This window comes from Pinus tabuliformis, chromosome 4_2 (assembly GCF_031772625.1).
Source record: "Pinus tabuliformis cultivar Carrire ecotype Pingquan chromosome 4_2, CPIR1, whole genome shotgun sequence".
Taxonomy (NCBI): Eukaryota; Viridiplantae; Streptophyta; class Pinopsida; order Pinales; family Pinaceae; genus Pinus; species Pinus tabuliformis.
Genome location: NC_142304.1, coordinates 819,367,902 through 819,439,990, shown reverse-complemented (window position 1 = coordinate 819,439,990; position 72,089 = coordinate 819,367,902). Strand labels below are relative to the sequence as shown.

The 72,089-nt window shown below is 37.5% G+C and overlaps 1 protein-coding gene across 1 annotated transcript; it reads right to left on the bottom strand.

Moving 5' to 3' along the window:
* Nucleotides 1-37,508: 37,508 nt before the first annotated feature.
* LOC149172184 (uncharacterized) lies at nucleotides 37,509-41,738 on the bottom strand. Its single transcript, XM_089424226.1, has 2 exons — nucleotides 39,778-41,738; nucleotides 37,509-39,344 (listed from the first exon to the last, which is right to left on the bottom strand). The coding sequence occupies exons 1-2, from the start codon at nucleotides 41,298-41,300 to the stop codon at nucleotides 37,886-37,888; spliced, it is 2,982 nt and encodes a 993-aa protein (XP_089280352.1). The 5' UTR covers nucleotides 41,301-41,738; the 3' UTR covers nucleotides 37,509-37,885.
* Nucleotides 41,739-72,089: the final 30,351 nt, after the last annotated feature.

Sequence of the window (72,089 nt, the reverse complement as noted above, 5' to 3'; positions counted from 1 at the left end):
ATACATTATTGTACATGTGAAAATGAAAACAAAGGAAGGCAGGAAAATAAAATTAAATGCTACTGTACATAGGTTGTGATAGATGGGGGCCCTCCATCCACTCAACCAGCTAAAGATCAGCTACGCAGAGATGAGCAGAAACAGTCTTCTTCTATTAATTCAACATGTCAAAATACAGTGAAAAAGTGTTGTAACAGCAGTCTTTAAAACAGAGTTTTACAATCAAAATGATTACGGAAAATACAATAATAAGAGCTAATATTTAAGCATTGGAGAACGCTTTATTTATAGGCACAGGGACAAACTGTCCTCTGCGTAAACTAAGCAACTACAGGCCTAACTAATTAACTACGCAGCAACACGCAGGCAGCTCTGTGCATATTTAGAGGAAATGGTCATCATGGGGAGTAAATCTATGGATAGATCATGTCCCCTGCTGTCTTCATGGCGTGGAGGAAGTGCCAGCTATAAATCCGTGTCTTAGTTGCTCACGCAGAGTCGTGCCACCGTCTGCAACTTGACTGTTTGACCGTGGGTACTCCTGCGTTGACCGGGGGCATACGTGACTGATTTGGTCCAACCAATAGCATACGATCCATGTAGACATCCATACCAACATGCCCATGTCGCTCGTTCCTGGAGAAGACACGTGGAGTATGGCAAACAACAAAAAGGCTGCGGAATCTCTGAACAGCTGCGGAATTGTTGAGTAGCTGCGGAATTGCAGAACAGCTGCGGAATTGCTGAACATGTACTAAAATTCTAAACAAACAATCAATCATTAGCACAGTCAATAAAACCATATTAAAAGACATATAATGCAATGAATTGAACAAGTTGATGGAGGAAATGATGTCAGAAGAGAGAAGTGAATGAGGAAAAGTTGTTGGGAGGACAGGTAAATGAGTGCAAGGTTGAGGCTCAACATACCCCCACTGCGAGGGTGTTGCATGTCCTCATGCAACCAAAATTTTATCATAATCTTTCAGTTCACATGTTCAGATGCCTCTGCCAAGACATCTAACCTTCTCCTTTTCCTTCCTGTTGTCACATTTGTTCTTGGTTTCTTAACCAAGAATCTGAATTTCAAGTTGACCAAGGCTCTGCTCAATTTCCTGCATTTCTTCTTCAATTTCCTGTTCTTTCTTTGCCAAAGACCCAGATGAAGCATTGTATTATCGTGGATCATCTTGTCCACGTTTCTCTGTTCTTTCAGTGCTTCATTTTCCTGTTTGATGTGACGGTTTAGGACCTCAAGCTCAAATACTTCTTGCTTCAAAGATTGAACCTGTTGTTCAAGGGGCAAGACAGTACTAGGGCCAGCAACAGATTGTTCTAATGTTTCCAAATAATCATATGCCTCCTGCTGGACAGGGTCAATGTCAGGTGTTTGTCTTGGCCTAAATTCAAATCCTTGAAAACTGCTTTCTCTCTCTTGCTGGTCAGGACTTTCCTCTCTTGGAGGACTTAGCTCAACAGCTAGCTGAATTGGAGTCTTCTCAGGTGTGCCCAAATCAATGAAATGAGACTGTTTCTCTTTAATCACACTCTTCTTCTGTATAAGTCTACTGCTTCTCCTTATTTGTAGGCTCGTACTTTTTGGTTCTTGCTGTTTTTGCTTTTGTTTCTTTTTGGAGCTGGCAGTTTCATGAAGCTGAGCAAGCCTATGAGCTAATGTTTGGGTATCTTCTTCACTTGAAGGTTCAGGTGAAGGGTATGACTCTTGCAAAATAGCTTTTCCTTTATCCCCCTTTTGTCTTTTTGTTCTGCTTCCCTTTTTCTTTTCCTTTTAAATAGTTTCTTGAACAGTTTCTTGGGCAATTTCTTGAAGAGTTTTTGTAACATTTTCTTAGGCAGTTTCTTCAACTTCTACAGCAGTATCTTGGGCAGCAGTCTCTTCTTGGGTGACTATTTCTTTCCCTTTTCTTCTACTTCTTTTTGGCACCCTAGGAGAGCTACTAGAGGCTTCTGCTGCCTCTTGAAAATGGTTTCTAACAAGGAATTTCTCCCATGTATCCTTTCTGATTTTTAACTGCTCCTCAATCAAGATTTTAATGAGTCCATGGTGATATAGGTGGGGCTCAATGTTTCCCACATGTTTCTGAACAGTGGCACTCATTTTTTCAGACTAGCCAGCAAGAAATAAGGAAGATTGATGGTATGTTCACCCATAAAATGCATCATTATCTTTGTATGATAAACATACATTATACCAAATCTTCCTTCACATGTTAAAAATTTCTGAACTAGCAAAAGTAAGGAAGTCCATTCCTTTTTAATGACACTTACAGGTATTCCTTTGGTGAAGATAGTGGTATCCATACCTAGATTTTTCAACATGTTCTTCCACTCCTGGCCTTCAACAGTTCGATTTTTGAACCAACGTTCCCCAGTACGAGGCAAAGCAGTTGCTTGAGCCAGGCTGCTCTCGGTAACAGTGAATTGTAGGTCTCCAATCTCCACAGTATTCATTTTTCCATCAAACGACCGAGCAAAGGCCTTGGTGACTTCCTTGTGATATCCTTTGAACTTCTGAATGAATTTTAACCACTTGGTCTTCTGCAGGGCATTCTTCGTTTGTGGGTAACCGTCTAAAAACTTAGAACCTTCCGGCTCTGCTCTTAATAACTTGCCCATTTCGGTTACCAGCTCACTTGCTGCTCTGATAGCTTATACGGAAAAAATAGTGCTCAGCAGTGGGTATTACGGCTACAGCAGAATGATTAGCAGTGGTTTTACGGCTACAGCAGAATGGCCGTGATGCAATTACGAAACTGGTGGTCATGGTTTTGAGCGGAAAGGTGAGGAATAGAACAGAGTGTGTTCACGGTGAAACAGCGTGATGAATGAAACCGGAAGTGAAAACGGTGAGAGCGGAGATAACAATGCGAAGATTAGGTTATGCATGCGAAAAGCGGAGTTATGGATAGAGGATACAATGGCCGAAACCCTGTACGTCGGGTGGCTGCGTACACTTGGCTGCGGAATAACCAATTGGAGAGCTGTGGTACAACAGTACACGTCACTCTGGTACGAAGAATTGATGAGAGAGAGCAGGCCGTATTAAGTTCAAATCACAACGATTAGGGAATCGTTAGGAAGGCAGTGAGGTGGATTACGCAGCGTAATGGTTGAGGATTATGAGGAGTGGACGGGGATCTTGTCAATCATTACATTACATGCCTCCTACCACAATCCGAAAACCATACATAAATGATATAACTGTTAGTTAGAAATTTTGAACATACCTTCGTATAATTGCATTTTGATCCCTAACCTTTGATTTATTGTTGCCTGGGTATATGCCATGTGTCCTTGCTCTTTTAATGATGCTGGTGCTTTTGACTGCAGATTTTTTTCTTTTTGAAACAGAGTTTGTTTTCGTTGCAGGAACAAAGTCTATTAGCTGCGGAATCTTGATGTCAGCTGCGGAATTGGCTCCTAGCTGTGGAAATTGCAGCAACACTTTTCTTCCTGCACAAAGAGGATTAAAACAACTTGACTGAATGGAATAGTCCTGAGAGGGACTTTATTGGTGAAAATGAGATGGAATGAATGGACTGAAAGAAAATGAGGTGGAATGAAAATGATGAAATGGATGAGATGGATAGGAAAACAAAAGAGAAAATATAAAGCGTCAGGTGACCCTGATTTTCACTTCATATTTTCTGCATAAGACTGCCAATCCAAGATTGGTTTTCAGGCTTATACAAGAGATTTTTTCTTTTCTTTTTTTTTTCTTTTTTTTTTTAACTGAAAGAAACAAAGATCAGGCTGATGGAGGAGAAGAATTCTTCTCCACTAGCCTCATTGCAGAATCTTCTTGGAACAACTTAACAAATTCCTCCCTTGAGAGTGGCTTATGGTAGACTTTCAATCTATGGCCATTCAAAATGAGAGGAGTCTGAAGCTCATCAATGGTCTTCACTCGAACTGCTCCATTTTTAAAGACTTCATCAATCTCATATGGCCCAAGCCAATGAGTTTGAAATTTTCCTTTGAAGTCCTTAAACTTGGAATCAAACAATAGTGCCCAATCTCCTTTCTGAAACTTTCTTTCTTTGATGTGTCGATCATGCCATTTAGTTCTTTGGTGTTGAACTAGATCGGTCCTTAGAATTGCATCTTGTCTTATTTCATCTAGCTCATTTAGTTGGTCCATTCTGTGTTTTTGAGCTTCCGATAGGCTCATCCCCAATTGAACTGCCATCTTGAAGGTCTTGATTTAGAACTCAATGGGGAGCAGGACTTCCTTCCCATAAACAAGTTCATAGGGAGAATGTCCTATTGTGTTTCTCCATGTAGTTCTATAGGCCCATAAGGCTTCAGGAAGCCTTTCCGCCCAAACTCTTCTATGAAGATGAACAGTCTTGGTGATAATGCCTTCAAGGACTTTACTTGTAGATTCCACTTGACCATTTGATTGCAGATGGTATGGAGTAGATGTTCTATGCTTGATCTTGTATTCCTCCATCAGCTTCTCCATCAATTTAGATGTAAATTGGCTTCCTTGATCTGTCACAATTTCTCTTGGGACACCAAAACGAGTAAAAATATCCTCAAAAAGAAATTGAACAACTGAATTTTCAGTGGCAGAAGGAAATGCCTTGGCTTCTACCCACTTAGTAACATAATCAGTGCAAACCAATATATACTTCTTTTGCCTAGATGGTGGATTAATAGGTCCAACGAAATCTAGAGCCCATTTCTCAAAGGGTTCAATGCATACCTGTGGCTGTAGTGGCATTTCATTTGAAGGAGTTGGTCTCCCAACTCTTTGGCAGCTGTCACACCTTCTAACATACTGCTTTGCATCTTTAAAGAGAGAAGGCCAATAATATCCTAAAGAAAGGGTTTTATAGGCTGTCCTCTTGTCAGCAAAGTGTCTGCCGCATGGTTCATCATGACATGCCTTAAGGATGTTAGGCATTTCATCTTCCCGAACACACCTTCTGATCATACAATCTGGCCCTGTTTTGAACAATTCATTAGAAATCCAAGAATAATGTGAACTCTCCTGAATTATTTTCCTTTTTTCATTAGGAAATAAGTGTGGAGGTAGCTTCCCTGTAATTAGATAATTAGCGATATCTGCATACCAAGGAGTTTTGGTAGTTACTGCAAACAAGTATTCTTCTGGAAACTTATCCTCTACAGGAGAATCTTCGCTAGTGTTTTGGATTCTAGACAAGAAATCAGCTACTCTGTTTTGTTTTCCTGGTCTATCTAACACAGTAATGTTGAATTCTTGTAAACGTAAAAGCCATCTTGTAACTCTGCCATTAGTAATAGGTTTGTTCATGAGATATCTGATTGCGGAGTGATCAGTATGGACAAAAGTTTCATAGCCGGTTATGTAATGTCTAAACTTGTTGATTGCATGAACAACGGCTAAGAATTCTTTTTCAGTCACAGTGTAATTTAACTCGGTGGGAGTCAAATTTTTACTGGTGTAATAAATGGCATAAGGGATCAAATATTTTTGTCCCAAAATAGCTCCTAGAGCTGTATCTGAAGCATTAGTAGAAATGTGAAAAGGGAGTTTCCAATTTGGCCCTCTCAAAATGGGTGCTTCAGATATTCTAGTCTTTAAAGTTTCAAAGGCAGACTGACATTCAGGATCCCATTTGAACTCACAGTCTTTGGTAAGTAATTTGAAAATAGGAGATGCTATCTTAGTGAAGTTTTCAATAAATCTTCTGTAATATCCGGTAAACCCAAGAAAACTTCTAACATCTCTTTGGCAATTTGGAACAGGTAACTTGGAGATGACTTCTACTTTGGATCTATCAACTTTAATTCCATCTCCTGAAATATGATGTCCTAAAACAATTCCTTCAGTAAACATCATAAAACACTTTTCATGACTTAATGAAAGATTTGTTTCCTTACATCTAATTAGAACTTTTTCCAAATTTCCTAATGCTTCTTCAAATGTAGTACCATATACTGTGAAATCATCCATGTAGACCTCTACACAATCATGAATTAGATCTGAAAAAATTCCTAGCACAGCCATTTGAAATGTAGTGGGTGCATTGCATAATCCAAAAGGAAGTACTCGGTAAGCAAAAGTTCCCCAAAGACAAGTAAATGTGGTTTTGTCTTGATCTTCAGGTGCTACCTGAATTTGATTGTAACCACTAAAACCGTCCAAAAATGAGAAAAACTTTTTACCTGCTAAAGTGTCTAATACTTGATCAATAAAGGGCAAAGGAAAGTGATCCTTCAAGGTTGCTTTGTTTAATTCTCTGTAATCAATGCAAACCCTCCATTTACCGTTCTTTTTAGGTACTATGACCAAGGGAGAAACCCATTGGCTATCTGAAATAGGGTAAATGAAGTTTACATTGAGTAACTTCTGGAGCTCTTCTTTCACTATCTCCCTAAGATTTGGATTCATCCTTCTTTGAGGTTGTCTGAATGATCTACTGTTTTCCTCAATGTAGATATGATGAATGCAAGTCTTAGGGTCAATACCTTTCATGTCGGTATACTCCCATGCAAAAGCAGTAGAATGTCTTTGCAAGACTTTGGTTAGCTCTTCCTGTTGGAATTTTTCCAAGTTTTTGTTAATGTTTAATGTTTTTCCTGAAAAGATTTCAATGGCAGAACTACCAAATTCCTCCATAGAGAAAAGAGACATTTGTCTAGATGATAGACACTCTATGTCAGAATCCAACTGAAATTGTGTAGAGTCATATTCTGAAGATGGTTCGAAATTTTCTAATGTATTCAGAATTTGACTGTCTTCACTAATCTCAGAAATGGTAAAGACAGGTTGTATAATATCTTCATCATCAACCCACTCATTCTCTCCTATTTCTGTAATTGCTTTCGCTAGAGGATACAAATTGAACTTCTTTGTTGAATTGCCATCAGAAATATACATGTCCCCAGACCTACAACTTATGAAAGCATCAGTTGTGGCCAGCCAAGGTCTTCCTAAAATAAGAGGATGTCCTCCTAGATTGTTCTTGGGAGTTAAAATCATAAAATCAACTGGATATTCCCAAGAGTCTAGGGAGACTGGAATGTCTTCCAATACACCATCAGGTTTAATGATCGATCTATCTGCAAGCTGCAGTAAAGTAGGTGTAAAGAGAAGGTTAGGAAGTTTTAACTGGTCCATGGTCTGTCTACTCATAATGTTGATAGCATCCCCTAAATCAATCAAAGTATTTGGTATTTCTACCCCATTGATATGTGTTTTGACAATTGGACTATCGGGGTCTACATATTTCTGCATGGTAATCTTTCTTATCATAATGTCTGCAATTTTTCCTACCAGGTGGATCTTTCTGGTATCTCTTGGTTTCCTTCCTGGTCTCTTACGGCTCAACTCCTTTATTGTTTTCGCTAGAATGGGAATCTCTTTAATGGCTTGTAACAAGGGAATCTTGATACAGACATTCTTCAATTCATCTAGAAAATTATAGTCAGGCAAGCAAATTTGCTTTTCCACTCCTTTGTCGATTTGTAACCTTTCAGGAAAAGGAGGTGTGGCCACAGATGTAGGTTGCTCAACTATGGGAGTTGATTCTTTTTCTTTTTCTTTTTCTGTTTGAATGTTTGGGTGTTGAAGGGATGCTTCAGAACCCTTATTAGCTCTAAGAGATTCTTCCTCAGAAATGCTTGGTTGTTGAACATTTATAGAAGGTTGATCTAAGATTTTACCTGATCTGAGTTGTACTTCATTGAGAGGAACAATCATATAGGTAGGAAATGGTTGACCTTCCATCATGTAAGCATTTTGAGGGTTCCCATTATTGGGGTTTGGCAATGGCTGAGATGGAAGTTGATTTGACTTTTTTTGGGATTGGAGCAAGAGTTGAGAGTTTTGATTTTGTGGAGAAGGTTGTTGTTGTTGAGGGAATGGTAATGAGAGTTGTTGACTTTGATTTGGAAGTTGTGGAGCTTGCTAATTCTTAAAAGATGGAGGATATTGATAGAATTGAGCAAATCTCCCATAAGGATTTTGCATGCTTTGCATCCATGCTTGAAAAGGATTTTGAGGTTGAGGCCAAGGTTGTTGCCAAGGATTCCAATTTGGTTGGGATTGAAAATTCATAGAGTTGTTAAACCCTTGAGTTTGTTGCCCCTGCCATGGTCTCCTTGCAACAAAACAGAGAGATTCAAGTGTATTTGGATCTTCTTGAAAGACTGCTTTGAGTCCAGGGATTGAAGGACAAACCTTGGTCTCATGGTTTTCTGAGCAAATTACACATGTTTCCACAACTTGTGCTTCTAAGGGACATTCCCTTAAAGCATGTTTCTTCCTACATTTCGGACAAAAGATGGTCAAGGCCTCGGCTTCTGCTTTCTGTTTATTGTGGATCTTAAGGGTGTCTAATTGTTCACTAAGACTCCCTAAGATATCAGTTTTGAATTCATCAAGCATATTGCCGATTTCAGCCCTACTTACTGATCCGGTTGCAGATTTATTTGCTCTGAGGAGTGAAGGATCCCTAGGCCCTTTTTGAGTTTTTGATTTTCCCCTTGAGAGATGGACACATAATTCTGCTATATCAGAAAGTGGAAGCTGAGATATATCTCCCTTCCCCATCATATTCAAAAGATCTATCCATTCATCTCTAATGCCTTTTAGTAATAGGGCTTTCAAGGTCTCTTCATCCAAATTACTCATTTTTTCTCTTTTCAAATTATATTGAAATCTTTCAATCAGTTCCTCCAAATTCTCATCCTATTTTTGTACCATTTTAAATACCTCATCCTTGTGGTTGGTGGGCATACAATAGTCCAGGTACCTATCCAAAAATGTCTGTTTCATATCATTCCAAGACCTAATGGATTGAGTGACTAACCCCATGAACCATTTCAAAGCTTGTCCTTTCAATGTGGAAGGGAACAATTTGAGTTTTTGAGTGTCATCCAAATAGTCATAAGTTCTACATACGACTTCAAACTCAAATAAGAATGTTTCAGGGTCCTCATTCCTTGATCCATGAAAGTTTGGGAGGACAGATGGTGAGATGTTCTTCATGGTGGCTCGGGAATCCTCATCAACTATAGGGAATCCGAATGAGTTATCCCCATCCCTATTTCCTCCAATATTACCTCTACCTCCTCCATTGTTGTTTCCTCCTCCTCCTCCTCTACCTCTACCTCTACCGAATCCAGGTGCTTCTTCCTCTGCCATGGTAGTTTCCCCAGAGACTTCAGAGTCTTCTGGTTCTTCTACTAAGGGTGTATGAGAAGGATTCCTTCCTTCTTCTTCAGGTGTTTCTACTTCTTCAATTATAATTTGCCTCTCTGGAGAAAGAAGGAAAGGATCTCTTTCAGACTCGATGGAAGGTATGGGAGATTCAACTCCTGCTTCCTGAATTTCAGGAACCCTAGGGCTAGGAGTATCAGTTGGAGATAAAGGAGGTGTCTCTTGTCTATCCCTTGGAGTAGATGGACTTGTAAAAATCGAACTCTTGGCTCTAGCTAAAAACCTTCCCCTAGAATCTCTAGCTCTATGCATTTCATTTTTTTATTCTTCTTCAAGTCAGGTTAATAATTCTTTTTCTGATCTTCCAGGTCACTCTAGGTGCAAGAAGAGAGCATACTTGAGAAACTATTAAACCAATAACTTTCTCTCTTCCGATCCTCCAGATCACTCTAGGTGCAAGAGGAGAGCATACTTTGAGAGGTTATCAATTCCCTTTCTTGAAATTTTCTTAATTTTTTTTAGAATTGGCTACCTAATTTCACTTCCCCGGCAACGGCGCCAAAATGTTTGGTCAATTTAGTGTTGTCTAAATTGCTATCATTAATTGTCAACCCGAGGCTCGTAAGCTGACGAAGTGATGTGTACAGTATGTACTTAAGTAACCTTTCCTAGTTCTTTTTGTCGTTTTTAGATGATGTTTGTGGTTGATTTAACTTCCTAAGATGGAGTGGTGGATTTATAAACAGATGAGTGTGTGTGTGTGTGTGTATGGTGATTACTAGATGCTCCTAAAACTTTTTAAAGAGAAAGCTTGAAAAATGACTTGCAATGGAATTGAAACTTCGAATGAAAGCAAAGCATTAAACAAAATGACTAATGGCACTAGTCCACTATCTATGCTACTGATAGGAACAAGAATAGCATCTATGTTAACTCAATGGAAAGTGAAAAACACTACTTTAACTGCAAGACAAATCATAACACTTCATTCTTTCTTAACACTCTGCCTCTAGCTGTAATTGTTCATGTGAAAACAGTTAAGAAGAAATCAGTAATATGAGTCAAAAAGCTAATCAAATCAAGCTGCCACTCAATGATATTCTGGTCCAATAAAAGTTAGATCATCATGATAAGAAGACTATCAAAAAGTTAGTAAGCAACTTGTCAAAACTTTAGAAAGTAAACTAGCAATGAAACTGCGTAAGCAAAGTAAAAATCAGCAGCTAAGACAAGACAACTTCAAATACCATCAATGAAATAAAAACACACTATCCTGGGCTCTAACACACCTGCATAAACAAACTGATCAGTTCTGAAAAGTGCTGGAAATGTAAAGGCATGAAATCAAACTGTACATTATTATACATGATCAAAGAAATGAAAAATTGCAGAAATCAAACTATACATTATTGTACATGTGAAAATGAAAACAAAGAAAGGCAGGAAAATAAAATTAAATGCTACTGTACATAGGTTGTGATAGATGGGGGCCCTCCATCCACTCAACCAGCTAAAGATCAGCTACGCAGAGATGAGCAGAAACAGTCTTCTTCTATTAATTCAACATGTCAAAATACAGTGAAAAAGTGTTGTAACAGCAGTCTTTAAAATAGAGTTTTACAATCAAAATGATTACCGAAAATACAATAATAAGAGCTAATCTTTAAGCGTTGGAGAACGCTTTATTTATAGGCACAGGGACAAACTGTCCTCTGCGTAAACTAAGCAACTACAGGCCTAACTAATTAACTACACAGCAACACGCAGGCAGCTCCGTGCATATTTAGAGGAAACGGTCATCATGGGGAGTAAATCTATGGATAGATCCTGTCCCCTGATGTCTTCGTGGCGTGGAGGAAGTGCCAGCTGTAAATCCGTGTTTCAGTTTCTCACGCAGAGCTGTGCCACTGTCTGCAACTTGACTGTTTGACCGTGGGTACTCCTGCGTTGACCGGGGGCATACATGACTGATTTGGCCCAACCAATAGCATACAATCCATGTAGACATCCATACCAACATGCCCATGTGGCTCGTTCCTGGAGAAGACACGTGGAGTATGGCAAACAACAAAAAGGCTGCGGAATCTCTGAACAGCTGCGGAATTGCTGAGTAGCTGCAGAATTGCTGAACATGTACCAAAATTCTAAACAAACAATCAATCATTAGCACAGTCAATCAAACCATGTTAAAAGACATATAATGCAATGAATTGAACAAGTTGATGGAAGAAATGATGTCAGAAGAGAGAAGTGAATGAGCAAAAGCTATTGGGAGGACAGGTAAATGAGTGCAAGGTTGAGGCTCAACAACAGTCACGTAGACTTCGGGGCCAGTCACCTGAGATTGTAACCGTGGCCGATTTGTTGAGGAAGTCCCGTAGACTTCGGGGCGAACCTCCTGAAGACGTTCCGGGTCATTACGAAGGTTTGAAAGTCCTTGTAACTCCTAGTGGCAGTAAAGTAGGTTCACCTGAAGAAGGAGAGTCGTCGTTGGTAGTCCATCCAGATTACCAAGGTCTAGAAACAGGTTATAATCCCGAAGCTATTGCATTTTCCGAGCTTGCTGGTAGTTTTTCATCTACTAGTGATATAGGCAAAGAACCTAAAATCTCTGAACCTTTTACTCCAACTTCTAGTGCTCCTGATTCACCAAGGGTAGAAAGAGTCATCACCAAAAATCTTCCTTCTGGTTTGATAGCTATTGAAGAACTTTCTCCAGAAGAAGAAATAGGCGTCCCTATCCCTGAAGATCAACTTACTATTGATCTAAGGGAGCGTGAATCCATTTTTACAGTCCTCCTAGATGTACTACTTGGTATCTTTCGTTAACTAATTATTTGGACAACTCAGGGTCAAGTTTTTCTCCTCCTCGTACTCCTTATCCACCTGGAGGTATTTATACTCCTGTAAATATGTCTGGTCAGTCGTCTATGTTTACTCAATCTCCTGAAGCTTTCTTGTACGACAGTCCTTTTGTTCCCTCTAGATATCAGTCACTTTCTGGTACTTTTGCGGGAGCATCTCCTCAACCCATTGAACATGGGTTATTAACTGGAAACAATGGTAATAAACCGTTGGGTGTAGGAGACATTTACATGATGTCAGGTTCAATTCCCGGTTCTCAACCTCAAGGTGGCCAGTTACCGCCTGGGGGGCAGCCTCAATTAACGCCTGGGGGGCAACCTCAAGGTACACAAATTGCGTCTGGGGGGCAACCTCAAGGACAGTATGTACCCATAGTGCAATATATTCCTCAAGGTCAACCCCAGCCTCAATATGTACTCCAATGTCAACCTCAGTATTAATTTATACCTCAAGGTCAACCCCAGTATCAGTATTTACCTCAAGGGTATCTACCTCAAGGTCAGTACTCGAGTCAAGGTTATCAACCACCCCAAGGTCAATCTTATGTTCAAGGTACGGGAAATGTACCTTTCAATTATCAAACCTACCCTCAATCCGGTTATGGATCTCAATATCCTCAACCTGTCATGGGTCAATACCCCGGAATGAACATAGTGTGGGATCCATCGCAAGTTCAACAGGTATTGCAGCCAAGTGTACAGTTGTCATCTCAAGCTGGACAACCCTTAGTTTCTGGTTCACCCCAGCAACCCGTCCAGTCTAATGTTCAAACTTCTGTACCTTCGGTAGTTTCTCAGTCTGGGCCTATTGCCCCTAGTACTCCATCTCAAACGACTGCTGCAACTACCGCAACATCTGTTCAGTCTACCACACTTACTTCTGGAGTATCGACAGCTCTGGTTTCTACTGTCTCTGCAACTACTCCTCAGACATCTTTACCATTGTCTGGATCCACGATTCAAACTACGGTTCAGATGCCTGTAGGACAACCTAGTTTAAGTACGGTTGTCACTAGTCAACCACAATTCACTTATCAACTATACCAGGGACAGTACCAATACGGGCCTGCTATCCAGCAGCCACTTTACTAGTATCAACCGTATCCTGGGTACACTTATCAACAACCTCAGCAACCCCAGTACGGTCCGGTTAATCCTGGTTTTCCGGGAGGATACAATATCCCGAACACGATTCCTATTCCAAGTTATCCTGGATATCCTCCCCCTGGGACTGGTCTTGTGACCCAGAGCTTTAGGGATCCTAATCGGCAATTACCGTTTATCGTAACTTTGGATTTACCAGACTTGTCGCGCCTAACGAATGATCCAATAAATTATCTTCCGTTTTGGCCACCAATGCTAAATAAGTTGCCCAGTGACATACCCAAGTTCGAAGGTAAGTTTGGAGAGGACCCGTCGAATCATGTGATGACTTACCACCTCTGGTGTGCCTCTAATTCCATCTCGGATGATTCGATCCGCTTATGTCTTTTCCAGCGTACTCTCATTGGTATCGCGGCCAAGTGGTACATTGAGTTACCACGGGCCTCTTTTTATAATTTTAGCCAGTTAGCTACCTCTTTCTTAACTCATTTTCAGTTGCCGGTCAGATATGATAATGGCACGGAGTTACTAACTTCATTAAAACAATCGACGTCCACCTATATTTCTGATCATATTCATGAGTGGAGATGTCGAAGGCGATTAGTGAAAGTTTTTATCCCGGACCAAATCTTAGCTGAATGGTTTGTTAAATCATTGTTACTGAAGATTACTAAAGATGTAGCTAAGGCCGGAGTAGTTACTGAGGAGCAAGTGATTGCTCAAGCGCAGTACCTTGACTTAGTTTATACTCAGTCAGGTACGTTACACGAAAAGATCCCAGATCTTCCTAAGTCGAATCAAATCGTTGCTGCTCCTTCGGGGTCTCATGCCGCTGATGGCATGATTGGTACGGTAAATACTAAAAGCAAGAAGAAATCCTCAAAGAATTCTTCTCCTATTATAACCCTACCAGACTCCCCGACAGGAGAATCTTCTGCTGAAGTTTTCGCTGATATTCACGCTGTCGAGTCATCTACGGCTAAATCAAAATCCGGTGGGAAAAAGAAAGGTAAGAAGAAGAATAAAGCAGACAAAGCTCCAAAGGAGAAAACTGAAAAGTCGGAAACCAATGACGAAAAGTGCAAACCTCGATATCCTTGTCTTATTTGTGAAGAGGATCATTTTACAAGAGATTGCCCTCATCGGGCCGAGGTTGTGAAAATCGTCAAGGGTTCCCCAACTCCTGCTGTTTTGAAAGATCCATTTCCAAAGCAGGAGAGTAAGATGATAGGTTTTTCCTCGAGTGCCAATGAAGAACCCATATTAATGATGTCTCATGTAAGGATTGCATCTCGATCGCAAGATTATGGAAGTAAAAGTCCTGTTGATGGCAAAGAAGCAAAATCTTCTCATTCTAATCCATCAACCTCAGCTCCCGGTTCCGATCCACTACACATCGAAAAGCCTAACCCAGACTTAGTAATCAAACCTCCCGCCAAGGGTGTACTTCGAAGGTCTGCTTTCAATCCACATGCGAGAGCGGCCCAGAATTACAACATTGTTGAGGATTTAGCTGTTTCACCCTCAGCAATGTCGGCTTTGGAAGTGCTGCAATCATGCCCAGCACAACGAAAATTACTTTTGTCGGCTATAGGAGCTATTGATGTTCAGGAACCGAACCTAATAATCTTTGATCTAGAAAATAGTACACCGCGGTTACCTCATCAAATGGCTTTCCAGATTCCAGTGATAGTCAAAAACAGGCCTATTCATCGGACTGTAATTGATGAGGGAGCTTCCACGTGTATTATGTCGATACAATGCTGGAGATCGTTTGGTTCTCCATCACTAAATCAATCCCCGACCATTCTTAAGGCCTTTGATGGCCGTGGGTTCCATCCGTTTGGCATTCTACAGGATTTGCCTATAGGGGTTGAAGGAAAAACCGTTAGTCTAGATGTGGAGGTGGTTGATGCCCCTTTAGACTACAACCTTCTCTTGGGTCGAAGTTGGTCTTACGCTATGACAGCGGTCATTTCATCGGTCTTCAGAGTAATAAAGTTTCCACATAATGGTAAGATCGTAACCATAGACCAGCTGGCTTACTTTTCATCTGACCCAGCCTCTTCAGAAAGTATCCAGCATGTCGGTAAAACGACTATCCCTTATAAGGATGTTGGAGTAGGATTAGTTAAAGATGTCGATTTACTGGGAACTTTTCCTTTTCCTCCAATCAACGTCGTATCTTCATTTGCATCTATTCATTTTATTACTTTAGACACCATTGTTTATGACGATCCTTGGATCGTTCCTTCTAAATCTGAGATAGACTCCTTTGGCGATGCAATGCCTTTGAGTCCACATGAAATTGCCTATGAAGCCGTGCAGTCTTTTACCAACCCGAGTTCAACCAAAATCGACCAAATGAATGTGGTCCGTGAGGAATCACTTTTCACGTCAACCTTGGAATTAATAGCGTTTCCCGAAGTTGTGTCATCTAACAAACAACTTTGTGAAATCCTGTGCGTAGCCGATTTACCATGGGAAGATCTCCATCATAGATCTTCGTTTTTACGTGAGGATGATCGTTTTGAAAACGATTTCTCATCAATATTTACAGCTGAATATGTCAAAGAATCTCAGAATCCAATGAAACATCCTGATTCAGAGCTGAATTTGGGAAACATTTCTCGCACTATTCCCATTGACATTTCAGTCAAGCCCGGAATTGTTGAGCACATTCATATAGGTGCCTCGTGTTCAGATGATGAAATTCAAACATACAAGGCCCTATTTCAAGAATTCTATGACGTGTTTGCCTGGTCCTATGAGGAAATGGCAGGAATTGATCCCGCGATTGTTGTCCATGAGATCAAGACTTACCCGGACGCTAAACCCGTCCGGCAACGTTTGCGTCAGATTCACGCACGAAAAGCGGCTGCAATTAAAGCAGAAGTTGAGAAACTGTTGAAAGCAGGTTTCATTTATCCGATCCCGTTAACGGATTGGGTATCGAATATTGTTCCGGTTAACAAAAAACAGGGAACAATAAGAATATGTATCGACTATAGGGATATTAATCGTGCTTGTCCCAAGGACAACTACCCAACACCCTATATCGATCAAATAATTGATGATTGTGCCGGTAGTGAAATATTTTCCTTTATGGACGGTTTTTCCAGTTACAACCAAATCAATATTCTACCTGCCGATCAACCAAAAACGGCTTTCATTTGTCCATGGGGGACATTTGCTTATTGCAAATTACCTTTTGGACTTAAGAATGCCGGAGCCACTTTTCAAAGGGCGATGTCTTATGCGTTTCATGACATCAAACACATTGTGCAACCGTATCTCGATGATTTGCCCACTCACTCCTTACATCGAGCTGATCACCTTGTCCATTTACGAGCAATCTTCATGAGGTGTAGGCATTATCGGATTCGGTTGAACCCACACAAATGTGTCTTCTGTATAGAAGTGGGACGATTTCTGGGATTTGTAGTTTCAAAAGCCGGCATTGGCGTCGATCCCTCGAAGGTAGAAGCTATCATCAAATTGCCTCCTCCTTCGATTCTTCGCCAACTCCAAAGTTTGCAGGGGAAAGCGAACTTTTTACGCTGATTCATTCCTAACTACGCCGAGACTACAAAAGGATTTACCCGGTTGTTGAAATAGAACGCTCAATTCTCTTGGGATGAGATAGCTCAGAAATCTTTCGATGCGCTCAAGCACGCGTTAACCCATGCACCGTTGCTGCATCCTCCGAACTACAACTAGGATTACTTTTTGTACCTCGCCGCCGCTCATTCCACCATTGGAATGGTCATAGTACAGGAAGACGAATTCGGAATGGAACATGTGATATATTACCTTAGTCGGACCTTAAATCCAACTGAGCTCAAATATTCACATGTGGAGAAATTGGCATTGGCAGTCGTTCAAGCTGTCCAACGTTTTCGTCACTACATTCTACTCCGTAAAACTACAGTCATTTCGGATTGCAACCCTATGATTTACATTTTGACTAAACAATTGCTAGGGGGCAAGTACTCCAAATCGATTGTTATCCTGTAGGAGTTTGACTTGGAATTTGAAAAATCTAAGTCTAAGAAATCTTTAGTTTTTGCCGAGTTAATGTGTGACTTCCCGCGTGCTGACACAAAAACTGTGGCAGAAGATCCCATTGCGGACGAATCTTTGTTTCTCATCATCACTTTAGATCCGTGCTATGGGGATATAATCGTCTATCTCTAGACCCAATCCTTTCGGCCCGAAGTTTCAAAGTCGGAACGTCGGAAAATTCGATTCCAGTCCCAACAGTACAAAATTATTGGAGATACTCTTTATCGCCGTGGGGCGGACTTGGTTTTTTGCCGTTGCTTAACTTACAAGGAAGCTGAAATGGTTTTGAATGACTGTCACTCTGGAGCATGTGGCGTTCATATGTCTGGGTATGCCACAACCCAAAAGATATTGCGCGCTGGCTACTTCTGGTCGTCCTTGTTTAAAGACTGTATTATTGCGGTCCGGAAATGCCACAACTGTCAAGTGTTTGATCGCAAGATGCGCGCACCACCTGCTCCTCTCCACCCTATAATTTTCGTTGGTCCTTTTGCCAAATGGGGTATCAATTTTATTACATGTAACCCTCACTCGGCCGGGGGGCATGCGTATATCATCCTTGTGGTTGACTATTTTACTAAGTGGGTCGAGGCGATGCCTACATTCGAGGCAGACGGAAAGACAGCTGCAATTTTCGTATTCAATCACATTATTGCTAGGTTTGGTGTCCCACAAGCGATAATCACTGACCATGGACGCCATTTTCGAAACGTTATGATGACAAAACTTACAGGCCAGTTTGGTTTGCGTCACGATAGCTCAACTCCTTATTATCCACAAGCAAACGGTCTGGTTGAGTCCATCAACAAAGTTTTAGTTATCATGATCCGACGAATCATTGGTATTCATCGGTCGAATTGGAACAACATGTTATTTTCCGCGCTTTGGGCGTACCGAACCTCAGTGAAAACATCAACAGGGTTCACTCCTTTCCAACTAGTTTATGGTTTGGAAGTTGTGCTGCCCATTGAATGCGAAATCCCGTCACTTCAAATGGCTGTCGAATTACTTCCAGCTACTTCCGAAGAGGAGAAGCGTTTATTATACTTAGCTCAATTAGATGAGACTCGACGTGACACTGCATTGGCAATCGAGACTCACGCAAAACATATGAAAGCTCAGTATGATCGAAATGTGACCCCTCGAAATTTTTCGGAAGGAGACCTAGTGCTATTATATGATCAAGCTAACGATAAATTAGGTGCTGGAAAATTCGTTCCTATGTGGCATGGGCCCTACATTGTCAAGCGAAAGCTAGCAAAAGGGGCCTATGAGCTAGTAGATTTTGACGAGGACTCTTTGGGTAAACCCAGAAATGGACTTTACCTAAAGAGGTATTATGCTTAAATGATGGGTATGGAGATTTTAGGTTAGGTTTTTCTTTCTAGCTGGTGTGTTTGTTAGTTTAGACAGTGTGCTTAGCTTAGAAAGTGTGTTTTTCGTCGTTATTCTGCTTATCTTGGTTTTACGCTTTATGTTTACAGATGTCGATGCCTCTCCAAACATACATTGGATTTGCTGATGGTGCTTGTCGTAGTACATGGAATATCTCTTCCGCAACTTGGGTTATTTATTCGCCCTCTGACGAGTTAGTTTCCATGCATGGGGTGAGCCTCAGTCAAACAACAAACAACATTGCATAATACAGTGCAGTGATTGAATTATTGTCTGAACCTATTTCATTTTGGATTCGGAGTTTGATAGTGAGGTTAGATTTTGAACTCGTTGTATTACAGCTTAATAGAGTGTATGCCATTAGAAATCCAGTGTTATTAAGATTATTTTTGAGAGTGCGTCTCTTGGAACGTGAATTTGATTACATTGAATATCAACATATTCCAAGGTCTTTAAATACATTACCAGATGCAATTGCTTCTCGAATGTTAGACAGACATTTGCGATAATCATACATGTAAATTCAAAAACATTTCATCACACATGTTTAACAAGATAAGCCGGTAATAATGATATATATATAGATAGGAGTGTGTCAAAAAATACATCGTCTTCAATCATAGGTTGAAAAACACCTTATGATCGGCAAAAATGATAAGTACAAAAAACCAAAATGTCACATGTGTCTACAAAAACATCCAATCACTGGTGATGCTCTCTATACGACACCACTGCACGAGCCACCCTACACAAGAACCTCCTGAAAGGTCCTGGGACTGCAACTACATAGCGCTGAAGCCTGATAGGAATATTGTCTATAGTAGTCTCTGGTATGTCTGTCGTAAGACGCTCTAGGTCTTGTTCCAACTCAGCTAAGGTCTCTGCGGCCGCATCCTGTGGGGCCGGTGCCGGTGCAACTGTTACTCTCCTCTCGAAAGGCTAGAGATTGGCTGGAAACCGTGGGCCTACATCTGCATTTTGAAAATTATTGCTGTCAGTTTTGAGACGATATAAAAACAAAAAAAAGTAGATAATTTAAAAACTTGTGAAAAATGAAGTACCTATGTCATCCCATTGTTCTCCCGGTGGAAGAACCATGTCCGGATCCCCGCGAAAATCAACTCCGGCATAAGGAAAATCCTGTATCGAGAAGATCTGGTCCTCCAACCAGTGAAAATACTCCGGTCTAAATCGGACAACCTACGTGCCCTCGTCAGGATGACGGGCCATAACCGCAACCCATCGCGTCAACTTAGGCTCTCGGGGAGGCCCAACCTCAACAGTGAGCTGTTGTGGGATCAGCATCGGAACCCTCTCTAGGGCAAAACTCACAACTAAAGGCCCATAACCAAAAGTCTTCAGCTGTCCGTTTTTGGTCCTAGTCAGTTGGCCCTTTAAGTTGGCCAACACAGCATCGCACCAATTGAAAATGGTGCCCCGATAGAAATCAATCACCATCCGCATCTGGGATCCAGTGGCAATGTGCAAAGCGGAAGCCCCGCAAAGTCTGGTAACTGTAAAGGAAATTACCATAAGTTCAGGTCGGGATATCTTTTTAATCTCTATCCCCTTCTCCTGGTTCTGATTATTGCACCACTCTAGTCGGAGACTAGCAATGGACTGGCCACCCGGCCTAGTCCCGGACAGAGTCAATTGTTCGCCCCTCTTGGGCAAACCAGTGAGAAAGTAAATATTTGAGGGATCTATCTCGAGCTGGTGCCCTCCAATGTAAAAGCACTGATCCTGAATGTTCCACCTTTCAACCAGCCACTCTAGAAAGCGCACCTGGGTCCTCATGCCAGGTATGGCCCAGTATTTGTAAAGGTCGCATGCCTTCAAAGCATCAATGGAAGGTTGGTGATTAATGGTGGCCAAATCAAAATCTTCGTGTTCTCTCTCATGCCAATCAAGCATGGTGGGCAATCTACACACCATAAAACATCTGTTAGAGTCCATAAAATTAAAATTTTTTGGTTCATTTTGGAGAAATGGGGGTTTGAAAATCCTCTCCGCGGTGTATGCAGCCCACCTTTAGAGATAGAGCGTGTGTACGCAGGCTCTCTTAAGGAAAGTTGTGTACGCCCGGCATTTTCCCAACTGAGAAAATGTCAGGGTATGCAGGTCACCAGTGGAGCACCTGCGTACCCCGAAAAGCGGACCTTGAAACCCCAAAGCCTCCAAAAAATGAAACTAAGGCTTAAAAGAAAATTCTAAATGGATGGAAATGAAGAGGAGGATGTTGTAGAATACCTGATGAGACGGCGTTCGGTTTCGACGGTCGAATTCTCCGCAATGTCCACGGGAAGTTTCTTGCCAAAAGCCCTTTTTCTCTCCTTAACAGTAAAATGGTAAAAATGAAATGGTAAAAGCCATTTTTATAGGTTTTTTGGGTAAATAAATGTTGAATTTGTTTATTTTTCACCATGAAAAGGTATTTTTCAAAGTATTTTTATCTATCTTAAACAGGTATGAGTAATGTGTTGGTTTTTGTGCAAGATAAAAGGATTTTCATGTCATTTTTTCACAAACAAAAACATCAGAGTCATCTTTTAAGCCCTTTTCTGGCTCCTAAAACATGAAAAGATTCCGAGCGTTTCTTTTACACTCGTTAAAATGGAATTAAAAGACGGTCCCCTTATAGCCCTTTTCTGACCGTAAAAAACAGGAAAAGATTGCCGGATTTTTGTCATTTCAAATTCGATGCTGGAAATAAAATGACGTGTCCTTGATCACTTTTTACTTTTCAGGTCAAAGACACTAATCATGAAAGTACTCCTTGGTCGCAAGATCAAGCGGTTCTCTCAAGTATTATTTTATACTTTTTTCGGGCTTGGAAGACACAAATTTACGAAAAAGTTCAACCTTGGAGTCTTCTTAAGTTTTTCAGACACTCTAAAATTGAAAAACGCTGAGTTTCTCCTATACTGGACTCGTTAAAATTTCACAGTAAAGGACCTGTTCGATTACAAATAGGAACGGACCACTCCTTCTTAGGGTTCGAATCTAAACTAAGTTGGACTCATCCGAAGGATGAGCTTATAATCAAGCATATGTTATCCTCCTCAAGCTTGTAAAAAATAAAGAGGTACTTGCCAGAAATGGTGGGGGAAAATAGAGGAAAATTAGCCTATTTGTTATCCTTTGTCTCAGAAGAAGCCTTATCACCACTCTTGAACACGACACTTTTCATTCACCTAGGTTGGGAAATCCTTTGCCTAACAATTGATCAAACCACATTGAAAATATTCAAACCGGTTCCGGGTATTAACTATTGGGTCAATTGTCACCAAGCCATCTGTCGTGTCGTTATGTGTTCAAGAGGTCACTGCAAATAAACCATTCATCTGCAAAATACCCGTCATCCATCTCGACCATCCCTGAGTCAGTCCTTACAGCTACATTTCTTCAACTTGATCTATGATTTCGTGTTGTGGGCTTGCCTGAAATGGGTCGCTTTCTATCGACATCAGCACATTATCTAGAGAGATGACCTAGAAATCGTCAGTACCTTGAAATTTGCATGCATCAATGGCAGGTTTCTCACCTTTGACAACGGTTTACATGATTGACTTTCGATCGAAGGATTCCGTGAAATGTTCGACATCAACTCATTCATTCACATCTCATGGATTGTACTAGGTACTTTGAGAACCATTGACATCACTGGTGGTCTCTCTCACACTTGTTAACAGTTTACATCATCAACTGGTAATCAAGTGGTTTCTACCATGTTCGACATCAACTCATTTATTCGCATGGATAGAATCGTACCATTTCGGGAAGTAGAAATGAAGACCCTGGATCTAGTTTCCACCATCCAGGTTGCGAGGAGTTTTGTATTCATTGTACAGTAGACTAATCATAAACAGATGGCTGCATCCATACTGTGTCTACAAGAGTCTATGATTATGATGTACTGCGAAATCATTCCTGTATCAAAACAGTAGTTAGTTTGTTAGTTAAAGTTTTCAATCTGAGTATGGGAATGCCTACCTCAGCGATGATATGATCTTATATATGTATTTTGTGTTGAATATTTGCAGGTTCCGACTGGGCTCTCCACAAGATAATCCTTGAAATGATAAAGTACTTCACCCTTCCTAGATGATATGAAACCCTAATCTACTACAGGTTTCGCACTTTAGGGGGAAATCTGTTACACTAAAATTTTTCACCATGACTATTTGCAGTTAGTATGGCTCCATCAACTGCCATACTATCCTCCTTGGCAAGTCTTATACCTCTGCTCTTCATGTCAAACTCCAAGAAAGAGAGAAAGTCTTTAAAAATCTATATAACTCTGGGTACGCAATTTCTCTTAGCCTTACCTGCGTGTACGCACCTCAAGTTCACATTCCATGCGTACTTGTACGCTCTGTCTGTAAAGGGGTGGGTGCGTACCCCTGTAAAGGTCAAAAGGCGCGAGTTTTACTTCAAAAATGTTACTTGTGGTCGATTCTAGAGCATTCTAGAAGTTTGTTTGACGTGTATTGAGCGCCTCCAGATGGTTCATGTATCCCTATGAAAGAGGAACTTATCCCATCAAGAGGGGAGATATCCCATTCAAAGAGGGGCTTATCCCATTGATGGTGGACCTGATTAACTTCCTCTAAATCACTATAAATACAAGCATTGGGCCAAAGGGAGGAGAGGTTGAAAGCTGAACATTCCTAAGGGTAGATGCTGCTGGAATTAGGACTCCCTTATAAGAGCTTGAGAGGAGAGATTCCCATCCTTTCCTAGCCTTATTTGGAAGTGGGTGAGCTGATCAAAGTAAAGGAGAACTCTTGCTGGACCCTAGGAGGGACCTGCACAACACCAAGGCTCAGGTTGTAATGGTTTCTTTTGTTTCCACTTAATACAATTAAGCTCATTTTTCTCAATAGATTGTTATACATGACTACTCCTTGGTCTGTATGATGAATATGTTTTATTTTATGAGTTATTCGGGTGCTATGTAATCTTTTGTTTGTTAGTGAATGCAGGTTTCGAAGAGAAGGAGGAGCTCATCCGGATCGGCGAGGCTGGACTACTACAAAGCGTTGGACTAAAGGTATGTTATAAACACCTGATTACTTGTATTCTAAATGCATATTTAGAGAAAGGTAGTGTTTAATTGTCTTGTTTGTCACTAGAAAGCCTTAGCTTCTAGGAAGGTCAGTTTTGTCCGCAAAATTGACTCTTTCCGCATGACACCAGGAAAAAATGAAGTCCTTGTTTAACAGAAAGGCGAAAGACAGGTATCTGCAGCCATGAGATTTAGTGCTAAGATGGGATTTCAGAAGGGAAGACAAAGGAAAACGTGGCAAGTTTGACCCTCTATGATTTGGACCTTTCAAGATTTTTGAAGCAAAAGGTAATGATACTTTCTTGCTAGAAAATTTAGATGATGAAGTACTTGAGCTGCCAATGAATGAAGTTTCTCAAGCCTTACTTCCAAAATTGAAGAATTCCACTCTCATCCACTGTAAATACGAGTGATCCATTATAAATACTAGCACTATTTCATGGTTTTTATTATTACTTTTTGTTTTATAGAGTTTTAAATAAGATGAATCCATACCTAGGGAGTAAGGCACTAATCTACAGGTTCTCAATGCATTGTATACAATATATTGTCCCCAGTTGGAGCCAATTTTGTTTCCATCTAATACTTTTCTATAGAGAGATGAAAGGTCAAATTCAAGGTCCTTGGCTAATAAATTCAACTAAATCAGTGATGGGGGAAATTATTAGGCCCTAGTTCCATGGCAGAAGCTCCAAGGTTCAAATATGTGCTCATGGACCCCTCACCAAATAAGTGCAGCCAGATAAAATGAAAAATTGGAGCCTATGCACCCTTTTGGTTAAAATCTGAGCAAGATATCCATCCATCTATGCCCGACCCGCCCCCGACAACATTTCAGGGGGGTAACCTACGCAAGTGATAAGTGGGCGCTACCCCCTGGAATTGATAAGTCAACTTGGCGAGCCCGCAGATCCATTGGCCCAGATTAATTATGGGGGGTAACTGATGCATCTGGCATCCCACCCTCCTACCCACTAGATGATGGTGGTGACCACTTACCACAATGGTTAGTCCGCAGGCGTTAATTCAATCAAGCAGGGGAATTCAAATCAAAATAGTAATATCTCTTCCCTCCTCCTTCTCTCCTCCACCTATCACCTGTCACCACCCAATATCCTTTTTCCATGCATGCTCCCATGACATCACTCCCAAGTCATTTGACTTTTGGCCCCCCTTTGCTTATAAAAACCCTTCCCTCCTTGAATTTTTCAAAGTTTTGAACTGCTTCCTAGTGCAAACACCTCCCGCCTTCTATCTATTCTACAAATGTCGTCCCTTTCACTTGCAAATTCATTTGATTATTCATTGGAAAATGAAGAAGGTGACCCTAAGCCCTCTAAAACCCGTGAGGCTAAACCCTCCTCCAGTTTCAACCATCTCATGGACACTGAGGCGCAAATTGTGGACCCCTCTAGTGCTTACCACCTTGCAGACCTACGATTCAACTTGTATGGTAGCCACATCAGAGGGGAAGACCCATTTTGGGTGGTCGACTCAGGCCTGTACTACCAAATTTCACCCTCAATGCACCATTTTCCTGAGTTTGTCTCCTAGCTAGCAACAACTTATATAGATGAGAAAAAATGTTTTGTCTCCTCAACCGAGGTCAAAATCCTTGAGGTGACCCCAGAGCTAATTCAATAGCAACAACTTATATAGATGAGAAAAAATGTTTTGTCTCCTCAACCAAGGTCAAAATCCTTGAGGTGACCCCAAAGCTAATTCAAAAGGCCCTAGTTTACCCAAGCTCCTCTAAACCCCAACAGTTCACATAAACCACATTAGTCTATCATTACAATACCCTTCCAACTGATGATCTGCAATCCTTTCTACAAATGGTCCTGGCCCCGAGCCTACAGTATCTATATATTGCTGATAGTTTCTCTATAACCCTCTTTGCAGATCCTATTTAGCCTATCCTATCCCTAATTGGTCATATGTTTGGGGATGATGATGCAAAAATATCATCTAAAGCCTCTTTAGGGTTTTTAAGGAAAATGATGCAACCTGGAAAAAAATTTGACATGCTTTCTTATCTAGCCGAGGCCATAAGATTCCATCTGCACCATTTCCCCACCACCTCCTATTTCAGGTATTACTCCCTGTTGTTCTTCTTGTTTGTATACACTCATATGGATGAATTCAAGTGTCTAGGTCTCAGTTTGGTGGCTTCTAACAAATAGAGGAAGTTTGTTTTCGATTGGGACATTGTTGTTAGGAAAAGACAAGAACCTAAGGGCTATTCCCAGTTTATATCCTCCTACATGGCTATTTCCTACAAAATCATTCATGGTGTTTCCCCTCCCAGAGTTCTCCCTCAGCAAAAATAAATCCTTCAGCTCAACAAGGATGCTAGGGTGGGGGACTAGTACTTGTTTGAGGACTTCACAGAAATCAGGGTCTATGGGTGTGAGCTTCCTCCTTACCACTTGCCTATGTTTATGCCCATGAGGATTTTCACTCTTGAATTCATTAGACAGAACCTTAATGTAGACCAAGTGCACTTTGTCCCTACTAAGAAGGGATATATTTTGAAGTAGGGAAAACCTGTGGGACTTTTTATTGTCAATTCCAGGCATGCCCATAGGGCAGTTGAGGAATTACTCAGAACAAATGTATTTTGACTTAGGGGAAGTCTGGCATTATGATCCTCATGGTGTCATTTCCAAGAGAAGATAAAGCATAAAGGCTTCAACTTATGAACATGAGGATATGACTGAGATCAAATGTAAAGATAATTTTGATTCGTTGCCTACTAATACAAAGATGGATATCGAGACACAAGCATCGAAGGACAAGGAATAGAAAAACACCATTGACCAAGTTGAAGATGTCGAGATGGAATATGTACACCCTAGTAAAAAGCCCAAAACCCAAGAGATAGAGGCAGAAGAAATTGAGACCAGGTTGGTGGAGACAAGACCAAATCAAGTAGGCTTCCAAGTGACCTTGGAAACCCCATTACAAATAGTTGTCTCATCTTCTTCAAAGGTAGTTATTTTAAGTTCAAAATGAAGTGCAACTGTTATCAAGCTCAGTTGGCCTATTAGAAAGGCCATTAAAGAAAGAAAAAAGAAGATAAGAGAGGAGATGCAGTAGCAAATGGCATCTCACTTAGTACCCTATTAGAACATACTTCTGGCCACCATGGACTTAGAAAAAAATCAAATGAAGTTATCCCTACAGCACCCACTAGCATAGTCACTGCCTTCAGGCTCTCAGTTCAAGGCCCTGGATGTTTCACTAGACTTGACTAGTGTCCCTCTGGTGGATAATATTAACTTCCATGGGAAAGTGGTGGAAATGTTGTACAACAAGCTCAATATAAGTGCAATGACCATCAACAAGGCTGATAATTTGTTGGAGAATGCTACAACAAGGTTGAAACATGAAATAGCTAATTGCAAGGCTCTACACATGCAAAATGAGAGCTTCAAGGAGCTGATTTTGAAGTTGGGGGTAAATCCAGAAGACAAAGTTGCATTTGAAGCCCTCCTCCAAAGTTCACAAGTAGAAATACAAGAGCTAAGGCACAAACTAAAGATTCCAGGTAGTGAACATGTGTAATCTAAGGAACTTGCACAGGTGGAAGAAGAGAAAGAAATCATGGCCAAAGAATTGATAGAAAGAAACAATGAGATAGTATCCCTCAAGTAGCAGACAACAAAACTTCATCATAGGATAGACATGCACATTTTGCAGTGCTTGAGCCTGAAAATCCCCAAAATCCCACAGAGAAGCTCACCAAGACCCTCACCAAACTCCAGCTGTAAAAAGGGGATCTTAAGAAAGTGTATAAGGATTTGGAAACTACCCAAAGAAACCTGTAACAAAAAAGAAAAACAACTTGATACAATCAGGACCAACACAGACCTAATTGATAAAAACTTACATACAGCAAACCAAGAGATTGTTGAACTAAAAGGAAATTTGAAAGGAAACATGTCTCTCATGTTGGCCAAGCAACATGTATGGGATGCAACATAGCAGAAATGAAAAGAAACTGGGAGTACATAACTCTAATGGATGAACATAAAATTGTGATCAAGGATTATGAGTTTTTCATCCTTGCTGCCAAAGAAGATGGGGAAAAGAACTCCCATATTGCCAAGAAGTTCATCCAGTTTGTGAATGAAAGGCCACTCAGTGAGTTGAGGCCAATTGATGTAGTAGATAAAGTGTCTGCTATCATGGAGATCTCTAAAGTTGTTCAGAAGGAGGAGGTCAGAGTCAAACTGAGGAATGCCTAAGGGTGGTACAGAAATATGTGGATGCTTTCCATGTTGAGTTTGATGAAAGAGTCAGGGTAGGATTGCTTAGATACTAGGATCTTGTGGGAATTCTAATCCCATGGACACAATACAACCATATGTTAGTGGAGGCCAAGAGCAAGGCAAACTCCTCCCATGAGAAGACTGCCACCCTTAAAGGTAAAATAGTGGTTAACTATCTCAGAAAGGAGTTCCAACTGTTAGGGTTGATAAAGACCTTGTTCCGCCCTAGGTTGGACTATACAGGGGTCACAAATTTCAATATCACACAACAATGATTCTTTCATGCTCATCTACCCGCTCCAGCACTATAGAAAAGGTGCGAGCAATTTTTCAATCCCCCTATGCTTCAGATCATCAACCCAACGATGCTGACTCCAGAACCTGCTTATCATGACTAAGGATGATGTTTTTCATGTCGATCATGACACTTTGATTTTTTGTTTTATGTAAATATTTTATTTCAGAAGAAACTATGTCAGTTAGTTAGAATTCAGTTTATACAACTGTTTCACTGAGCACAATGACATTTTGTTATGATGATTCACTACCAAATCAAGAAACAATATTTTGTAATGGGCTCTCCCTCTAAGGCCCTATATAAACAGTTTATGATATTGAACCAAGGGTTTGGAATTGTAGTTTTCCAAAAGGGAAGCTATGAAATTTGTCCATGAAATGCATGCTCTGTGGAATATTAATAAAAAATTTGGCGATTCTAGCTCATATAAATGTGCAGTATGTATTTCTTCTTATGTTTGTTCCATATGTTTTCACTCTTCTTCTCAGATTACGTGAGATATAAGTTTTTGGATATGTTTTTCATGGAATTATGGATTCATCTAGGTCTAATGTTGATTAAAGATACCTATAACTAATCTGAATTGTTATCCTTAAAATGTGCTCCATGTATCTCACCACTTCATTAAAATCTCATTCTCATGCGTTTCACGTTGAATTTCAAATAACATGATTCTTAGGTATAAGCCATGTGTGTTGGTTTTCTGTCTTGTTTATTTCTTCCATCTGATATACTACAAATGCCATATAAAAATTGCATGTGTATATAATGTTGGCCACTAGAGCTAGATAGTAATGCTTCTATGAGTTATATTTTGTATTCAATCTTGTATTTCTCCTCTTAAGGAAGGTTCTGGATGAATTTCATCTCAAAAATGATAAATATTGAGTGTAATAGAAAATATCAGTAGATATTTGAAGCACTCATCAAGATGTCCTAGGCACTGGTCTCCTTTCAACCCAGAGGTTGTCTTTAGGAGCTACAATAGGAGACATGGCAGTAAACAAAGGCTCCAAAAATCCTAAAGTGTGATAGATCTGGCTTTCTCTCTGAGAAAGCCTCCTCCGGTGTAATCATACCAAGAATCCAATGAGGACTTTGGTGTTGCAAATAGACTGTTGTGTTTCATGCCTCATCCCTAAAATGCAGAGGTAGGCCTTGATCATGTAACATAGCTCTTGTTTCTCCCACAATGCTCTAGTTCTTCCTCTCAACTACCCCATTTTGTTGTGGGTTCTAGGGTATTTTCATCTCTCTTTGAATTCCTTCTTTTGGATAGAACTTTTTAAATTCATTTGAAACATACTCACCTCCATTATCGCTCCTAAGAGCCTTCACCTTCTTGTCGATTTCTTTCTCAGCTAGTGCCTTGAATTCCACAAACTTGGAGAATTTCTCATCTTTCTTCCGCATGAAAAAGATCCAACACTTCCTTGAGAAGTCATCAATAAAAATTACACTAGAGTGGATCCTTTCCATGATTGCATGTACTTTGTTGTCCTGATCATGGAGTGTGGATTTTGTATATTTCCCCAAGGTACATCCTTTATGTACCTCTTGTTGCTCAAGTGCTCCTTTAGGGAGGGTAGTGGTTATTTGTTGCATAATCTTCAAGGCACCATGATGCAAATGGCCAAGTATTTTGTGCCAAAGTTCACTGACATCACGGCTCTGCACTTTCTCTGTCTTACTATTAACGCAACACATTCTTCCACATCTAGGTTATATGGGTTCTTCACACGAACCTGAATCTGCTTCATGAGTCCTGTGGCTATGTGTCTAAGGAATTATTTCCCTTTGTTGAAGATCACATCATAACCACGGTCTTCCAGACCACAATAGAGATGAGATTTTTCTTTAGGCCAGGAACGAACATGACATCCTTGAGTCTGAGAGGGGATCCTGACTCCCTCTAAAAGGTGACTATACCAATCTCAATCGCATTGTACCTTCCATCATCCCTTAGCTCGATGTGCATATGGATATCTTTCTCCTCCAAGTCACTGAAAAGCTCTCTACACCTAGTCATGTGGAATGATGCACCTGAGTCCAAGTACCACACACTCCTTATCACTGTGTTGGCCATGCATGTGATAAGGGTGAAGTCAAGCTCGAACTGTGAAGCCAAGGCTTCACCTGTTTCTTCTCTTGAGGTCTTCTTTCTTGACTTTTTATGTGCACACTTCGTGGCATAGTTCCTGAATTCATGACAATTGAAGCATTTAATTTTGGACAAATATTTCTTCTTACCTCCTTGGATGGATTCTGGTTTTCTTTGATATTTCTTCCCTTGTCCCTTCTTTCCCTTTCCAACAAATGAAAAGTGTTCTTTATCCTCGCCCTTAGATGAAGTCCCATCTCTGATATTCCGCCTTATCTCCTCTTGTACCAAATCACACCATAATCATTCCCAATTTGGTAATTTCTCCCTCCTGTTCATCGAGTCTTGGTAGTTATGCCAGCTTTTGGGAAGGCCTAGAAGAGCTAGGCTTACCAAGTCATCTTTTGCAACATTAACACCAACCCCACCAATTTCATCAAAAAATTGAGTAAATATGCTTAGATACTGCAGGATAGTGTCATTCTTTTGCATCTTGATATTTTGAAGTTTGTCCTTGATAACTAGTTTCTTGTGGTCGTTGTTATTCTAGAACAATTTTTTCAATGCTTTCCACATTACGAAAGGAGTTTCTTTCCATGGAGATTTGAGACAATGTGGTCTCATACTCCCTCCAAGATTATTCTCCTCACCTTGGCTACATCTTTCTTCCATTGGGCTAGGTTTTGTGCATTAGATGCATGTGGTTTTGTAATGCATGTCTTGACATATTCTAGCAATCCATTGTCATCCAATACCACCTTCATGCGATCCTTCCATGCAATGAAATTAGAGTTGCCTTCCAAGGAATACTCTAGTCTCAGCTCGTTGAAGGTCATCTTCCCAACTCTGTAGAGATCTTGCTACATTGAACTACAAATTTGATCCTCTTGAGAAACAAATTCGAAATTCCTATTCTAATGTGAATCTTGCTCTGATACCATGTAGAAATTATGGTGTATAATTGAAACTTCTTGTGAAATTTTAATCCAAATCATAAGACACAATCCTACTCTACTACTCTGTGGAATTCAATTCACAATTTAGAACATCAATCATAAACATGCAATGAGAAATAACACACATGCACACAATATTTTTCTAGTGGAAATCAATCTGCTAAAAACCCCTTTCCTTGCATGCATTAATCTGATGAATAGAGATGTACTAGAATTTCTAGCTCAATCTAAGCTCAACCTCCAAGTGAATAACCTATCTCTATGCTCAGTGAGAATCTCTGACCTAGACTTAGTTAATTTCTACCTCTGCTTGAGCCCATATTTCCTTGTGCAATTCCTAAGGAAATCAGACCCCTATTATTTAGGAATTTACTCCAAAATGATTGTCCAATTCCCAAGGTTGATCATATGATTACATGCAACACCTGTACACTCAAGACTAGTCTACAATTGATGCTACATTGCTCGATTACCTCCACCACAGCTGGGGAACTCAAACTCTCTACATGCACTAGCTATTTTGGGTAGATTGATCAATTAACTGGATGACCACTAAGTTAGATTGAAGTCTCACTGCACAACTAACCTTCCACTAGTTCCTCCAATAGTTAGAACTAGTTTAACTGAAAGAAACTTGAAAGAACTAACCTTGATTGTTACAAATTAGCAATCACAAATTCTTAATTGAAATCCAACTCCTCTAACTCGAATTTATTGAGCTAACTTAGTGACAAAAGCCATGTCACACAAGTTAACTACATCCAAGTTGTTTGTTGATATTGAAATTTGATTTTTCTCAATTTGAACAAGGCAAAATCAAATTGAGACTTTCTTTATTGCTGCATTTTTCAACATTGTATGAATAAACCGTTTTTAAAAGTAGAGTTGTGTTGTAAATTAATATAAGGAACGCTTTTGAATTCAAGTCTAGAAATTAATTTAACAATAGTATAAGTTACTTCCAATTTCCCATCATTCAAATATCTAAAATTTTTAATTCTTCATTTAAATCTTCATTTGATAAAAGGAAAGATAGAGATCCCAATTATAAAAGATTACCCAGTGGCAACAACATTAAAATTTCTATTTTATTCAAATTAAATTATATTTAAATTACATAACATATCACATTACTTTTCATCTATACTCTTTTTTCATATACTACCAAATTATATATTTTCTTTACAACATTTAATACAATTACTAGTTATTATAGATATATATTTTTAAAATAATTTAATTATTTTTATTTTTATTTATAAATAATAATTACCAATAAAAAATGATCTTTAGAATATTGATTAATTTATAAATGTTTTATGGGAGACATTATCAACTCTAATTCTATATCATGCAAGGAACTTAAAAGTGCAATATTCAAAATGATAACCCAAAAAACCTAAAAAATTACAATAACAAACTATTTAATTATGTTTTTTTTTCAGGTTTACATTTATATATAATAATAAATTTATCTGATTTACTTACATTTGATTTTTTATTTTTATTTTTTAAATTAAATTTTAATTAACGTATTTTAATCAATTTTTCTTATTATTTAATATGATAGGCTATAATTTGATTTCAAATTTTAGAATACATATAATGTAAATTAATATGATTTTAAGGTAATTTGTTCACATTTAGTTTATGCTTCGTAATTTATAAATTTTGTATTTTGGAAACATATATAAAAATTATTAGGTTATATAGTGTAAGTATTATAAGTTTACATGGATAATGTTATGTTATAATTATATTAATGATGGAAAATATAAAGAATGGATCATATTTAAAGATGAATTTGTGAAATATTTTTAAGTTTAGTATGTTAATTAATTAAGTTATAAGTGTATAATTTAAGTGGGTTTAATGGTTAAGAACATATGTTTTCTTATTGGATGTCATGAGTTCAAATTTAAAAGTGGGTAGGGTATGTACGCTTTTGTAGACTTTAGCAATCAAATTCTTAAATGGAAAGGGTCTTTTGTCCTACGAACAAGGGGATCTTATACACCAATTCCATTGGATCATAGGATTAAATCCAAGGAAACTCCGTTGGGTCATAGATAATCTAAGTAAACTTTTTGGATTGGTTTATCCTAACATACCTTCCATTGGATCATAGGATTAAATCCAAGGAAGGGTCATAGATAATCTAAGTAAACTTTTTGGATTGGTTTATCCTAACATACCTTCCATTAGATCATAGGATTAAATCCAAGGAAATTCCATTGGGTCATAGATAATCTAAGTAAACTTTTTGGATTGGTTTATCCTAACATACCTAGGTTTTAACTGATTTTAAGCCAAATTTGATGTTGGTAAAACTAGAACTAGTTTAACTAAACTCAACTAAGCATTTCAAAAACATGTTACAATCAACTATAAGGTTGAATCTAGCAAAATTCCATTGGTTCATTGGGTTAAATCCATGTAAATACTATTACATCATCTTTTCATATATAAAAAAAGCTTTATAATTATCTAAAATCCATGTTGATTTACATTGATATTAATAACATAATTTGTCTTTCCTAATTTTATAAATAGGACTTATTTAATCTAAGTAGTATTTTTAGATAAATCCAAATCATCTTCGTAAATACATGGGTTCAGAACAAGACTTGACCTAACACATGTAGATTTTAACTAATTAACCCAAATTTGTTCAAGTGTAACAAAACTCGATTAAGGACTTATGGGGCGATGTTTAGAGTTGGCGAGGGATTTGACAAAGATACATGGGTCAAGCATTGATCATATGTCATAGAAAATTGAAAAACCCCACTTTTTCACTATTCTCTTAGCAAATTTTGGAGCATGGCTTTTTCCTAAGACTTTTGGCATTTTGCATAGTGAGACATAGGGCATTGGTGTAAATTATGTTACTACATCATCAACCAACCATTGTTAAGGCATGATATCATCTTGCTTCATAACTTCATACTGTAAGCGTTAGAATTTTTTACTCGTGTATTTTTTTATATAATTTTGGGATTTTAATTATGTTGTTTATGCATAATATTCATATTTAATATCAATTCAAAATATTTATATTTTTTCAAAAATTATGTGTTTTTTATTATGATGTTTAATTGTTTGATTAAAATGGTCAGTATTCTAATTTTGTTATACACACTTATTGAGATACATATATTATAAAGTATTTATCTTCCAAAAAAAAAAATTGTGATTTCCACATTATAAATAATATAAAAAAATAGAATTAAATAATAGCATAACTATTTTAATATAGTCTTGAGGGTTAGCTTAATTGGTCGAGTTCCCATTGTTAAAATACTTTTACTATTGAGATGTCACGGGTTGAATTGTATTGACACTCTAGGGATCAAGTTCCATGGTTGAACTGACAAAAAGTGATTCCCCTAAGTGAATCTGCATGGTATAAATATTACATGGATGTAGTGGTTACCAATCTTCGGGTTCCGTGAACCACATAGGGAAAAAAAAATGATCCCTTTGGACGGATCTGCCTGGTACAAATATTGCATGGACATAGCAGTCACCAATCTTCGATGTCTGTGAACCACATAAGAAAAAAAACATAAATATTTTAACGCACAAGATATCGAAACCAAAAAACCTCCATATTATTATGAAATGAAACCGAAACCTCTAACCTTATCCATAACAAACCCCAAATTTCATATGTTATATGACTAGATTGATACTCACTTTGATTCAATTGCATGGAAAATTTGTTCCAAGAGCAGAGCCTTTGTTCATAACACGCTTTGCTAATATATTTTGAAATATTGAATGGCGTTGCGTTTTGATCAGTGTTGCAGGAGTCTCTGATCACTCGTGAGTACTCATAATTCTAACTCTAATCTTCAACCAAATGAGTTGATCTGAATCTCAGCGAGTCAAACTTGTGTTGATTGAGTTTGACTCATGGTTAACACGAGTTTGACTCATGATTTCAGCGATTTGTAGAGGACTCAGCGAGCCACTCAAATTCTTAGGTTAAAAGTCCATGGGGTTTTATTTGTGATTTCGCTTTCACTTCTTCTTGTCACCCACCGTGCTTGGACTTCACTTTCATTTCTTCTTGTTGCCCGCCTATCTAGATACATTGTGGATCAAATGACACCATTGTCACATTCTTCCTCACTGTGCGCACTTCGGCTTCGATAAACTGGAACCCTTTCTCTAATTCATCAAGGTCGCAATGGGTTTTGTTGATCGGCTTCATGTATACAATATTAGGTAGTCAACTTCATGTATTAGAAGGCAGCTTTGACATTGGTCGGCTCGCTTGTCTTACTAGACTATGTTGTTTTCCGGGTTATCTATGTGTTAGGTCTAGCGACGTCGTTGTTCCCCCGCCCAAACAGTCACCTAAGTGAACTATGGGATTGCTTACTAAACACAAACTGCTTGCCCTGGTTGAAATTGGGATGAGTTGCTATTGGGAGATATCTGAGATAAGATGCTGAGCTAACATAACTGTTAGTTTATTTGATATGCCTCCCCTTCGCTTCGCCCTTCGTTGTGAGTTAGTTGATATAAGAAGTTGCTTAGCTGAGCCTTGCCATAGCGGTAGCGATTGAGTTAGTTTCCAAATCATGCTCCTTATTCCTGAGCCATGAGCCGAGCCCCTGACGTAGCCTTCCTCAACCTGATGCCATGCCTCCTGCTGACTCATTTCCTCAACCTGACTCATTTCCTCAACCAATAAGGATTCATAGCGGATTAGTAGCCTTGCCTTCCAAACCAAATCATGGGAGTTCGTTTCCCAATTAGTTGATACAATTCGTTGATGAGATTGAGTTGCTAGTTGCTTCGCCTTTCCCCTTGCCCATGAGTTAGTTAGCCTGAGATAGATCATGACATCTCATAAATTTTCCTCATACGTTTTCTTTGAGTTCAACTAATAATACCCACCTTAGCCTCCTTCCTATTGACCTATTGAGTTGTTAGTTGATTAGCCTCCTTCCGATTGAGTTGTTAGTTGATTTGATATAAGATAAAACTCCCATAACTAGTTTAACCTTACCCATTTGAGTTAGTTGAATAGATATAATGCCTCTTATTCCTAATGCTAGCGATAGCGATCTCCTAAACCTCCTCAACCAATAATGTAATGCGATAATGTGATTCCTCATTGCCTGAACTGAGATGAGATGAAACAAGATGAGTTGGATGAGACCCCACTTTATTGATCTCAAATGCGGTTTATGGATCATTTGGGTAGCCCAACGATAGATGGAATTATTAGGGTGCTATTCCCTTACGTTTTCTTAATGAAATTCCAATGCCCAATATCTTAAGCCATAATGAGTTCTATAACTATATCTCAACGGATAAGATAGATGAGATACCTTTCAACCTCTTTTCCTTAAAGAGAAAAAAGAGGGTCATGCCAATAGCTACTGACTTGGTTGCTATATGTACATATTTGTGGCTACTCCTCGATGGTTGAGCAATGTTCTTTTCCTTTAAAAATATCATTTTGAATAAAAAAAATTAGTTGTAGTATGTTAAAGTTGTATATTGTTTTGAATAAAAACAAATCATTGCAGAGTATTGGAACTTTACAGGGACCTATAATAATGAAACAATTCCTTAAATTCATTTGTTGTCGTCAAGTGTATAAGTGATCTACCAATGGGTATAACACACTACCAATCCAAACTTAACCCAATTTAGAAAGACTTTAGCAGGTTCGCTGTGTTGGTTGACAAAAACTCGGAAGTTCCTCATCTCATTTGAATCTTTGTACATGTTTTTGAATTTTCCAGTACTAAATATATTTTATACTTGAACTATATGCATTGTCCTCGTGATTTTTTGGACATTTATTGATATTATGCATTGTTTGGACATGGCTTTATTGAATATCAATGAACAATGTTTTTTTTAATTCAAGGTATGTGTATATCTTTATTTATTGTAGTCACTGATTTTTTCCCTAAAACTATTTGTTCTTTTGATTTGCCCATTTATTGCCAATTGTGAATCTGGTAACCAATGGTAACATTGGTTTTGATTCATAAAAAAACAAAGCTACATTCGATAATGTGTAAAAATACATATCCAAGGGGATTTTTTTCCACTAGATTGTAATAAAACAAAATAAAATACATATCCAAAGGGGATTTTTTTCAATTGGATTGTCATAAGACAAAATACTTGCTGTAGAACTCCAATAAAACACATGGAAGAAGTACAATAAGGAAAATTATTAAAAACAAATAGAAAAGAAGATTTATAGCCTGTTGCAAATACCCAAAGGATTTTCAACTTTATCATCTGCAGTCATAGGCTAAATTTTGATAGTGTACAAAATTCAGCCCTCTTATTACAGTAAAGGTTTGTATGAACCTTCCTAATCATGGTGAGACAATAAATACCTAGGAAACATGAAGTTATGTGCAAGTCTTAAAACTTTTCCAATTAAAAATCAAAATACACAGTTTTGAATGCTTGTTGGAAGCAAGGGAGAGTACAAATTAGAACAGAATCTTCCATTTGTGCAGAATTTGAAAACGGTCTATACATATAAACCAGATAAGAGCCACATGTCGGATAAACGATTAATAAAATCCTGTTTCGCCTTCATAGCCTCTCTCTGGATTCTACTGGGGTCTTCATGACATCAAGTACTTGCACCACCTCTGCCATGGATGGTCTGCTAGAAGGTACCTGAGATGTGCAAATCAGCCCCAGTTTAATCATAGGCATAATTTCCTCCTCAGAACAATTGTGCAGGTTCGGATCGATGCAACTCAAGACACTCCCTTGATCAAGAAGTGACCTCACATAATCACACATAATCACAACATCATCTTCCATGTATTCCACTGGCCTGCTTCCTGTTACAAGTTCCAAAAGGAGCACCCCAAACCCATACACATCACATTTCTCATTTATCCTGAGGCTTTGACAAGCGAATTCTGGAGCCACATATCCCAAGGCACCCTGAAATTTGCTGCTGAGTATATACCTATCGAGCATTGGTAGCAGCTTGGCAAGGCCATAATCTGAAATCCTTGGATTGAAATCCTCATCCAGTAATACATTGCTGGATTTCACGTTATAGTGTATGACCGGTGGGCTACAAGCTTGGTGAAGGTGTGCAAGTCCTCTGGCAGTGCCCAATGCAATCTTGAAACGAGTTTGCCAATTTAGAGTAGAATTTGGGTGTGATTTGTCATGGAGTCTACTGTATAAGCTTCCATTTGTGACATAATCATAAATCAGAAGTTGTAGCTCGGGTGTCCAATAGTAACCTTTGAGACTAACTAGATTTGGATGTTTCATCTTCCCTAGTAACTGTACCTCCTTTTCAAAATCCTCTTGAGATTTTACTAAATTTGAAACCATCAACTTCTTTATAGCAACTGCCCTTCCATTCCCCATGACAGTTTTGTATACAGTGCCAAAGCCTCCTTTTCCAATTTCACAGTCTTTTCTCAGTAAAGCATGAGCACTACTTATCCAATTTTCAGCGCTTGGATCAGCACTGGGGGAAAACATCACCAGCTTCCCTGATGCCAAATCACTACTCAATGACCTAGAAGCACTTTCAGCAGGATCATTGATATATGTCAAATTGCGTTGTGCCCTAATGTTTAAAACAGTCACGACAACAACACCAACAGCAATGGCAGCTGCTGCAGATATTGCAACAATTGCAGAAACACTGAGCACAATTTTTCTATGTTGGGTTTTAACTAATCCAGAAATTCCTCTATAAGGCCAGCCAGTTGCATTTGGATTAACAACTAACGGCTTAGGTAGATCCATTTGACAAGCTACATTCACATTAGCTCCACATAAGCCCATGTTTCCCTCAAATGCGCTCTTGTTCAGCTTCTGGAATATGCCTTCTGTTGGGATTCTACCCTCAAGTCTGTTATAGGAGACATTCAGTTCTATTAAATTTACAAGGCTCACAAGTCCCATGGGTAATTTCCCTGTCAAATTGTTGTTTGATAAGTTCAGTATTGCAAGATGTTGTAGTTTTGTTACTTCCACCGGTATAGGCCCCTCCAAATGGTTGTGAGACAAGCTCCTGCAGAGAAAAGTAGAACATTTTAGCATAGAAGCATGCTGTGAATATTTTTCTAGACCACGATGGGAAGTTTATAACCCCAGAGACTTCCATGGCCCAGGAGCAAAAAGATCCACAGACACAACCATCAAACAATGTTAGCACTAAAAAAAATGTGGGGGCTTGGACTGATGTTGCCTCAGAAGTAAAGTAACCCCAAAGCTAAAGGGATCCACTTACCAGACAGATTCATCAAACAGTGTTAACACCGAAGGGAATGTGGGGATTTTGGCCCTAAGGTTTTCCTTTGGATTGACAAAGCTTTAGAACCCAAATTATACCCTATAGCATGACAAGACATACATGGAGTTCCATCATAGTATCTAATCATCAAGACAAAAAAATTGGATAGATTCCTAATGTGTGTAGTTGCAAGAGGGAGCAGATAACTTACAAGAAGTACAGAGAAGAGCAGTTTCCAATCTCTGCAGGAATTTGCCCACCAAGTAAATTGTCATCGAGTTTCAGAACCACGAGGCCTTCGGGATTGCACAAATCTCCTGGGATAGTCCCATATATTTTGTTATAGCTGAGATCCAATGCTTCCATTAACATGAAATCACCAAACTCCTGTGGAATCCTTGCCTCAAGAAGATTCCCAGATAAGTTCAGGTACCTCAAATTGAAGCACTGTGCGATCTGAATGGGTATTCCTCCATCCAACATGTTATTTGATAAATCCAATTCCTGCAGGAACTCATACAGATGATATGAACCAGAGGGTATCTGCCCTATGAGATTGTTTGAAGATAAGTCCACCTTCTCTAAACCCAGCTGAAACAACTCCTTGGGAATGCTTCCCGAGAAAAGATTGTTACTTAGATCTATAAAAGACAGCATGCTGCATCCTATTAGAGATCCAGGAATAGCCCCAGAGAGCCCATTGTTGGACATATTGAGGAACCTCAATGACTGCAACTGGCCGACCGAAGCCGGAAGGCTTCCATTGAATTCATTACTTGATATATCCATGTGTTCAATGCTACTCAAATTCCCAATCCAGGAAGGAAGAATGCCTCCCAACCTATTCCCTTGAATTTTAAGAGACACCAACAAATTCAAATCTTGAAGGGATTGTGGCAGATTACCTGAAAACTTATTCTGACTGAAATCCATGGCTGTTAGCTGAGAGCAGCCACCAATGTCATAAGCAAGAGATCCTGAGAAACCATTGTTTTGCAAGTAAACTTCTCTTAGTCTATACAATCTCCCAATCCCTTCGGGGAGAATCCCAGAAAAATTATTATAAGACAAATCCAATACTTTCAGATTGCCTAACGCCCAAATGGATCCTGATATAGAACCAGACAGATGATTTGCAGATAGGTTCAATTCTTTCAATGATATGCACGTGGGGAATGACCGAGTAATGGGACCAGACACCATGTTGCCTGCTAATGATAAAAACCTCAAAGATCCATTAAATAGTTGATCAGGAACGGGGCCAGACAATACATTATTTGACAAATCCAGAAACCTTAAGAATTTCATGTTGTCAGGAATGCTACCGGATAATTTATTATAGCTCATGTTCAAGCTCTTCAGGCTTGCAATCTGTGCAACATCTGGGTTTAAATTACCTGAAAAATTGTTGTGAGCAACAGAAATTTTTTGCAAATAATCCAACCTTTCCAGGCCTTTTCCAATCCTCCCTGATAAACCCAAACCTTCGAGGACAATTTCTGTGACCCTGCCATTTCTGGGATTACATTTCACATACTTCCAGCTGCAAGGACTGTCGTCATCCTCATTCCATGAAGTCAATGCCATGTTGGGGTCCTGTAAACCGGCCTTGAATACAATCAGCCCCAATACATCATCATTCAGCTCAAGATTGCTGCTAGCGTTGACTCCATTGGTAAACAACAACAGTACAAACATTAGGTTGCAGAACAAAAAATCTGAAAATGCCATCATACCAGCATCCACGATTACCTTCTGCTGCTTTTCACATCTTGGCACTCATTGTCCATTATCATGTATTGCAGAAGTTGTGAAGTAGAGCTGACAGTGATCATATCATTCATATGAACAGTACTTTCTGCTGCTTCTCTTGTTCTTCATTAACCATTTCTGCAGAGGTTGTCAAGTAGGGTTGACAGTGAACAGATGTACTGTCCTAATTAGCAGCAAAACACTCCATAACTAACTACAAGTTACAACCCCTTTCATGGAAGTGGGGTGGATAAACGTCCAGTCACCTGTGATATGATGGTGTTCTTTGTAAATTCGATTGGTTGATGGCCATGGGATATGGATAAAGTTAGTGTATGGAAGCCTGTGAGATTTGATTTGAGTTAGCAAAATTCAAGGCTGATCATGCAGCGCTTTTCAATAATCATGAATTGATGAAAGGTTTGATAACGGTGCTGATATGCATATAATAAATAATAAAAAAGCTGTTACCTTCGGTGATATGTTTGATTTAATTGTCCCACAAAAACACATTTCATAGACTTTTTAGATAAAACAAATCTAGATATTCTTGAAGATGGGATTTGATTTCTTGTTAATATTATTTCAAAGCAGTGCGTGAATATGATTGATGGTACATGTTCGTGAATAATTTTATGTTTATAATATAAAGATGTTTTATAAATATTATGTGAATTAAAACCTGGGAATTTGAATTTTGAATTATTTTACCATCACTTCTTATAATTAAGAATATATTATATTTTTATTTTGAGGTTTTATTTAATATTATTAATAACAATAATATATTTTGTATTTTTAAGAGAATTATATTATATTACAAAAATAATAATAAGTTGAATCTTTTAGTGTAATTAATGTGTTTTAGTGTAATTAATGTGTTATTGAGGAAACTAGACCAGTTTATTTTAAAATAAATTTTGCTCACTGTAAATATCTATAACCGTAATTAAAATTGTTACAATACTCTAAAGTGGAACTATCATGACTGACCTTACCAATTTTAAAGCTATTAACATTTATAGACCTTCTCAAAAGGAAATTGAATAGTATAATTGATTTTTGCATATAGACTCAAAAGAAAGTTGGCCTAGACCGAAAAGGAAACTAATAGCTAGACTAATTATTCAAAGGGGAAGTCCACCTAAATAGTTACAGGTGCACTAGTGACTTCCTATGAATTTGTAAACTCTAAGTTTGCCATTTCCCAAGCTAACATCGTCACCTTGATGTCCAACTTTTTTGTTTGGCATTGGGTCTCGTCTAAATAGAGAAGAATTCCCTATTGTTCCTCATAATTTTCCAGCCGAACCTAGTCCGTGATGGTTTTTATCTGCCAATATATGTCTACAACTTGCATGTATTTGGTATTTCTAGTTCTTGTTGCTCCAGTGTTTAGGATCCATTTTCTCGCATGTGCAAGAACTTCTTCATTGGACATAAAACAATGCTCTACATGTGCTTTCTCTTTGGCTTTCTTCATATCTCTTGTTGGACTGTAGGGGGGGTGGTCATGCTATGGTATATATGCACAGAGGTCTCAATAGCCCTTTGTGCTTTGGACGTGGAGGTCCCCAACCCCTCCCTTCTACCTCTATGTCGTCTTCCTCCTCTTCCCCTCATCATTCTGATGGAGAGATGATAGGGAGGGTCACAACTATCAAGTGTTTGTCAAAAAAATGTACACCATTGAGGATAAATCATAGCTTGCATGTTTGACGAGGAGAAAGAGTGGCTGGAAACTAATGGAGCACCCTTTTTTCACAGCTACCAAGGCAATATTAAAGGCCCTCAACATAATAGAATCATTATTAAAGGGCTTTACAGCCCTTCTACAAGAAACTATGCTCCATACTAAAATCAAGTGTTGGGATTTAAAGGCTTTTTCTTAGAACCATAAAACATGTAATCACCTCTTCCATTGTGCCCTCATAGCCCCAATACAAACCTGAATACTATAGTTAACAAAGGTGATCCGAAGCTAAGAATCTAGCCAATGGCATGAAGTTGAACGAGTGGTTCTACAAAAGGATTTTCCTACCTAGAAGACTAGATTGGTGTCCCAAATAAAGACAACATACTCCCCCCCAAGTGACCCTTGACATGCAATGAGTGAGGCCTCACTAGTATGCTCAAGCTAAGAAAAATATTGAAAACAATGAAATATCTAAAATAAGAAACACATGTACGAATTGGAAATCGCAGAGAGATGAGGATATAACATGTATTATAAGCATGCTACCCAAAGAAGCTCCTACCTTCTAGAAGATTTCGTGTTACTCATGACTTGGCATGAACATTGATCTACTCGTCCTTGCACTCAGGTTTCTAACCATCATTCCTAAATTCCCATCTTCCACCATGATTATGTAATCATGCTCCATTGCAATTAAAATTTCAATTTGTGTGCCATGTGACATCGTTGAACGATCCCTACACTTGATATGAAGTTCTAGGGTGATGGAGTTAATGGAGTCCTTACTACATTGAATGTTGAACATTGCCAATTTATGCCATGTGGAGGGAATCACCCCTTCCCACCTTATTCCCTATTGCCAAGGACATTCCATCATTATGCTAGTGATGAGACACCACCCACCATGGGGGGCATTTTAAATTACATATCAATTGTGATATAAATATGGTTATATATGTTATAAATAATCTTTTATGTTACATATTTGAAGAAAATGTATTGAATATATATGGTATTGAATATATGTTGTGAATAATTTCACATACATAATTCTTACGAGTAAAAGATGACATTGAATATAGATATTGAATCATTTCACATACATAATAGTCTCGAGTAAAAAGTAACATTAGCTAATTATGTGTTTTTTGTAATTTTTATTGTGGCATTATAATTAATAAGCATTTTGACTTTTTTCATTGAAATTCAATAATATAATTTTGGGAGAGATCATGATTTTTTGTCGTTTAAAATGGGTTTTTGAATGCATAAATGGATTCATCACCTTGAAAAACTAATGGGGAACTTAGATTTTGCAAGTTACACAACTCAAACTTACAATTCAAAATATATTTATTGGATTTCGAGCAAAATTAACCAGGAAAATTTCCTAGAAAATGGTCAAAACATCTATTAGTTATGTCAAGACAGGTATTTTTAACTCCACGAATTAATTGCTTTTCTATTAGGAAGAGTTATTAATATATACATTGGAGAGGGAGACTCATGGAATTCATATTCCAATGTCTCTTCACCTTCTCATTTTTGTATTTATAATATTTATAAGTTTTCCCAATCCCTAAGGATTAGGTGTCAACATTCCCACCCCTAGTGTAAAGAGATGTTGGTGAGTCCAATCATGATTTTGAATCTTTCACACTTTTCTCTTCTAAGTTATTTGTTGAAGATGTCTGCAATTTGCTTGTTTGTGAACAATGGCGTAGGTGAATAGCCTTGGCCTCAACATGATGTCGAATCAAATGATACTTTGTATTGATATGCTTGGTTCAATCTTGGAACTTTGGTTTCTTGTCCAATTTTATTGTAGAAGTATTGTCAATCAAAAGAGGAGTAGATTGCACTTGTTTCTCCTACAAATCTTCAATAATTTTCCTAAGCCACACAATTTCCTTTCTTACATTTGCAACTCCCACATATTATGTCTTTTTTGTGGAATCTGTCGGAATTTATTGTTTGTGTGACCTCCAGGAGATAGCTCCTAATCCAAGACTCATAACATAACTTAAAGTAGATACTCCATTTTCTTTATCTCCATCAAAATCTGAATCAGAGTAACCAATCAAGCTGAAGTTTTCCACCCGTGTATATTTGAGTCCAAATTATTGAGTTCCCTTCAAGTACCTTAGAACTCTTTTTGTTATGGCAAATATGCACATAGGTCTCAATAGCCCTTTGTGCTTTGGACATGGAGGGCCCCAACCCCTCCCTTCTACCTCTATGTCATCTTCCTCCTCTTCCCCTCATTATTCTGATGGAGAGATGATAGGGAGGGTCAAAACTATCAATTGCTTGTCAAAAGAAATGTACAACATTGAGGATAAATCATAGCTTGCATGTTTGTCGAGTAGAAAGAGTGGTTGGAAACTAATGGAGCACCCTTTTTTAACAACTGCCAAGGCAGTATTAAAGGCCCTCAACAAAATGGAATTATTATTAACAAGCTTTAGAGCCCTTCTACAAGAAAATATGCTCCATACTAAAATCAAGTGTTGGGATTTAAAGGATTTTTCTTAGAACCATAAAACATGTAATCACCTCTTCCATCATGCCCTCATAGCCCCAATACAAACCCAGATACTATAGTTAACAAAGGTGATCCAAAACTAAGAATCTAGCCAGTGACATGAAATTGAACAAGTGGTCCTACAAAAGGAGTTTCCTACCCAGAAGACTAGATTGGTGTCCCAAATAAAGACAACATACTTCCCCCTAAGTGACCCTTGACATGCAATGAGTGAGGCCTCACTAGTATGCTCAAGCTAAGAAAAATATTGAAAACAATGAAATATCTAAAATAAGAAATACACGTACAAATTGGAAATAGCAGAGAGATGATGATATAACATGTATTATAAGCATGCTACCTGGCAAAGCTCCTACCTTCTAGAAGAGTTCGTGTTACTCATGACTTGACATGAACATTGATCTACTCGTCCTTGCACTTAGGTTTCTAACCATCATTCCTAAATTCCCATCTTCCACCATGATTAGTAATCATGCTCCATTGCAATTAAAATTTCAATTTTCCTGCCTTGTGACATTGTTGAACGATCCCTACAATTGATATGAAGTTCTAGGGTGATGGAGTTAATGGAGTCCTTGTAGCATTGAATGCCGAACATTGCCAATTTATGCCATGTGGAGGGAATCACCCCTTCCCGCCTTATTCCCAATTGCTAAGGACATTCCATCGTTATGCTAGCGATGAGACACCACCCACCATGGAGGGGCATTTTAAATTACATATCAATTGTGATATAAATATGTTTATATATGTTATAAATAATCTTTTATATCACATATTTGAAGAAAATGTATTGAATATATATGGTATTGAATATATGTTGTGAATAATTTCACATACATAATTCTTACGAGTAAAATATGACATTGAATATATATATTGAATCATTTCACATACATAATAGTCCCGAGTAAAAAGTAACATTAGCTAATTATGTGTTTTTTGTAATTTTTATTGTGGCATTATAATTAATAAGAATTTTTTACTTTTTTCATTGAAATTCAATAATATAATTTTGGGAGAGATCATGATTTTTTGTTGTTTAAAATGGGTTTTTGAATGCATAAATGGATTCATCACCTTGAAAAACTAATGGGGCACTTAGATTTTGCAAGTTACATAACTCAAACTTACAATTCTAGAATATATTTATTGGATTTCGAGCAAAATTAACCAGGAAAATTTCCTAGAAAATGGCCAAAACATCTATTAGTTATGTCAAGACAGGTATTGTTAACTCCACGAATTAGTTGTTTTTATATTAGGAAGAGTTATTAATATATACATTGGAGAGGGAGACTCATGGAATTCATATTCCAATGTCTCTTCACCTTCTCATTTTCATATTTAAAATATTTATAAGTTTTCCCAATCCCTAAGGATTAGGTGTCAACATTCCCACCCCTAGTCTAAATAGATGTTGGTGAGTCCAATCATGATTTTGAATCTTTCACACTTTTCTCTTCTACGTTATTTTTTGAAGATGTCTACAATTTGCTTGTTTTTGGAACAATGGCGTAGGTGAATAGCCTTGGCCTCAACATGACGTCGAATCAAATGATACTTTGTATTGATATGCTTGGTTCAATCTTGGAACTTTGGTTTCTTATCCAATTTTATTGTAGAAGTATTGTCAATCAAAAGAGGAGTATATTGCACTTGTTTCTCCTATAAATATTCAATAATTTTCCTAAACCATACAATTTCCTTTCTTACTTTTGCAAATCCCACATATTATGTCTTTGTTATGGAATCTGTGAGAATCTATCGTTTGTGTGACCTCCAGAGATAGCTCCTAATTTAAGACTCATAACATAACCTAAAGTAGATACTCCATTTTCTTTATCTCCATCAAAATCTGAATCAGAGTAACCAATCAAGCTGAAGTTTTCCACCCGTGTATATTTGAGTCCAAAGGATTGAGTTCCCTTCAAGTACCTTAGAACTCTTTTTGCTATGATGGATATGCACAACGGTCTTAATAGCCCTTTGTGCTTTGGACATGGAGGGCCCCAACCCCTCCCTTCTACCTCTATGTTGTCTTCCTCCTCTTCCCCTCATTATTCTGAGGGAGGGATGATAGGGAGGGTCATAATTATCAAGTGTTTGTCAAAAGAAATGTACACCATTGAGGATAAATCATAGCTTTCATGTTTGTCGAGGAGAAAGAGTGGTTGGAAACTAATGGAGCACCCTTTTTTAAGAATTGCCAAGGCAGTATTAAAGGCCCTCAACAGAATAGAATCATTATTAACGAGCTTTAGAGCCCTTCTGCAAGAAAATATGCTCCATACTAAAATCAAGTGTTGGGATTTAAAGGTTTTTTCTTAGAACCATAAAACATGTAATCACCTCTTCCATTGTGCCCTCATAGCCCCAATACAAACCCAGATACTATAGTTAACAAAGGTGATCCAAAAATAAGAATCTAACCAGTGACATGAAATTGAACAAGTGGTCCTACAAAAGGAGTTTCCTACCCAGAAGACTAGATTGGTGTCCCAAATAAAGACAACATACTTCCCCCTAAGTGACCCTTGATATGAAATGAGTGAGGCCTCACTAGTATGCTCAAGCTAAGAAAAATATTGAAAACAATGAAATATCTAAAATAAGAAACACACGTACAAATTGGAAATAGCAGATAGATGAGGATATAACATATATTATAAGCATGCTACCCGACGAAGCTCCTACCTTCTAGAAGAGTTCGTGTTACTCATGACTTGGCATGAACATTGATCTACTCGTCCTTGCACTTAGGTTTCTAACCATCATTCCTAAATTCCCATATTCCACCATGATTATGTAATCATGATCCATTGCAATTAAAATTTCAATTTGCATGCCATGTGACATCGTTGAATGATCCCTACAATTGATATGAAGTTCTAGGGTGATGGAGTTAATGGAGTCCTTGCTGCATTGAATGCCAAACATTGCCAATTTATGCCATGTGGAGGGAATCAACCCTTCCCGCCTTATTCCCAATTGCCAAGGACATTCCATCATAATGCTAGCGATGAGACACCACCCACCATGGGGGGCATTTTAAATTACATATCAGTTGTGATATAAATATGGTTATATATGTTATAAATAATCTTTTATATCACATATTTGAAGAAAATGTATTGAATATATATGGTATTGAATATATGTTGTGAATAATTTCGCATACATAATTCTTATGAGTAAAAGATGACATTGAATATATATATTGAATCATTTCACATACATAATAGTCCCGAGTAAAAAGTAACATTAGCTAATTATGTGTTTTTTGTAATTTTTATTGTGGCATTATAATTAATAAGAATTTTTTAATTTTTCATTGAAATTCAATAATATAATTTTGGGAGAGATCATGATTTTTTGTTGTTTAAAATGGGTTTTCTAATGCATAAATGGATTCATCACCATGAAAACTAATGGGGCACTTATATTTTGCAACTTACACAACTCAAACTTACAATTCTAAAATATATTTATTGGATTTCGAGCAAAATTAACCAGGAAAATTTCCTAGAAGAGGGTTAAAACATCTATTAGTTATGTCAAGACAGGTATTGTTAATTCCACGAATTAATTGTTTTTCTATTAGGAAGAGTTATTAATATATACATTGGAGAGGGAGACTCATGGAATTCATATTCCAATGTCTCTTCACCTTCTCATTTTCGTATTTATGATATTTATAATGTTTTCCCAATCCCTAAGGATTAGGTGTCTACATTCCCTCCCCTAGTCTAAAGAGATGTTGGTGAGTCCAAGTATGATTTTGAATCTTTCACACTTTTCTCTTCTAAGTTCTTTGTTGAAGATGTCTGCAATCTACTTGTATGTGAACAATGGCGTAGGTGAATAGTCTTGAACTCAACATGATGGTGAATCAAATGATACTTTGTATTGATATGCGTGGTTCAATCTTGGAACTTTGGGTTCTTGGCCAATTTTATTGTAGAAGTATTGTCAATCAAAAGAGGAGTAGATTTCACTTGTTTCTCCTACAAATCTTCAATAATTTTCCGAAGCCACACAATTTTCTTTCTTACTTTTGCAACTGCTACATATTATGTCTTTGTTATGGAATCTGTTGGAATTTATTGTTTGTGTGAACTCCAGGAGATAGCTGCTAATCCAAGACTCATAACATAACGTAAAGTAGATACTCCATTTTCTTTGTCTCCATAAAAATCTAAATCAGAGTAACCAATCAAGCTGAAGTTTTCCAACCGTGTTTATTTGAGTCCAAAGTATTGAGTTCCCTTCAAGTACTTTAGAACTCTTTTTGCAGCAGAACCAATGACCCTCACAAGGTTTTTTCGTAAATTTTGAAAGGATTCCTATAGCAAATGAAATGTCCAGTCTGGTAGTAGTTAGATAGTTAAGACTTCCTACGAGTTGTTTGTAATTTGTTGCATCCTCAAATTCATTTGCTTCTTTGGATGTGAGCTTTAATTTTTGTTCCATTGGAGAGGTCAAAGGATTGCACTTATCCATGCCAAAATTTGTTCAACAAATCTCCACTATACTTCTTTTGAGAGAGGAATATAAGATTTTGATGTTGGGTTGCTTCAATACCTATATAGTAGTGAACATATCCAAATTTTTCCATCTCAAAACCTTTCCTCAATTCTTTCTTTATGGATGCAATATAATTTTCATTGTTACCTATCATAAGTAGATCATCTACACACACCACAATACAGACAACCATTTTTCTAACTTTCTTGACAAATAAAGTTGCATCATCAATATCATAGTGTTTTAAATTTAGTTTCATAAGATGCTCAATCAATTTCTCATATCTAGCTCGTGGTGCTTGTTTGGGGTCATAAAAGGATTTGATAAGATTATATACTTTTTGCTCTTGTCCCTTCACAACAAATCCTTCTGGTTGAGACATAAAAAAATTATCTTTTAGATCTACATTCAAGAAAGTAGTTTTTACATCCATTTGATGGGCTTTCCAACCATTCTAAGCTACCAAGGCAAAGAGAGTTTGAATGGTATCCCATTTTGTTGTGGGGGAAAAAGTTTACTCATAATCATGTTATGTAACTAGTTCAAAAAACATAAGAAAACATAGATCAACGACTTAAAAATAAGCCTCTTTGATGGGGCAACCTCCTTTTACGTCACATAAATGAACAATTCTTGGATGATCCAAATGACAAGATCTCATTTTTATATATATAAGTCTAAAGTGTCAAAATATAATTAGGGTCTACATAACAATAATAATGTAATGGCTCAACAATAACAATAATTGGTTTCCATGGGGAAAAACAATAACAATATGGGGGTTTTATGGGGAACAACAATAATATGGGGGCTACACTAGTATTATAGGGACCTAACATGCCCCTTTTCTTCAAAAAAGTGGTGTCCTCACCGTTTGAGTAGTTTTGGATGCTTTTGTATGAAATACTCATCCCTCGATGTGGAACCTTCAACAGGTAAGTTCTTCCACTTAATGAGAAACTTTGAAATTGATCGATTCTATAGTTGTCAGATTCTTCTTTCTGTGATTGCTTAAGGTTCTAATATGACTTTTCCTTCCTCATCAACTCTTGATAATATAGTTTGAACTGGGAGCTTGTCACCTATAACCTTCTTTAACCATGAAACATGGAAAACTAGGTATACTTGCAAATATGCAGGTAGCTCCAATTTGTATGTCATAGTACCAATCCTTTGCAATACTTTGTAAGGGTCATAAGACTTGGGTGATAATTTATTATCCTTATTGCCTTGCTTGAGGGACATTTGTTTGTATGTTGTAGTCGTAAAAATATCCAATCACCCACATCAAAAAAAAAAAATCACTACGATATTGATCTGCCTACTTTTTCATTCGATTTTGCGCCATAGTTAGGTTATCCTTTAAGAGTTGGAGAACTTGTTGATGATGTTCGATGTGATCTTCCATTTCTTGAACCTTAGAATTTCCTTTTATAGACAATTCGATGTATGGTGGATGATATCCATAAAGTACCATAAATGGGCTCATTTTTGTTGTGGTATGCAAGGAAGTGTTATACCACCATTCTTCCAGAGGTAACCACTTGATCCATTGTGTCTGTTTATCAGATACTAAAGAAATGAAGATAACCTTCCAAACATTTGTTCACTAACTCAACTTTCCCATGAGATTTAGGATCATAAGATGAGCTATGAGTTAATTGAGTACCAAAACAAGAAAATAATTATGTCCAAAAAATTCTAGTGAAAATGGGGTCTCTGTAACTTACAATAAACTATGGGTTTCCATGTATCTTTTGAACTCTTTCCACAAATGCATTAGTGATTGTACTGGCTTTGAAAGGAAGATATAGTGCACAAAAGTGTGCATACTTGGTAATTCTATCAAGTACCACCATGATGGCACTCTTTCCTTCGTACTTGGGTAACATGTGATAAAATCATTGAGACTTCCTCCCAATGCTGACTTGCAATGGCTAATGGTTGTAAAAGATTGTAGATCTTAATTGTCTCAACTTTATTTTGTTGGAAAACCAAACATTCTTGCACAAACTTTTGAATATCGTATTTAAGGCCATTCCAAAAACATTCCTTCTTGACCCCATGGTAAGTTTTTAAAAATCCAGAGTTCCCTCCTATAGGAGAGGTGTGCAATTCCAAAAGAATATTTTGTTTGAGTTCAAAGTTCTTACATAGATATAAGCAGTATTTGTACTATAATGACTCATTTTTCTAGGTAAATGTATCAGATTTAGTAGGATCTTGCTGTAACTTTTGAATGAGCATCCAAACCTCTTCGTCATTCTTCCATTCATCCCTTTCTTCAGTTATCCAATCAGGTTGGATAATAGAAATGGCATAGAGAAATTCTTCCACATACTTATCCTTTCTTGAGAGTGCATCTGCAACAAAATTTTGATTCCCTTTTCTGTAGATGAGTTCAAAATCATAACCTAACATCTTTGTGACCCATTTTTGAAGATAATATTTGTTCCAAGAGATATTTAAAACTATCATGATTTTTTTTACCCTAAAGTTTCTTCCCATTAGGTAAGGACGCCATTTCTTCGGAGCATGTAGTATTCCAACATTTCCTTCTCATAAATAGGTTTGTGTAAAGAGTTTCCCTTGATTGGACAACTTTCAAAAGAAATGGATCTTCTTTATTGCATTAAAACAACACCAATGCCATTTATTGAGGCATCATATTCCATAATAAAGGTTTTTGTAAAGTATGGTGTAGCTAATACCGGAGTTTGGCACATTGCCTCTTTAAGATATTCAAAAGCCTTAGTTTCTTCTGGAGTCCAAAAAAATGCACCTTTCTTCAGTAATGTTTTTAGTGGTGTTGTTATTTTCCCATAATTCTTAACCAACTTGTCATAATACCTTGTCAACCTGATAAATCCTTGAATACGCCTTAAGTTTGTGGGGATTTTCCATTCCTTTACGGATTAAATTTTGTTAGGGTATACCTTAACACCATCACGAGATACAATATGACCCAAATATTCCACTTCCTAAACCCCAAAGAAACATTTGGAGGGTTTTGCATACAATTGTTTCTCCTCCAAAAGTTTGAGAACCATATCAACATGTTGAAGATGATCTTTCAAAGACTTGTTATAGATTAGTATATCATCAAACAATACTAATACAAATTTTCTAAGGAAGGGTTTGAAAATGGAATTCATCAAACCTTGACATTTGGAAGATGCATTAGTAAGACCAAAAGGCATGACCAAAAATTCATAATGACCTTCATGAGTTCTGAATTTGTTTTGGAATGTCTTCTATCTTCATTCTAATTTGATGATATCTCGAGTGAATATCTAGCTTGGTGAAGTAAATTTCTCCATGTAGTTCATCCAACAATTCATTAATGAAAAGAATGTGAAATTTATCTTTAATAGTGATCTTATTGAGCTCTCTATAATCCATAAACATACTCCATGATCCATCCTTCTTGTGCACAAATACTACTGGAGAAGAGGAGAACTTTTGTCTAGGTTGAATTATACCTGCCTCTAGAATTTATGCAACCATATGTTCAATTTCACTCTTCTGGGCATAGGGATAGTTGTAAGGTTGGATGTTTGGAGGAACACTTCCTGGAATCAAGTGAATAGCATGATCGTGATCATGAATAGGTGGGATACTTGTGGGAGTCTCAAATACCTTGTAATGATTGTCAATGACTCCTTGGAGATATGGAGAAATGAATGACTTAGATGTTTGAACATATAGTGAGCGTAATTTCACAATTACCCCTCATTTTTCATTCTTCAAAAGCTTTGTGATGCCATTACAATTCATTATCTTCTAGGTTTCCTTGTGATACCCCTTAATTCAATTTCATTTCCTTTCCAAAAAAAAATCAAAAAAAGTTCTTGAAAATTAAAATCTATCATCCCTAAATATTGTAACATTGGACTCCTAATACAACATCAGCACCACCCGTTGGAATGGAAAGCATTGGACTATTGAATACATATTTCCCCATGGTTAGATTGATATTATGGAACTTCCCTGAGAAATTTATAGTTCCTCCATTTTCAACCATCACTTAACACTCTCGTGTTAGATATAGAAAACAATTCAACTCCTTGGCTATCTTAAAATGAATAAAATTATGGGTACTACTTGAATCAATTAGCACTATTATCTTTTCCTTGTTGATATATCCATCTATCTTGCGAGTCTGAGTAGTGGTAATTCTTGCCAATGCATTACAAGATATGGTCAGATCCATTTCTTCTTTTTCAACCCTTGGGGGTGGTTCTTAGTGTATATCTTCTTCTTTTGATGTTTATTATTCCTTTTCTTCCTCCTCCTTATACTCTATGTAAAATATATTCTTCTCAAAAAACTTATGACCTTTAGTGTATTTTCTGTCACAAGTGTAACAAATTTATTTTGCTCTTTTTTCCTCCAGCTTTTGTGGTGTCAACCTTATAGGTCGTGGGAGGCTAGTAGTAGCAACACTTCCATATTTATAGTTGTGAGTGGTAGGTTTCATTGTTGCCATAAATTTGCTTTCAACTTTTCTTGCTACCCTAAATGCATCCTCCAATGACTTAGGTTCCCAAAGGAGAACCTCATGTTGAATGTTATCCTTTAAATTACCTATGAAGAAATCAATCATATGCTCCTCTGGAATATCAGTTACCTTGGCATTCACTCTTTGGAAGTCCTCAAATGCGCTCCCCAATTGAACCCTTTTGTTTGGGATTTATCATTTGGATAAATAAGGTATTGCACTTTGTATCCTCATAATGTGCTATTAGCGCCTCCGTAAAAATTTTCCAAGTGACTATTGCTTTACAAGAACAATGCCATCAATACCATACAAATTAATTGGGTTCTAAATATAAAGAAGAAATGCATACCTTTTGTGTGTGTTGCACATCTTCTAGATCAAAGAAATACTCCATCTGTAGTTTCTGTGTTACCAAATCCTTGCCATAAAAATACCTCATATCAATATTTAGAATGTGGTGGGTCTTAGACCCAACATTGGAGTCTCTAAAATCATAATTCATATTCCTTGTATCCTCAACATGATTTCCATGGAGTACCTTGTCACCACCAGGAAGCCTTTCTTGCAACAACATTGTCAACCCTTCCAACTTGACATTCATTGTGTCCATGTATACTTTAAAAACTCCCATGTATGCTTTTAAAACATCCTTCAAACCTTCCATGTTTTCTTTTAAACCATATAATTCATTTTTGGTTTCTCTTTGTGAGAGTGAAATTGCACTTGCTCTCATAATTTTGATATATCATGTTGCATTTCTTCCTCTTCTTCATGCATCATAGTAGATATTTCTGTTCTATTACTAGGTGTATCCATTTTTTTGTTGCAGGGAATATTGGAACAAAATAATGATGTTTATGCTTCACTATTCCCTTTGAATCACTTCAAAATGATTTTTCAAACAAAAGTTATGCAAATTTAAAAATATTCATGTGCTTTTTCTTACTTTTTGGAGCTTGATCCTGAAACTATTGCATCTCTATAATTTTGGCTTCCCAAGGTCTAAAATTTCATCCAATGGTATCCCTATATGTCTTATTTCCAACCCCACTAGTTAGACAAATATTGAATTATTCAAGGTAAAGCCATGCCATTTATGCCACAATGGCTTAATTATGGATTGGTTCAGTAGATCGAACTTGTATGGGATGCCGTGTGTCATTGTTTTAACCTTCAGCCATGAAAATCATACCCAATAAACTAAATTCCATGCAATTTCAGTCACCTTTTACGAAATTCGATTCCAATGCTCGAAGGGAAAGTTATGATGATTTTCCCTAGAACATTTGTTTGCGACTGAATCCTTAAGCATGCAGAAACCCTAACTTCCTTATACCATATCTCCAAAAATATAGTGAAACAAGGTCTAAAATTGCATGAATATATTCATCAATATTTCCCCTCCACATTATAGTAATTTCATCTTATGAATCCTTGCAGACAAAAATTATAGCTAAAATTCCAAGGTGACCTATTTGAAGCAGTGAAACCCTAAGATCCAGAGCTCTGATACCAAATTTTATGTAACTAGATCATAAAACAGAAGAAAATTATACCAACAACTTGAAAATAAGCCTCTTCAAGGGGGAAATCTCCTTTCACATCATATAAATGAAAAATTCTAGGATGATTCAAATGACAAGGCCTCCTTGCTATATATAAGAGTCTAAAGGGTCAAAATATAATTAGGGACTATATAGCAATAATAATGTAAGGGCTTGACAATAAAAATAGTGGGTTTTTATGGGGAAAAAATAATAATATTGGAGTTCTATGGGGCATAATAATAATAAAAAATAGGGTTTGCACTAGTATTATAGGGAAGTAACAAATCGACCCCTTCTTTTTGAGAAAAACCTTTTTCCACGAGCCTTGCTTTATGATTGTCAAGTGAGCCATCTGATTTATATTTGTTCTTGAAGACCCACTTGCAGTTAATCGGTTTGGTTCCCAATAGAGGGTCCATGTAACACCCTCCTCCCATATCTACCCAAGTAACTGGCCAACCAGGGTAAACATGTGACGACAAGTTACTATGATATGATTCGACCTCCTAAGTCACGTTAAGGAAGTGGAACCAATGGAAACACACCATACATACCTTCAACATCAGGAATAAGACTCCTAAGAACCATCCCAACCTCTCAGGTAACTAGTCCCTGAGTCCCATTGAGGTTTTAAGCTATTAAACCTCTGGAATCTCCCATGTTATGGGCATGTCAGTGTCTAGAGAGCTATGGACACTCCCACAAGCCTACATGCCTACGTCCAGGGACTATTTCCAATAGACCTGTGCCAGAGTCCACGAGATTTAAGGCACTTTTCAAGCCTAGAGTTTTGTCCGCTTCCCAAAACTTGATGTAACTTCTGAAATCCATTAAACACATGATGACAAGACTAATAAGCCAAAAACTAACTCCAAGACTAGGACTGACCATGCCCAACTGGGACTAACATTCTATTAAACACTTGACACTAATGCAATCTACATGTCTAGGATACAAGATAGAGTATGAATGACTGAAAACTCTTATGAGACATGACAAGAAGTATCACCACCTTCTCCGTTGAACTATTATGACATCAATTAGGTCTTGCATCCTTCATTTTAATAATTACAAGTAAATACATGAAATAACCATGACATGAACCAGTGAATTAACCATGCTTATAACCATCATAAAACCATGAAAATAAGAGTGAGATAACAACCATTAAATCCACATATAAATAAGTACAAAAGCAAGAGAACTTATATTTTATTAAACATAGGAAAATCTTACCAGGTTTGAGACTTCCATGTACCACCTGTTATAGACATTTTTGTGCCTTACAACTATAAGCATGAAATGTCCATAATTCAAGGGATCCAAAGTCCCTAAAAGATGTTGTTACAGCTCCTAAAAGAACAAGGTCAACCAATGACAGTTTCTCCCAGAAGTTCTCCACCAAAAACCACTCAGAAATAGTCAATTCAGGATCAATTCAGAGGCTCCACTAGTTGCCTGCGTTGAAATGCAGAGGCTACACTGGCTAGGTGCACTGCAATGCAGGTAGAAGCACTACCAGGGTGCGCTGAGCGGGAAATGACAAATGGAAAACTCATTCAACGAGGTGGAAAGACCCTGGAAGCTTCCAGAATCTTCTCCAATGACACTTGCCTCAATGAATTCGACTAGTGATGAGTAAGAGGCTCTCAACCTCCAAGTGGAAGCAAGAACTGATAGAGAGAAGCCACAAGTCAAAACATAAGCTGACTCATCCTCTCTGCTTACATCTATATATGGATCTCTCACCCAGAGGTTCAGGGGGCTGGAATTTTGTACTTTGCAGAGAATTGTTGTTGGTTTGAGATTGAGATTAGTACATTGGGTGATTTATGCTTTGTTGGAGGAGAGGAAGGGATTCCTTTGCTGGGAGGTAGATGCTGGATCGAAACTCACTTGGTTGTATCTCCTCTTGGACTTTCTTATTCTGTCAATAAACTATTTGAGTTTCTCCTACATGCTGTGTACCAATGATGTTTTGTTATGCTTACATGTTTAGCTTAATCTGATCTTGAGCTTTTTATGAATGTATATCTGTATCTTTGTGTAGTTTCTCTCTCTTGTGATCTTGCAGGAATTTGGTGAAGTTGGGCCTGTGAAGGAGCAAGAAGCTGGGAGCTACTGAAGAGAGGAGTGATTTGGATCGACAAACTAGTGGAAGACACAGGTTAGTTACATCCTTCTTCCTCATTTACATTTCATAAAGAAGAATACTCAAATAAGTTTCCTCGTTTGTTGCTAAGGCACTATCACACCTTAGAGTGGGATAGGGGCATTCCGAATTGGATACTTTTCCCAACAACACCACCCGATCGTAAACATGGTTGAACCAAATATTTCTTTCATCCAGTCACCCCCATGCCATATTCCAAACATGAATGTGGGATCTTATAAAACACATCAATCAAAACTATCCAGGGCTTACAGAGGCCAAACCACCTCAACCCATCAAACATTGATTCCACAGCATGGTTGGAAATCACAAAACCATCGTCAAATTGGTATCTACCCAAGTCTTCCAGGGCTCCTGAGTGTTTGTTCCAACCAAGGCTTCCAGGACTAGTAACTTAACCCATAACTTATTCCAGGCTTCTAGAGTGTTTATCCAACCAGGGCTTCTAAGACTAGTAACTTAACCACCAAGGGATTCCAGAGTGTTGTTCCAAGCAAGGCTTCAAGGACTAGTAACTCAACCCAAGCTATTATAGGGATTCCATTGCATTTTCCAACCAGGGCTTCCAAGACTAGTAACTCAACCCAAGCTAAAGGAAACATGAGAACCAACCAGAAAACAAAGAAATAAGTCCACAACACCATGGCTATCCAGGAAATGGAAAGGCTAGGCAAATCCACTATGAATCTGGGCAATCCTCCATACCAATGACATATCATGACCAATAAACCACATGCATGCACCATGCATGCCAAAACTGGTGAGGAAATCATACATGCAACTCGATACCTGGAAGAAAAACCCATTGTAGTTGTTGATCCCAATGTCCTCTCACACTTTCCTTCTCTTCCGGCTCTTCCTTTTCATTCTTACTCCAAAACTCCAAGTATGCCACGCTCCTCCAAGAGTGATCCAAGAAAAAACTAAGCATCCAAGAGTATAAGAGAGAGAATAATGAGAGAGATCCAAAACTGAATTGACAAAATTATTCATTGATCAAGATTGCCCACTGATCCTCGAAAGACTTTTTAACAATGAGACCTCTATTTTCTTCAATTTCCATCATTTTTCTTCATTTTCCTCCTCACATGCAACATGTGACCTTTCACCTTCTTTCTATCCTAATTTCATTTATTTTCATAAATAAACGTGCCAAAATGCCATTTTTCCTTTCCAAAGCCTTTGCCATTGCCTTTGCCAATTTCCTTAGCCATAATAACTGAAATGAACACCCACTAGGATGTTTTTCCCACCATTTAGCTTGGAATACGTGTTCCATGACCGTGGTCTTATATTTTTTACATGATTTTTAAACCAGGGTTGTTATAGAACCCTCCTCCTTGGGGGAAGATCGTCCTCAGTGTTTAATGACACCTATAAATAGCAAGACCACTGCAAACAAAACATACTGCCCGTGGAGATTTATAACATAGCTAGTTGCAGTATTTACAATGACCATCTGCTAAAAATGATAAACATACCATTTACTGGAGCTTTATAACACAACTCATTACGATATTTACAATAATAACCACATATACACATAGACATTTGCTTCAACCAACAAATAACCATACTAATTATGGAGATTTATAAATCCATCTCGATACAATATTTACAATGATACACACATATACACATATGCACCTTTTCTCAACCAACAAATAAAAGGACACGATGCCTGCATCCGAAACAAGGGAATCTAGAGGCTCACATCTCCACCCTCAAAGCAATACCAAGATTCACCTCCTTCCCAGGAAGTCCAAAATCCACTGCAAGGTCAAATTTGCATTCAATTTCTAGTGCTATAATCCTATGCCACTTGTCCTCTCAGTGAACAATTACTGGCTTATTTTTCCAGGGCACACTCCCAATGTGCGTCTGATTCCATCTGGCAATGCTAATGACCAAAACAAATACATCCACAACCTTCACTTCTCTACTACACAGTCCCCCAGGAAATTTGGTCACCCCCTTCCGTGCAGTCACTCACCTTCCAAGTTCCATTGGAAGCCCTATCTCGAGCAGGCCATCCCTCAGCAAGGTTTCCTCACATCGGAAGGTCCAAAAATCAAGGCATATCCATGCCTTAAAACCATCATACTGGTCATAGCATGCTAATGTAAATCAATGGACAATATTGGGTACTAGTGTCCCACAATGGCCCTGCTCTCGAATACTTTACCAACATACTGCTGCATTTTCCAATTCCTTTCGATATTGCAAATTCTTGCAATCAATTTCAACCACCCAACTAGGCATGTTCATGCATTCTTGTACCAACCACATAATTTCCATTATATTTTAAATTAATTGAAATAAATTCACATCATACCTCATTGGTAGCTCGTCAATAAGGTACACTTGCAACCCTATTTACTTCCTATCACAACAAGTCAACTAGCATTTTTGACCAAATCATCATGTATAATCATATCACATCAAGTTAGCTTAAAACAAAACTATCATAGATCAACATCATGAATCACATGTAACCATCATAAACCATAATCATATATCACATGTAATCATCATAGACCAGAATCATAAATCACATGCATAATTAAATTGAAATAAAATATTGATACTTATCCTTTAATCAATCCTTATCTTTTATCTTTGTCCTTATTCCATACACACTCCAGATCGGTTTCCACACCTAGAAAACACCCAATGCCTTCTTTTTTTCTTCAATCACGTACACATACGCAATGTACATCACAACACATACATCCACACACAACGTACAACATCATGCAATACATGCACCTACACCTGACATACCACACATACACCTACACCCAGTGTACAACGCAACACAATACATACTCCTATATCCAGTGTACACCACAATGCCATATATACACCTACACCCGATGTACAACAAAATACATATATGTACACAGAGTACAACACAATGAATACACATTTCATGATACCACAAATACACAATGCACGTACATAACACCAGATGCTTGCAACGCATCATGTATGGCATGCACACAATACCACATGTACACCAACACAATATGTACAACATGTACACAATACCACCTATGCAAAGCACCACCTGCACAACGTGTACACAACGCCACATGTACATTGTACCACCTATACAAAGTGTACACAACACCACATGCATGACTTGTACAAGACACCACATGTACACAACACTATATGCGCAACATGTACACAACACCACCTACACACAATACCATATGTACAAGATGTACACGACACCACATGCTCACAACACCACTTGTACAATCATTCACACAACACCATATGCACACAACACCACCTATCCATCATGCGCACAATACAATATGTACACAACACCGCATATCCAACATGTACATAGCACCATATATACGTAGCACTGCATATGCAATATTCGCACAACACTATATGTACCACCATGTACATAACATTGCATAAACAACATGTACACACACTATATATAATCAACACCTCATGCACACAACATCACAGATGCAATATGTACAACATATGCACAACAATACTACCACACATCAAAAACCACATTGTCTCTGCCAAGAAACCTTTCTTTCAGTGTCTTATCCATGCTTGTCCCAGCATGCCGCAGACCACACTTCTTTCATTTCGCAGATGTATCCCTTGGTATAGCCTGTCCATAATATAGACATAATATAATCACAAAATATCAACTCATAACCACTTGATACTGACCTCCTATATTTGTCATGACTACTCTTCCACTTGATCCCTCATAACCCAGGAACATCTTCATGTCATTCACCTGCATAAGAAATCATTCGTTCACAAGAATCATTCTTAACATCCCTGTTAGACAATAACATACATAAATAAATATATATACATATAAATATTAACATTAAACAATCATGATCATGTCAAACAACGACATACATACATACATACATGCATGCATACATACATACATACATACATACATACATACATACATACATATATATATATATATATATATATATATAGAGAGAGAGATAAGCATAATCATTATCACAAAACAATTACTAGATATCATAAGGTCAAGGTTAAGATAACTCCCTTTATACGTGCAACACATGCGCAACATTGAGAAAAATAGTTCCCAACATAGCCAAGGCATATGATGCCTCAAGTCCATTCACCTTACCTTTCTATTAGATTTCTCATGATTGTCTTGCCATCTTCCATTTACACCAATGGACCCAACCAACTCAATCAATTGTCATGCTCTTACCTTTAGTTTCCCTTACACATGCACTAGCTTCATCCGAGTCTTTCATTACTTGTTGGGCACTACACAGCTCTCCCCAAGATCCATTAACTTCCTCCTTCCCCAACCAATTCTTAAGACTCTCAAAAAAATAAATTTAAGACCGAAAATCAAACAAGAAGAAAACCATGGAGAACCAATAACAATACAACACCAGGAACAAAGTTGCATGGCTATGCACAAGACACAAACAAAACCGCAATCAAGCACAAAAAATCACCAAAATACCAAAAGCACAAGACTAACAATAGGCGTCATGACTCAATACCATGGTTCCCAAAGAAAGCTCAACCTCAACCTTCTTCAAGATTTCATGGCAACCTATCTTGCCATGCAACTCCCTGCATCACACTACCATAAACACATATTCATCAATGTATAAATAAACATAATAATACACTAGTTACCTTATCTTGTTGTTCCAAGCACGCTGCCTTGTAGTTGAACACATCTGTGCCATGTCTCAAGGGACTCTAATTCCCTTAAAAAATATAGCTATAACTTGACACCAACTGTTATACCTGTCAAATACATGTCCATGAATATAGCACATATACACATAATTTCAAACAAATTAGGGCTAAGAATATTTCCGGTGTGCAAAGCACTCATTCGTTTGGAATTAGGGTTTCTAATCATATCCAAAGCAATTCTTGCCCAATTCCTTTCTTTTACCTTTTTACCTTGTTGTAATCGAGGCTTACTATGTATTGTCACATCACCAAACTGCTAGTTATATAAACACATCGATTGTTACCTTGTCACGTTAATACCAAGCATGTTTCCTGCAACTGTTTACACATGTCAACCACATGTTTTGTCACATCACCCAACTACTAGTTATATAAACACATCGATTGTTACCTCGTCACGTTAAAACCTTCCTGCAACTGTTTACACATGTCAACCACATGTTCCAAATATCAAGACAATCATATCTATCAATTTGAAATCAACCTTTATCAAGACTAACAATCATGTCATAATCCATAGTCAATTCATAGTCTTTAGACATAATGCTACAACGGTCACCTACTACACTCAAGTACATATCAACTGTCTCAACACATAAGTGGTAGTACAATCATCTTAAAGCAAGATCATTCCTTCATGAAATCCTATAGACTCATACTCATATCATGCAATTAATCAAACATTCAAACAAGCTATAATTGTACCATGTTAGATAAATCAACTAGATGACATAATAGAAACCAAACACTCAAATACCAACTAGACGGCATAATCAAACATTCAAGCAAAAAGTAGATGACATAAGCAAGTCCATACTTTAATGTATCTTAGGGAAGGTTATCTTGTCTGCACAATCAATCTAGTTAGCACAATATAACTTCACAACACATCAGCTCAAACACAAATAAAATCATAATATCCATAATAGTAACTAACTAACATGTTCACATCATAAGCTCATAAGCATTTGTCGTTTATGCATAACAATCACACATGTACAATCAGTCTAGATTAGTACAACACGATGTCACAAATAAGTCGACTCATACCTGAATGTCATAACCCTAAACATTTGCATAGGCCAATCCAATTTATCATGATACCTATAACATCAATATCTTTATGTAGTAACCCTAATCATTGAGTTACTAGCATATAACAACAACAAGTTATATATCATTCTCATCAATAACATATAATCTAATCATCAAGCCAACTATCATATAACAACAAGAAGTTAACCTATAACATAATCATCAACAACATAGACCATAATCATCAATTTATTTAACCTAAAACAACAATAGAAATGCATACAACCACAAGTTACTATCATTCATGACTATATAACACGTGCATATGACTACACTAATCAACTAGCATTTATCATTATACATGTAACCATAATAACAATAAATGGCAAACATGTATATAACCCTAATGTATATAACAATCAATTAACTAACATACGTGCATGACACAGATACAATACCTATATGACAATAAGCTCTTACCCCAATGTCTAATGCTGCAACCTCATTTTGATGTTCTACATCTCCTGCTCTATCTCAACCAACACATTAGCCTCATAACATACCAATAGCATCATGATGACCTAATTGCACACAATGATCTCACAATGCATGTTTGACCTACCATACATGCATATCTATAACCATGAAAATGCATCCATAATAACATAATGACACAAATGTGCATAACAAATGCATATACAATCATACACTCATGATGACACATTGCACAACAACACCATCAACCTTCACATGGTGACATCACTAGAACCATGATCAACACCATGCAAATGGAACAATCACATGGACTACAAGCATAATCAACACATATGCAACCCACATGAATGCATGACCAACACACCACCCATCTAGTCTGAGGGGTGAACCAGGCTCTAATACCACTTTGTAACACCCTCCTCCCACATCTACCCAAGTAACAGGCCAACCAGGGTAAACATGTCACGAGAAGTTACTATGATATGATTCGACCTCCTAAGTCATGTTAAGGAAGTTGAACCGACAAAAACACACCATACAGATCTTCAACATTAGTAATAGGGCTCCTAATAACCATCCTAACCTCTCATGTAACCAGTCCCTAAGTCCCACTGAGTTTTTAAGTTATTAAAACTCTAGACACTCCCATGCTATGGGCATGCCAGTGTCCAAAGAGATCTAGATGCTCCCATAAGCTTGCATTCATGCATCTAGAGAGCTATGAACGCTCCCACAAGCCTACATGCCTACGTCTAGGGACTATTTCAAGTGAACCTATGCCAAATTTCACGAGATTTAAGGCACTTTTCAAGCCCAAAATTCTAGACATTGCCCAAAACTTGTTTTAACTTCTGGAATCCATTAAACACATGATGAAAAGAAAAAAAAACCAAAAGCTAACTCTAGGAATAGGCCTGACCATCCCCAATCGGGACTAAAATCTATCAAACACTTGCCATCAATGCAATCTATTGGTATAGGATACAAGATAGAGTACGAATGACTAAAAAATCTTATGAGACATGACAAGAAGGATCACCACCCTCTCCCTTGAACTATTATGACATCAATTAGGTCTTGCATCCATCATTTTAACAATTACAAGTAAATACATGAAATAACCATGACATGAACCAGTCAATTAACCATGCTTATAACCAACATAAAACCATGAAAATAAAAGTGAGATAACAATCACTAAATCCACATATAAATAAGTACAAAAGCAAGACAACTTAGATTTTATTAAACATAGGCAAATCTGACTAGGATCGAGACTTCCACATACCACCTGATCATATACATGGCTAAACCAAATCTTTCTTTCAGCTAGTCACTCTCGTGCCATATTCCAAGCATGAATGTGGGATCTCATAAAACACATCAATCAAAACCATCCAGGGTTTCTAGAGGAAAAGCCACCTCAACCCATTAAATAATGATTCCACTTAACGGTTGGGCATCACAAAACCATCATCAGATTGGTCTCTACCCAAGCCTTCTAGGGCTCTAGAGTGTTTTTTCCAACCAACGCTTCCAGGACTAGTAACTCAACCCACAACTTATTCCGGGCTTCCAGAGCGTTTGTCCAACCAGGGCTTCCAGGACTAGTAACTCAACCCACCAAGGGCTTCTAGAGAATTTTTCCAACCAAGGCTTCCAAGACTAGTAACTCACCCAAGTTGTTACCGGGATTCTAGAGCGCTTTTCCAACCAGGGATTCTAGGATTGGTAACTCAACCCAAGCTAAAGGAAACATGAGAACCAACCAAAAAACAAAGAAATAAACCCACAACACCATGGTTATCTAGGAAATGGCAAGGCTAGACAAATCCACTGTCAATTCGGGAAATTCTCCATGCCAATGATATATCATGACCAATAAACCACATGCATGCGTCATGCATGCCAAAACTAGTGAGGAAAACATACATGCAACTCGGTACCTGCAAGAAAAACCTGGTGTAGTTGTTGATTCCGATGTCCTCTTGCAGTTTCCTACTCTTCCTTTTCATTCTTCCTCAAAAAATCCAAGTATGCCACACTCCTTGAAGATTTCTCCAAAAAACTATAAGTATCTAAGAGTATAAGAGAGAGAGAATAATGAGGGAGCTCCAAAACTGAACTGACAAAAGTCTTGACTAACCAAGCTTGTCGACTGATCCTCATTAGCCTTTTTATTAGTGAGGCCTCTATTTTCTTCAATTTCCATTATTTTCATTCATTTTCCTCCTCACATGCAACCTGTGACATTTCACCTTACTTTTCTCCTAATTTCCTTTATTTTCATAAATAAATGTACCAAAATGCCATTTTGCCTTTCCAAATCCTTTCCATTTCCTTTTCCAATTTCCTTAGCCATAATAACTGAAATGAACATTCACTAGGATGTTTTTCCCACCATTCAGCTTGGAACACGTGTCCCATGACTATGATCTTATATTTTTTACATGAATTTTTTACTAGGGCTGTTATAGTCCACCAACTTCTAGGTTCCATTCTTTATCAAGCATCATACTCTTTCTACATTGCTTCTTTCCATTCATCATGAGAAGCAACTTCTTTAAAGGAAGTTGCTTTGAAATCTATAGACAACTTTAATTAACAATTATAAGAAATATCCATTTCAATAGTTGAATCAGAATTGTCTACATCACCTCCATTCTGTCTAGTAGAACTTATCATTCCTATGTTTCCAACCTCATCAGGATTAACACTTTCAAGTGTCTTTGTGAGCTATTTTGGAGGACCTTTATGAGATGGCTCAGGTTGTTTAATTGATTGAGATGAGGTTGAATCAAGATTTATCCTTCCAATTCTCTCAATCACATCACTCAAAGTGTTTTCTTTATCAACGTTTGGAGCTTCATGATGGGGAGAGAGTGCTTCAGAACGAGACTCCATAAATTGATCCAGGATAGGGATCATCCCTTCAACACGTGAAATCTCATTATCAAATTCCTGAAAAGATTTTTCATGCCCAAATCTGTCCAAGTGATCAAATTATCGCTCAACAACAATGTCAATCTTAGAAGATTCAAGAAAGATCACATCTCTAGAAAATATAAACTTTTTATTTACTTCATTGTAGAGATGGTATGCTTTGGAGGTAACTGAGTACCCCAAGAAGATACATTTTTGACTCCTTGCACCAAGTTTGTTTCTTCATTCCTTGGTATTAAGGAATAATAGCTGGAACCAAAAACCTTGAGATGCCTCATCGAAGGAATGTGTACATACCACATTTCATAGGGAGTCTTGTTTTTGAGAGCATGAGATGGACATCAATTTTTAATATGCATTTCACATAGAGCTGCATCAACCTATAACATCATCTTTACATTTTTGAAAAACATCTTTGAACATACCATATTTAAGATTTTATTGCTCATTATTTCGGCTACACCATTATATTGACGATTATAAGGCAGAATTGTTTGATGTTGGATCCCATGTTGGCGAAGATTGTTTTCAAATTCATTTGAAGTATATTCTTTTCCATTATTAGAATGAATAGACTCTAGAGCCAATATGATATTGTGTATTGTTTTCAATCCATGCATGAAAGTTTCAAAAGATTCAGGTTTGTTCTTCAATAGCTATACCTAACACATTTTGGTATAGTCATCAATAAAAGTCATCATGTATTTATTTCCATTTGCAGAAGGAACAAACATAAGGCCAGACAACTCAAAATGAATCAGTGCAAGATTTCTACGTGCTTTGGAATGAGAATCATGAAATGATTGTTTGTTGTGTTTTACTAAGATATAAGCATCACATTTCTTAAGTTTCTTAGGAATGGTGGGAAAAATAAGTCAACATGGGTCTTCTCCAATGGTTAGCAATGGTTTCAATCTACTCTACAATTTTTAAGTTTACATAGTATCTTCAATCCTTCAAAAATTTTTGACCTATTTCATATCCTTTCCGCAATCTCGCACTTCGTCTTTTAGTCCTACAATCTTCGTTGACCCATTATAAATCCTTTCCTCAAGCTCACACTTCATCTTTTAGTCCCGCAATCTTCGTTGGCCCATTAAAAACCCTTTCCTTTAGACATGTGATAGAGAGAGTACATGTTTTCTTCTTTGTTGATCTTATTACTTCATGATAGGCTCTTTGCACTTCTCTTTTTCTTCTCAGCTGCAAATCAAATAAATATTTCTTTCTACCAAACTAGGTCGAAATAATTTTCTATATATAGTGGTTTGTGGTTGTAATTTTGAGACCACCATGATTAGTAGTCAAGCCGACTTGATAATGGAGGAATAAACGACTCAATAATTTCATTTATTTGATACAAAAATGCCCAATAAGGGTCTAGACTATAATGATAATGATAATGGCTCAAGACATAAACCTAGAAGCCTACAATGGAGGCTTTGACCTATTGACCAATGACCCAAGCATGAGACCCATGATTTAATAAGTCAAATTCTTTTTTCAATACAAATTTATTTTGACAAATACAATTATGAATACTAACACTAGTTACATTCTTCAACACTCCCTCTTAAATAGGAAGGTATTCATACTTACATATATACATTGGTACAAGGATGATCTCAAAATGATATGTTCTATGAAGAGTCATAGAACACGCAGTGCTACAGATTAGATACTTGACCAAGGTATCTATCCAATTGGGAATAAGGTGTGTTCCAAGATTTACCCACTATAGGTACCATTAGGCTTCAACTCTAACACCAACCCAGGGATGTAGGTATCATATCCAATTTCGAATCTCCACAAGACCAACGATACCCTCCCTACTTTAGGATCTAGACATCATCACAAGCTGACCATATATCCTCCAAAGCATCTTGTCATCCCAAGATGCTTAATCTCTTCCTATCAACTAGTTTAAATATATCCACCAGCCCAAGCATGCTTCCAAACATTTTCAACCTTCATATGGAGAGATCTACCTATACCATTACAACCCTAATTAGTAACAAAATTTCAAATATATACAAGCTAGCATAAACCTGCAGGGTCCTTAATCATTTTGCTTTTGCTTAGATCATCATCATATTATCCAAACACATTTTGTTAGAAGCTTTCTTCTTTAACTTATTCAGCAACACCAAACTCAACCTCAACACTTTTCAACACAATCAAGTATTTGTTTGCAACTTCATGAATCAAGAACATCCATCCATTATTTGATATTCAAGTTCTTCACTATTGTTGTCACAATATTCCCTTCCTCTTAACTGGGGAGACATATAATTTTATTCTTCCAGCCACATCATCTCATCGAATAATTTTAACCATCATTTATTTTATCTTTTCACGTTACCAAGGTCATTTATCAATCATGTTATCATGGTTCTTCTAGTTCCATCTTTCCATCATGATCAACATAATCATTAGTAAGTGAACATCTTCAACATCTTGAGGATTATGTACATATAAATATTCAACAACGAGTACAACCAAGGACACATATATAGGAGCATGAATTTAACAAAATAGGGTAAGCGTGTCATTACAATGGAAGCATCAAAACAATCAAAATTTAGATATCTAGACCTAGATAGGTTCACAACCAACAAGGGTTACATCTTTTATATTCTAGAATTCGATAATTTTGACACAAACCCTAAATTCCATCATCGAGACTTAAAGCCTTAGATATAAACAACTTAATTCAATCATATCATTTTACATCTAGGGTTTCAATATTATGCCCTAGAATGTCATGTCAAACTCTACTAGGGTTTTGTCACAAACCCTATATTTCATTAATAAAAACTAAATCATGGATATCGATAATCAAGTTAGAATTCTATCTATTCATATATAAGGTTTCATTATAATTTATTTATATCAATATCTTACAAGGGTTTGTATCGTAAATCCTAGATACAAAATCAAACTTCAAAATTAGATATACAACCATTTTGACTAGTCTAGGGTTTCAATTATACGGAAGCACATATACCTAGGGTTTCATTCCTAGGACCTTACTATTACAAGGGTTTTGTTCATAAACCCTAATATACCAAACCCTAAAGATCTAGAGTTTCATCATATATCTTAGATGTCAATAACAAACCCTAAAAAGGCTAGGTTCTATATTACCAAATCATAATCATCAAGAGAGTAGGATTTTATCATGTGTTGCAAATCCTAAGTAGGTTAGGGTTTCATTAAAGTTAACATACGCTAAGAAAAGGCTATGGTTTCATAGTGAAACCTAAATTTTAGGGTTTCATCAACATGAACAAAAAACAAGTGATAGTATGATAAGGGTAGATTCAATCTAGAGATTAATCAACCTAACAAAATAGTATCTTAAAGATTATATAGTAAACCTTAGACATGAAAGAGTTAGTAATGTAAAGCAAATAAAAAGTGATCATACCTTATTATAACATAACTTATGGTCTCATACATACCTTGAGTTCTTCTTTCACAAACCTTGTATATTTCTCTTTGCAACAATATTACTTTCATGCTACAAGTCTTTCTTTTGATATCTCCCTCTGAATCTAGTCATATTCTACATACTTGCAAGCTTAGTTCTTAAAAGGAAACTACAAGAGAAAAGGGAAATAAAGATAATACTTATAGTTTATAAGAGGGTGGGATTTTCTTCTTGAACGACTCCTTCTTTGCATAAGATCAATGTTCCTATATGTACCTGCAACAATTACTTCACAAGTACCAAAAGTATACAAGTACAAGAGTATGATAACAAACTCGAAACTTTAAGTCATTTTTTCAAGCTATCAATTCTAAGGTTTTTACATTCAATTTAATACTTTCTAGGGCTTTTAATTTCTTCTTAGGCTTCCTACAAACCCTAGAGATCATAATCTAGGGTTTCTATGAGAGAACAACATAGTGTTAGGATGTTAACAAATTTCAACATTACAAATCCTAAAAGAGACTTAAAAACCATAACTTAGTAAGAATTATATAGTTATATGGATAATTTTACTTACCTCAAAGTTTTTTTACCTCGGTGTTCCATGATTGAAAGTCTAATGTTGTATTGAGCTTATTGCTTCTTTTTGCAAACTGTAGACATAGCGTTAGATGAATGAAAACAATAAGTACCTAACTTTGATAGGATCTTCAAAGATTGCTTCAATTAGGTCCTAAGATGTTATATGCTTCCTAGAAGACTATTTTCCAATGAATCCAGATAATGATACCATTGCTCTTCTTCACTTCTGATTAGGGTAGAGTATAGAATTTGCTACAAGTCCTTAGATGGGCTTCTTTCTTCACTATTCTAGTCAAATATGAATAATCTTCTCCTATTGAGATTAAAATCTCCTCACAAGAATCTATTTTCTCTGTTCTTTAAGTAGGATGTCTGTAGATTTCTTTTATAGACTGGATGCTTCTTCAAACACTAGAGAAGACTTTGTATACATTCCAAAACTAAGATGCTTTATAGGAGACTTATTGACTGAGATAAGGTCATTTTCTTTGTTACTTCAAATTTCCTATATAAATGTGTACAATATTTTAATC

What these genes read in the sequence shown, in the direction of transcription:
- LOC149172184 (XM_089424226.1), bottom strand. Translation starts at nt 41,300, where the DNA reads ATGATGGCATTTTCAGATTTTTTGTTCTGCAACCTAATGTTTGTACTG. An exon ending in TGCTCTTCTCTGTACTTCTT is followed by an intron (nt 39,345 to 39,777) that starts GTAAGTTATCTG and finishes TTTTCTCTGCAG; the next exon opens with GAGCTTGTCTCACAACCATT.